At 43.8% G+C, this 72,089-nt stretch overlaps 2 protein-coding genes across 2 annotated transcripts; both read left to right on the top strand.

Moving 5' to 3' along the window:
* Positions 1–15,719: 15,719 nt before the first annotated feature.
* LOC145361238 (uncharacterized) lies at positions 15,720–50,032 on the top strand. The gene is made up of 15 exons (XM_080216872.1): positions 15,720–15,776; positions 16,283–16,332; positions 19,532–19,676; positions 31,705–31,781; positions 31,874–32,038; positions 34,036–34,180; positions 35,197–35,273; positions 35,366–35,530; positions 37,570–37,714; positions 42,211–42,287; positions 42,372–42,536; positions 44,664–44,808; positions 48,223–48,299; positions 48,388–48,549; positions 49,884–50,032. The coding sequence occupies exons 2-15, from the start codon at positions 16,299–16,301 to the stop codon at positions 50,030–50,032; spliced, it is 1,728 nt and encodes a 575-aa protein (XP_080072998.1). The 5' UTR covers positions 15,720–15,776; positions 16,283–16,298.
* A 2,538-nt stretch (positions 50,033–52,570) lies between these two features.
* Positions 52,571–61,717, top strand: LOC145361237 (uncharacterized). Its single transcript, XM_080216871.1, has 7 exons — positions 52,571–52,592; positions 54,452–54,593; positions 57,810–57,886; positions 57,963–58,124; positions 58,484–58,579; positions 60,477–60,643; positions 61,601–61,717. Exons 1-7 carry the CDS (start codon positions 52,571–52,573, stop codon positions 61,715–61,717), a joined length of 783 nt encoding a protein of 260 aa, XP_080072997.1.
* Positions 61,718–72,089: the final 10,372 nt, after the last annotated feature.

Here is a 72,089-nt window from a genome sequence, read left to right as displayed (position 1 = left end):
GCAAGGGTCTATCAGTGTAAGGCCATCCCATCCCCTCACCTCCCTGTGTACAGTTTTATTCATGGATGCAGCAAGATCTGGACAATCTGGCTGGAGCTGTCGAGTTGCAAGTAACATTTCTGTCACTCAGATGCCAGGCAATGACCATCTCCAATAAGAGACACACTAACCACCGCCCCTTGAGATCCAGTGGTGTTACCACCACTGAATTCCCCCACTGTCAATATCCTTGGGGTTACCATTGACCAGAAACTCAACATATACTCAGTGGCTACACGAATATGTCAGAGACTATGAATACTGTAATAAGTAACTCTCATCCTGACTCCCCACCATCTACAAGGACACAAGTCAGGAGTGTGATGGAATACTCCCCACTTGCCTGGATGGGTGCAGCTCCCAACAACACTCAAGAAGCTCGACACCATCCAGGACAAAGCAGCCCCACTTGATTGGCCCCCCATCCACAAACATTCACTCCCTCCCACCACCGACGCTCAGTAGCAGCAGTGTGTACCATCTACAAGATGCAGCAACTCATCCTTAGACAGCACCTTCCAAACGCACAACCACTTCCATCTAGAAGGACAAGGGCAGCAGACACATGGGGAACACCACCACCTGCAAGTTCCCCCTCTGAGCCACTCACCCATCCCGACTTGGAAATATATCGGCCGTTCCTTCACTGTCGCTGGGTCAAAATCCTGGAATTCCCTCCCTAACGGCATTGTGGGCCAACCCACAGCATGTGCAGCGATTCAAGATGGCGGCTCCCCACCACCTTCTCAAGGGGCAACTAGGGATGGGCAATAAATACTGGACCCAGCCAGTGACACCCATGTCCCACAAATGAATAAAAAAACCTAACCCCTTGCTGATGCATAAGAACGTAAGAAATAGGAGCAGGAGTAGGCCATCTAGCCCTTCGAGCCTGCCCCGCCATTCAATAAGATCATGGCTGATCTGAAGTGGATCAGTTCCACTTTCCTGCTCTCTCCCCATAACCCTTAATCCCCTTGTCTATCAGAAACCTATCTACCCGTGACTTAAATATATTTAGCGAGGCAGCATCCACCACTTCAACGGGCAGAGAATTCCAGAGATTCACCACCCTTTGAGTGAAGAAGTTCCGATCTAAACTGCATGCCCCTTATTTTGAGGCTGTGCCCTCTAGTCCTGCTATCCTTTCTAAGTGGGAAGAATCTCTCTACCTCTACCCTATCCATCCCCTTCATTATCTTATACATCTCTACAAGATCCCCCCTCAGCCTTCTAAACTCCAACGAGTACAGATCCAGTCTATTCAATCTTTCTTCATAGGCTAACCCCCTCATCTCCGGTATCAGCCTAGTGAACCTCCTCTGCACTCCCTCCAAGGCCAAAATATCCTTCCGCAAGTGCGGCGACCAAAACTGCACCCAGTACTCCAGCTGCGGCCTCACCAGTACCCTGTACAGTTGCAGCAAGACCTCCCTGCTTTTATATTCTATCCCCCTCACTATGAAGGCCAGCATCCCATTTGCCTTGTTGATCACCTGCTGCACCTGCAGACTGGGTTTTTGCGACTCATGCACAAGGACCCCCAGATCCCTCTGCACCGTAGCATGCTGCAGCTTTTCGCCCTTTAAATAGTAATCCCTCCTACTATTATTTCTACCAAAGTGGATAACCTCACACCTGCTAACATTGTACTCCATCTGCCAGGTCCTCGCCCACTCACTGAGCCTATCCAGATCCCTCTGCAGACTTTCCACACCCTCTACGCAATTTGCTTTTCCACTCATCTTCATGTCATCAGCAAATTTCGTCACCCTACACTCAGCCCCCTCCTCCAGATCATCTTTATAAATGGTAAATAGTAAATAGTTGAGGCCCCAGCACCGATCCCTGCGGCACTCCACTAGTCACCAACCAGAATAGCACCCATTGATTCCAACTCTCTGCTTCATATTAGACAACCAATCCTCTATCCACGCTAACACCTTACCCCCAACTCCACGCACCCTAACCTTTTGCAGCAACCTTTTATGAGGCACCTTATCAAACGCCTTTTGGAAATCTAAAAACACCACATCCACCAGTTCCCCTCTGTCTACCGCACTAGTCACATCCTCGTAGGAATCCAATAAATTCGTCAAACACGACTTCCCCTTAACGAATCCGTGCTGCGTCTGCTCGATCAAACCATTCTTTTTTAGGTGCCTTGCTATTTCTTCTTTGATGATGGATTTTAGCATTTTTCTAACTACAGACGTTAAACTAACTGGCCTATAATTCCCTGCCTTTTGTCTGCTACCTTTTTAAAACAGCGGCGTAACATTAGCCGTTTTCCAATCTTCCGGCACTTCCTCGGAGTCCAGCGAATTTTGATAAATAATCACTAAGGCATCCGCTATCATCTCTGCCATTTCTTTCAGAACCCTGGGATGCATTCCATCCGGTCCAGGGGACTTGTCTACCTTCAGTCCCTTAGTCTATCAAGCACTACCTCTCTAGTGACAGTAATCACATTCAGGCCCTCAACTCCTACCATCTTTAATATCTGGCAAACTATTTGTGTCCTCCTCCGTGAAGGCTGAGGCAAAAAACTTACTTAAAGCCTCAGCCATTTCCTCATCGCCCACCGCTAAATCCCCCCTCTCGTCCTCCAAGGGTCCAACATTCAGTCTAGCCAGCCTCCTCTTCTTTATATATTTGTAAAAACTTTTACTGTCATTTTTTTTATATTTAGTGCTAGTTTAGCTTCATACTCTATCTTTCCTTTGTTTATCACCTTCTTAGTCATCCTTTGTTGATTTTTAAATCTTTCCCAATCTTCTAATTGCCCACTATTTTTAGCCACTCTGAACGCATCAGCTTTTAATTTAACACTCTCCTTTATTTCCTTCAATAACCACGGCTGATTATCCCTTCTCCTACATTCCTTCTTTAACATTGGAATTAATTTTTTGCTGAGCACAGAAAAAGATCTCATTAAAAATCCTCCACTGTTCCTCAGCTGTCCTACCGACCAATCTGCGCCCCCAATCTACATTCGCCAATTCTGCTCTCATCCTATCGTACTCCCCTCTGTTCAAACTGAGGACACAGGTCCAGGATCCTACTGTCTCATCCTCCATCTGCATCAGAAATTCAATCATACTATGATCATTCATCCCAAGAGGATCCCTCACAAGAAGATCCCTAATTCTACCTGCCTTGTTATACAGCACCAGACCTAAGATAGCTCACTCCCTCGTAGGTTCCGTTACACGCTGTTCAAGGAAACTATCCCGATGCTTGACGATATCATTCAACACTGGAACCGCTGTAGCCCTATTACCATACCAATGTAGGAATTAGAGTCAGCACAAGGCCACTCAGTCCCTCTAGCACTCAAGGTTATGGGGAGAAAGCAGGATGAGCGATTGAGTTGGACAATCAGCCATGATTGTGATGGATGGTGGAGCAAGTTCGAAGGGCCAAATGGCCTTCTCCTGCTCTGATCTTCTATGTTTCTATGTCAGGTGAGGAGAGGTTGGGTCAGGGTGAGGCCAAGTTGGGAGGGTCAGTCCGATTAGTTTAAGGGCTCATGGGAGGTTGCCAGGCTGGAGGGGAGGTAGGGATGAGTGGGTCTAGTCAGATTGTGGGAGGTGTAGTATGGGGGATCAGTGGGAAGTGATTGGGGGACTCAGTTGTGCTATTCAGGTATTAGCCCAGGTGGTGAGCTGTCGAACATTACCTGAGTAACTATCCAGGTAAATTCTGTGGATCTGTCCCAAGTCTCTGACTCCAGCTGTAGCAGGGGACTTCCCCAATAGTAGTTCCTACCTCTGGGACAATTCCCAGGTAGATCAGTGTGTCAGGGCATCCACAGGGTCCCGATGCTCATCTTCAATTGTGTGTCTGGGTCTCTGGTGATCCAGAAACCAGATTTGTCCCATTAACTCCAGTCTCCTGTTATTTACCCTGTTGTTCAAGCTGTTTATTTCCTGTTTCATCTTTAATCTGTTTCAGGCTGATGGACAATCACTTCAGTCCAAATGAAAAGAGACATCTGGAGCCGCTGCAGGGAGTCAGACCGGGACTGATAGTGACAGTGTGAACATTTCAATCTCTGAACATTGCAGCTCCACCGGTTACAGTGAAATCCTGAATTGTGAAGATCTTCGACAGCTCCTTCCAAACCCTTCATTCCTGCCCCTCTCCCTCCCGATTCCATCAGCCCCTCCAGCCTGGCAGTGATTTCCCTGCTTACCTGGTTTCCCAGCTGGAAAACTGTTGTAGTTTTAGTCTCCACATTGAAGGAAAGATTGCTGCAAACCATTGTTTAAGCAGCAATGTGTTGTCAGTGTTCTCAGCAACAGAGTCTTCACCCTCCTTTCAAAATGGAGCAGCAGAGATCATTCTCCAGAGAGAGGGAACAGTGTGTGTGATTCTGACAGTACCCAGCAGAGGACAGATTGGTCAATCTTGTCAGAGTTTCCTCTCTGTCTCTGTGAATGAATTAAAGGCTCCACCAGCCTCTCATTAAAACCTCTTTCACGATCTGGGGATTAAAGTGACACAATGCCACCATCTGCTGGCTGCTCACACCTACTGCAGGCACTGCTCTTTGTGAGCCTCAGACAAGTTCAGGAAGTCCCATGTCTGCATCTGGGAACCGGTTACTGCAGTGTGAATATTGAACAATATTGACAGGGATTGGAGTTTGCAGCAGGAACCTCGGCTGGTGCATTAACCCTTCTCTCACCAGACACTGTATGTGAACTCTGTTCCCTCATTCCCTCTGGGAGGTATTGTCTGGGGACTGTAGTTGGGGATGATCTCAGACTGTAACGTCACCACACAATGGATATCACCCTGCCTCCATCTGCTGGTGATGCCGTCTCAATGCACCCAGAGCCCACCCTGCCTCCATCTGCTGGTGATGCCGTCTCAATGCACCCAGAGCCCACCCTGCCTCCATCTGCTGGTGATGCCATCTCAATGCACCCAGAGCCCACCCTGCCTCCATCTGCTGGTGATGCCATCTCAATGGACCCAGAGACCACCCTGCCTCCATCTGCTGGTGATGCCGTCTCAATGCACCCAAGACCACTCTGCCTCCATCTGCTGGTGATGCCGTCTCAATGCACCCAGAGCCCACCCTGCCTCCATCTGCTGGTGATGCCGTCTCAATGCACCCAGAGCCCACCCTGCCTCCATCTGCTGGTGATGCCGTCTCAATGCACCCAGAGCCCACCCTGCCTCCATCTGCTGGTGATGCCGTCTCAATGCACCCAGAGCCCACCCTGCCTCCATCTGCTGGTGATGCCATCTCAATGGACCCAGAGACCACCCTGCCTCCATCTGCTGGTGATGCCGTCTCAATGCACCCAAGACCACTCTGCCTCCATCTGCTGGTGATGCCGTCTCAATGCACCCAGAGCCCACCCTGCCTCCATCTGCTGGTGATGCCGTCTCAATGCACCCAGAGCCCACCCTGCCTCCATCTGCTGGTGATGCCGTCTCAATGCACCCAGAGCCCACCCTGCCTCCATCTGCTGGTGATGCCGTCTCAATGCACCCAGAGCCCACCCTGCCTCCATCTGCTGGTGATGCCGTCTCAATGCACCCAAGACCACCCTGCCTCCATCTGCTGGTGATGCCGTCTCAATGCACCCAAAGACCACCCTGCCTCCATCTGCTGGTGATGCCGTCTCAATGCACCCAAGACCACCCTGCCTCCATCTGCTGGTGATGCCGTCTCAATGCACCCAGAGACCACACCGCCTCCATCTGCTGGTGATGCCGTCTCAATGCACCCAGAGCCCACCCTGCCTCCATCTGCTGGCAATGCCATCTCAATGCACCCAGAGCCCACCCTGCCTCCATTTGCTGGTGATTCCGTCTCAATGCACCCAGAGCCCACCCTGCCTCCATCTGCTGGTGATGCCGTCTCAATGCACCCAAGACCACCCTGCCTCCATCTCCTGGTGATGCCGTCTCAATGCACCCAAAGACCACTCTGCCTCCATCTGCTGGTGATGCCGTCTCAATGCACCCAGAGCCCACCCTGCCTCCATCTGCTGGTGATGCCGTCTCAATGCACCCAGAGATCACCCTGCCTCCATCTGCTGGTGATGCCATCTCAATGCACCCAGAGCCCACCCTGCCTCCATCTGCTGGTGATGCCGTCTCAATGCACCCAGAGACCACCCTGCCTCCATCTGCTGGTGATGCCGTCTCAATGCACCCAGAGCCCACCCTGCCTCCATCTGCTGGTGATGCCGTCTCAATGCACCTAGAGCCCACCCTGCCTCCATCTGCTGGTGATGCCGTCTCAATGCACCCAGAGCCCACCCTGCCTCCATCTGCTGGTGATGCCGTCTCAATGCACCCAGAGACCACACCGCCTCCATCTGCTGGTGATGCCGTCTCAATGCACCCAGAGCCCACCCTGCCTCCATCTGCTGGTGATGCCGTCTCAATGCACTCAGAGATCACCCTGCCTCCATCTGCTGGTGATGCCATCCCAATGCACCCAGAGATCACACCGCCTCCATCTGCTGGTGATGCCATCTCAATGCACCCAGAGACCACACCGCCTGCTCAGTCATAGGAGATAGGGAGTAGCAGGAGAAGGGTGCGTTTCTGAATGGAGGTGTGCAACTGATGTTTCTCAGGGACAACTAATGGGACCTTTGCTAAAATGTAACTGATTTGATTAGTAAGTTTGAGAACGGCACAAAGGTCGGTGGATGTGTAGATTGCGATGAGGCCCATCAGAGGATACAACAGTATATAGATCTTGGAGCAGGCTTGGGCAGAGAGATAGCTGATGGAGTTTAATCCTGACAAATGTAAGGTAATGCATTTTGGAAGGTCTAATACTGAAATGAAATATATAGTAAACGGTAGAACCCTTAAGATTATTGATGGACAGAGGGATCAGTGTGTACATGTACATAGGTTACTGGAAGTGGCAATGCAGGTGGAGAAGGCAGTCGAGAAAACAGACAACATGCTTCCCTTCATTGGTCAGGGCATTGATTTTAAAAATTGGCAAGTCATGTTGCAGCTTTATAAAACCTTAGTTAGGCCGTACTTGGGATATAGCGTTCAAATGTGGTTGCCACATGACCAGAAAGTTGTGGAGGCTTTGGAGTGCGTAGAACTGATATTTACCAGGATGTTACCTGATATGGAGGGCATTAGCTATGAGGAGAGGTTGGAGAAACTTGGTTTGTTCATTGGAATGATGGAGGTTGAGGGGGGACCTGGTAGAAGTCTACAAGATTATGAGGGACATGGACAGGGTGGACAGTCAGAAGCTTTTTCTCAAGGTTGAAAAGTCAATTACTATGGGGATAGGTTTAAGGTATGAAGGGTAAGGTTTAAAGGAGATGTAGGAGGCAAGTTTTTTACACACAGGGTAGTGGGTGCCTGGAACTCACTGGAGGGGGAGGTAGTCGAAGCAGATACGATAGTGAGTTTTAAGGGGGGTCTTCACAAGCACATGAATAGGATGGAATAGAGGGATATGATCCACAGAAGGGTAGGTGGCTTTAGTTCAGCTGGGCAGCATGGTCGCTGCAGGCTTTGAGGACCAACGGACCTATTTGTGTGCTGTAATTTTCTTTTTTCTTTACTTTTGATTTTATTTTAAACGAATGTATTTTTTAATGACATCAAGGTGCAGCAAGAGACAGAAATAGATAAAAAGGAGAGACAGAGAGAGTGAGAAAGAGATGGGGTGAGCAGCCCAGTGAGCAAGTAGAAATGAGATGCAATTAATACAGTGTCATCATTTCTTTTCAGAGTGCTAATCATTGGTGGTTAGCATGTCTGGTTATCACTAGCCCGGATTGAGGGACTGACATGCTGCAGTATGGTCTGTACTGTGTTAGGATCACATTGCTGCAGGTTGAGTCCTGAAACTTGAGACTGTAAGTGGGTGAGTGTTCAGCGAATACTGCAAAATCAATGGTCAGTAGTGAGAGTGCGCTAAACACATGAAGGGAATTGCGGATGGAACGTTATTGTATTGAATTGTGAGGAATGAGGGTGCACTAAAATATCCAATTGTGTACTGTGTGCAGTCTTCAATTTCAGAGGGGCAGTGCTGAGGAAGGACTTTCACGTTTGAAAATCAGTACTAAAGGAATATCGCAAGGCTTGAAGTACAGTACTGAGGATCCATTGTGCTGGCTGAAGGGTCAGAGTTGATGGATTGTTTACAAATATGATAAAATAATCTGTTTGCCAGTATTCACGGTATTGTCGGCATGCTTTGAAGAGAAATAGATGACAGATCACATCAGTAACTTTCATATTTAAATGTCAGGAGTCACACAGTCACAGATAAGGTTGCTGAATGGTTTTGTTGACTAATTTCAGAATGGCAGGGTGCAGGTGGATGTTTTTGTGTTACTTTTAGAGACTGAAGTTTCTGGGAGCAAATGGTCCAATTATTAAAATATGGTTAGCTGTGGGAGACACACAGATCACTGCAGCAGGCCTGAGGTTTTGTATGAGCTCCAACTGCCCTCATGTAACAAACAGCTCTCTGTTGTTTTGCACCAGTTTGAACATGTTCCTGAATCTGCGGTCTCTCAGAGATGTTATCATCTCTTCTGTTTGAAACAGAAGCTGCAAAACATAGTAAATTTGAAAACTAGTTATAAGCTAGCGTTATCTGCCTCTGTTACACGATGTACAATGCAAATCTGCTCAGAAGCGAGTCTGTTTCCATGTAGCAACCTCAGTATTGGCAATTTGTCAGCAGTGCTGACGGTGGGCAGCAAAGGGCTTAAACTTTTCCTGCTCCCAAGAGTTAGCTCGACAGCTGGGCATTTAATCCAATTTATTATAGCAATTAGCAATGAGCTAAATTCACCCTCGACATTTAAACAGTGTATGCTGATGGATTTAAGGAAACAGTGAAAAGCTTAATTATAAAGAGGATAGTTAGCCCTTCGAACTGATTTATTTAGTCAGCTATATTACCATCAGGCAGAGACTCAGGCACAGAAGTACCAAACAAAGGTAAAACATATTAAACAGGTTCAAGAAAAAATATGCTCTTTCAAAACAAAGAAAGTCTGACCTTTCAACGTTCTCAATTATTTGAAACTTATGGAAGAATTAATAAGAGGAAATACACGAAAATTTTACTTAGTGAAGATATCCGATTAAATTTACATTGAAAGTTTGTCGGCACTGAGATCAACCAATGGCAGGAGAGTGCTGCAAATTATTCTAAATGGTGAGTACTTGTCCGCTATTCACCATCATGCTGTCTGCCCCATTGACACAATGATAAGGCCAAGCCAAGGCAGGAAAATAATAAAAAAAATCTTATCTCTAGAGCCAAGAAACTCGTGGGACGTCATGTCATCGTGCCCAAATATCGAAGGTTCTGTAATTGTCTTGTTTGTCCTGTTGAAAACCCTGGACATGATGGCGTGACACTGAATAGACATCCTGCTCTAATCGAGGAAGAGACAAAGATGATGATAAGTTAAATCTCAGCTTCGTGCTTTGACCAAGATTGTGTAAGGAATAACACGCCGTCCTCCATATCACCAATAAAAATGGTATCATCGATAAATATGGAGATTGAAGAATATATTTGGGGACCTGCGTTTGGAGGATACCAGTGTACTGGGAGTGAGATGCAAAACCAAAGTGTCAGGTTTATTAACGTAGAGAGTGTGAATTCAAACAGATCTCTTAGAATTCACACTTGTTGGCAACCCCACATACAGAAAGACTGGACCTATCTCGTTGGGCCGAAGGGCCTGTTTCACAGGCTAAAAAAGCCTTTTTTATTTGCTCTTTTATTTGCTGATAGATTGTGAATTTAGCAACATTTATGCAGCAGATTGCCCCTCCATCAAGCAGATTCCATCACACTGCCATCTTCCTACAAGTCAACATTTTCTCAACAACACAGTCCAAACAGGGACAGTCTATCACACACAAGGAGAAGGGAATATGACATAAGGCAATCCAATACCTGTAGTTGCAAATCAAAGATAGGCCCGGGTTTGGAGTATAACTGGGTTTTCCTTTATTATCACTTAGTCAATATTCTTCAACACCTCCCCAAGGGACCTTCGGACACACTGTCCTTAACTACTCCCCTCAAACACTGTCCCACCCTTACACGTGTGGCGGATACCACACTGGACAAAGCAGAAGTAGACAAAGAGTGAATCTCTCATTGTGTTTCCCTTACCGAAGAACTCCCAATAAATGTGTAACAAGGTAAATTTCTCTTTATACCGTCACTTACAAGTGTGAGGTAATGCAATTTGGAAAGTCTAATACAGATATGAAATATCCAGTAAATGGTAGAACCCTTAAGAGTACTGACAGAGAAAGGGGTCAGGGTGTACAGGTACACAGGTCACTGAAATGCAGGTGAAGGTAGTCAAGAAGGCATTCAGCAGTCTTTCCGTCATTGGCCAGGTCATTGATTTTAAAAAATTGGCAAGTCATGTAGCAGTTTTATAAAACCTCAGTTAGGCCGTACTTGGAATGTAGTGTTCAATTTTGGTCGCCACACGACCAGAAAGATATTGGGGCTTTGGAGAGGGTACAGAAAGTATTTACCAAGATGTTGCCTGATATGGAGGGCATTAGATATGAGGAGAGGTTGGAGTAACTTGGTTTGTTCATTGGAACAACAAAGATTGAGGGCCAACCTGATAAATGTCTAGAAGATTATGAGGGGGATGGACAGGGTAGATATTCAGAAGATTTTTCCCGAGGTGGAAGAATCAATTACTTTGGGGATAGGATTAAGCTGAAAGGGACTAGGTTTAAAGGAGATGTAGGAGGCAAGTATTTCCACAAAAAACAAAGAACAACACAGAACGGGAAACAGGCCCTTTGGCCCAACAAGCCCGTGGCGCCATTTTAAAATTATGAGTCCCCTCTCCACCCATGACCCTTGTCTATGCTTATGGTATTCCACACTGAGGGAAGACTAATTTAGGGACGATTTGTTACACCAATCAGCCTAACAGCACATCTTTGGGGTGTGGGAGGAAACCGGAGCAGCCGGAGAAAACCCACGCAAGCACGGGGAGAATGCGCAAACTTCCGCAGACACCGGCCCAAATCCATGTAACTGCACAGCAAACAGTGATAGTCGCTGAGCTGTTGTGTTGCCCAGCATCTGGTCCAGTTTTTAAGTGCACACCAACGACATGAAGCACTAGGCAACTCTCAAAAAAACCAAGAGCAGCCCTCCTATGACCCATTGCGTGTATGCCCCTTGTTGGACAACAAGGCGGACCTTAGCACCTGCGGATTAAAAGAGAAGTGCGATGGGATCCTGGAATACTCTGCCGGGGGGAAGGTGTCGAAGCAGATACGATAATGATTTTTAAGGAGCGACTTCACAAGTACATGAATAGGATGGGAATAGAAGGATATGGATCCTGTAAGGATAGGGGTTTTAGTTCAGTGGGGCAGCATAATCGCTGCAGGCTTTGAGGGTCGAAGTGTCTGTTCGTGAGCTGAAATTTTCTTTCTTCTTTTGATTTTTTTTATCGAATGTCATTTTTTAATGACATACGGGTGCAGCAAAAGGCAGAAATATATAAAAGGAGAGAGAGCGAGAGAGAGAAAAAAAGATGGGCAAGCAGCCCAGTGAGTAAATAGAGATGAAATGCAATGAATACAATTTCATCATTTCTTTTCAGAATACTTTGGTTAGAATTGTTGATCATTTCAGCGACGATGATTTGTCAATTGATGATGATTTTTTTTTTGTTAGTTGTCTCCCTCTGACCCGCTTCACAGAGACAGCCTCACAGAAGCCTACAATACCAGGATGAGCTAGGCTGCAACAAGATTTCCCTGCACACAGGAAACAATCGGTTTCTATTTTGTGAGAAATGCATTTAATCACAAAGTTTAGTCAATGAGCAAGAGAGATGAAGAGACAGAGAAAGAGAGAACCAAAACAAAACAGTTTAGTGTCAGCAGGGAAAATGCTCAGAACAGCACAATTACACAGAAGCAAGTGAAAAACAGTCGGGGTGTCAACTGATACTGTCAGGATATGTACTAAGATTGTAAGTTATATAACAAGTGAGCTCTGCTGCAAAGGCACTGAGTACCGTAACGGGCCCGAGGGATTTATTACTTAATTTCCACATCATGGTCTGATATTTCAGCATAATTCTGTTGCTTTACCCCTGTTTTCTCATGTTGATGATATTGTGGTCTTGGAGAGATCTTACCTTTTGGTGTTGCATTAACATTTGTGGTAAAGTAGATCAGAAAAAGTGGTTTACTTGCCCTTTAATATGCTAAGGTTACACAGGAATCCCACTGCACAAACACTGGCCCCCAGTAACCTTCATTTCTTGAAAGGCAAGCGGTGTATTCTTGTCCCTCTCTCTCTGGAATTCCGCGATGTGAAGCGAGGTCTCCTTCTCTCTTTTTCCCATTCTCTTAAGGGTTATACATTGTCCTGTGTACCTGTGGATAATGGACAACATCCTCTCCTGAGCAGCACAGGCCTGTTTGCCTCTTATATCACGCAAACACAATACTGACTGTGGATCAAATTCAACGGGGATGGAGTTGGAGGTGGGGTAGGGGTGCTGGTAGGACAGTGAAGAGATTAAAAGCTTCCCTCAAACCGAGAGTCAGCTCACAAAACCGGTTGTTTAGGAAATTAGAAATAGGAGTACAGATGCACTGAATCACCCTTTATGCTTATGATGTGCCAGTTGTTTTGATATTTTTGATATGATTTAATGGAACTATGGACAGCCTAAATACTTGAAGCTGAATTACTCCTTCAAACCCAGTTACTTAGGCAGTGATATAACTTGCAGGCGGAGAGTCATGTATTGAAGTTGTGAAATATACTGAGATTTGTTGTGGAAAAGAAACAAAGTAAAACAGCAATGCACTTATCAAACAATCAACCACCCCTCAATCAACTTACCCAATGAGCTAAAGTGTAATAAATAAAATGCAAGGAAAGAATGTGACACTTGGATTTATTTAATAAAGCCCACCAAATTAACCTATCAAGTGTAACATCATTGTCATCAAATGAATATTGTTAGGGACCAGATCAGAAACGCCAAGGTATGTCATGAAGTTAGCATATAAAAGAACATAAGAAGTAGGAGCAGGAGTAGGGCATCTAGCCCTTCGAGCCTGCCCCGCCATTCAATAAGATCATGGCTGATCTGAAGTGGATCAGTTCTACTTGCCCACCTGCTCCCCATAACCCTTAATTCCCTTATCGATCAGAAATCTATCTACCCGTGATTTAAACATATTCAGCGAGTTGGCTCCACCACTTCACTGGGCAGAGAATTCCAGAGATTCACCAGGCTCTGGGAGAAAAAGTTCCTCCTCAATTCTGTTGTAAACTGCCGCCCCCCTCCACCCCCCTCCCCCCCCCCCGCCACCCCCCCGCCCCCCTCCCATTTTGAGGCTGTGCCTTCTAGTTCTGGTTTCCTTTCTAAGTGGAAAGAATCTCCCTACCTCTACCCTATCTAGCCCCTTCATTATCTTGTAAGTCTTTATTAGATCCTCCCTTAGCTTCTAAACTCCAATGAATACAGGCCCAATCTACTCAACAAAATTATTATTTTTTTGGCATTAATTTGGGGAGGCGATGGCCTTGCTGCATTATTGCGAGACGATTTATCCAGAAGCCCAGCTGACGTTCTGGGGCACTGCCTTTGAATCTCAACCCGCAGATGGTGGAAGTTGAATTCAATGAACGATGTGGAATTTAGAATCTATTGACGACCATGCAACTATTGCCAGTTTTTTGAAAGAAAACAAAATCCTTTAGGGAAGGAAATCTGTTGTCCTCACCTGGCCTGGCCCACATGTGATTGACTGTGCCATTTTTAACAATGTAGTTTACTCCGAACTGTCCTCTGAAATGCACTGGCAAGTCACACCGTTCAGGGGCAAATAGGAAAAGTGAATAAGTGTTGGCCAGCCAGAGATGCTGGTTTGTTCCAAATTAAATACTTTTTAAAAATTTTACTATTTAAAAAAAGAAGCAAATTGTACAAATTTAAATACTTCTGGATGACGGGGGGGGGGGGGAATCTTAACCATTGGCTTTCTATGTTATTTGCAATTTAATCAATATTCCAATGGGCGAAAAGTGGTCTTCAAGATCAATTAGCAAAGCTGGAAGTGAGTCCAGACCTGCAGTGTTTTGCCAGTCTGGGCAGAAGTAAAGAAATACACTTGGCTTCAGAGTGTCAAACAACAAACTCCAGAGGAAGATCTGTCTTCATAAAGAGTGTGACCTGGCTTCACACAGCAGAACTCAGTAAGAAAGGGTGCAAGAAAACACTTCTTGACTTTGAAGAAATGAAGTGTTTGTGCAGTGTGGATTATGTGAAATATGAGAGAGGGTGGATGCTAGATTTTTTTTCATTTCAAATGTCAGAATTTTTTAACTTCAAAATTCGAATTAGAATTGAACACTCTCCATAAGGCCATAAGACATAGAAACAGAATTAGACCCATCGAGTCTGCTCCAATTATGACTGATTTTTTTCTCTTTCCTATTTTCCTGCTTTTTCCCAATAACCCCAATCCCCTTATTAATCAAGAATCTATGTATCTCTGTCTTAAAGACACTCAATGACTCGGCTTCCACAGCCTTCAGTGGCAATGAGTTCCACAGATTCACCACTCTCTGGCTGAAGAAATTCCTCCTCATCTCTAGTTTAAAGGATCGTCCCTTTAGCCTGAGGTTGTGCCCTCTGGTTCTAGTTTTTTTTCTACGAGTGGAAACATCCTCTCCATGTCCACTCGATCCAGGCCTCGCAGTATCCTGTAAGTTTCAGTACAATTCCCTCCATCATCTGTCTAAACTCCAACCAGTACAGACCCAGAGTCTTCAACTGTTCCTAATACAAGCTCTTCATTCCAGTCATCATTCTTCTGAACCTCCTCTGGGCCCTTTCTATGGCCAGTACTAATTAATTCAAATAATAATTTTAAAAAAAGTCTTGACAAGAACGTCGTTGATTGTTACCGACATATTTCTAATATTGCAGGGATTTATGCACGAATATGTTTTTCTAAGAATGTGTTAATTAAAGCTCCATTCATTGTGTATTTGTGAGAAGCTGCTTCTTGCACAACAAATTCCACAGATTAAAACACAATGGCTGCAAACACATGCGAATATCATTGATTTAAATTTCTTTCCAAATCATGCATTATTCCACATTGAAACCTGTTTGCCATTGTTTTCACTGCATTGGAATCTATGAACACAGTTCCAAACAGGATTGTAGCTGCAACTGCACAACATGAAGTACATCAATTCAAGAAAGCATCACTCCAACACCTTTGAAGTGGCTATCATTCATGGGAAGTAAATGTTGACCTAGTCAGCAACAGTCACATCCCAATAGGTAAACAGCACTTCCACAACATTACAGTATGGTGATCATAAATTGACCAGACATTCTGAGATTTCAGTCTGCTAGCACCCTTAATGACAGACAAAGTGCACGTAGTCTCGATTACAAGGAGTACACATTATAAATATCAGGAACAACGCTTTTTTGTTATGCTGCTGATGCTCCTTTCGTGCCAAAATTGAATTTGCATTGCATCTTGCCGTAAGGGTGGATTACGTTTCGTCCAACATTTACATGTAGATGCCATGCAATGATTGCGATTGAATATTTTCTCATAAAAGCTGGGAACTACCACAGCATTTTGTCATGAGACACAAGTGAACTGACCTCATCACACCTCCCAGAGTGAATCTACCTTTGGAGAAATTGGTAAGAGATTTGTTATGGAAGTACTTTTTTCAGTTAGATCTGGAGATGGTCACTTTCTCTGTTTGGTCTTGATGGTGAGCGCACTGTTTGTCCAACTTGCAAACGAGGCTTGGTGTTTTGTTGGATATTAGGAATGTGTGTATAAAATTGACCCTGTTCCTGGATCTAGGGAAGAGACCAGGTATGTCCAGAAAGTCTGTAGTTTACATCAGTTTACATCTTAGAAATGAAGAGGCAGAATGAGACAAGTGGAATGAACGAATTGATATCGTGATTTTGCAGCAGAAGTCTAAATATCACAATGATAATGTGTTGACTTCATATCCGACAGCAGAGGTTCCAGTGAATTAGGACTTAGAACTCACTCTTTCTGTTCATATCACGCTAAAGCGGGCAGATATAGCTGACCCACGGTAAAACCTAACCTACAGAATGGCCACCAAAAATTGTACACATTGCCTACTCCATGAACACGGTATACTACAAAATATGTGTCTTTCTTTCAGACATTCACACATTGAAATGAAGACTCTTCTGATTGTTCTCCTTTTCTTGAGTAAGTATTTTACAATGTAGTCAAAATTTACAGTAGCAATTATGGAGTAAAACATAAATTGTGACTTTGGAAAGGATGAATTCATTGTTGTGGATTGTCAGCAAAACATGAAATGCAATATACAAATGATTTAAAATCATCAATGGTGATTGTTTGATTAACGAGAAAACTCAAATACGTATCTATGTTGCCAAATTTGATCCCCACTCATCGAGCATCAGTTACCTTTAGCAGAAGAGATTACCACTTTTCCCCTAAACATCACTATGGAGTGATGTTGCTTAATTTTGCTTACTAAATGGTGGCTCTAATTTTTAGATCATGGCTTCTCACCCTAAGCACATAAACCAACGTACATTCTGATCCCAGAGCTTTTCCTCTTGATTTCTTGAGAATTTATTGAAATTCCACGTTGCTCTAGCCTGCTAAAAATTGACAATGTATGGGTGTGTAAAATCGCAAACTAACTGAAGAATTGGATTGCAGGATTTAACACCTCCCCGGGTATATTTTTTCTTCCTCAGGTATGTTGCACATAAATGCTCACAGTATTAGTTCAACATCTGGGCTAAAACAACACCTCTATCTACCTGTTTTGGACAATGAAGGAATAACATTTCCATTGGCTGAACAACCAAGAAGACTGGATTTTTAAACAGTATTTTGCATCCAGAAACACAAGGCGCAACAAATCATGAACAGACAATTAAAAATCTGATACATAAATACATGAAACAGTCAAATGAGATACTGAACTAACATCAAATGGATTGTTCTGCAAGGAGGAACAGATTAATTGTGAGGTCGATAGAGGCGTTGTTTTATCCCAGATGTTTAAATACTACTGTGAGCATTTATGTGCAACATTCCTGAGGAATAATATATATACCATGGGAGGTGTTACGTTCAGATCAAGCAGAATAAATCCTGCAATCCAATGCTTCAGTTAGTTTACGATTTTACATACCCACATATTGTCAATTTTTAGCAATCTAGAGCTGATTTCAAAAAATTCTCAAGAAATCAAGAGCAAGAGCTTTGGGAACAGAATGTGTGTTTGCTGGTCTCTGAGGGTAGAGTGAGAAGCTATGATCTAAAAATTGGAGCCAGCGTTTAGTAAGCAAAAATAAGCAACACCACTCCATAATGGTGTTAAGTAGAAAAGTGGTTATCTCTTAAGGGTAACTGATGCTCAATCAGTGATAGATTTGTAACTTGAAAATCATACATATTTACATGTTTTGTTTGAATAATGCAGAGTAGTTATGTTGGTCGATGGGGTGACATCAGTGAGAAAGTATAATATTATAGAATGGTAGAATGAGATTGTGGGGCTGTAGAAACTCCTCCTCTCCTGTATTCTCAAACATTATTGCGGATTTCCGAAATTTCTCGGGTAACTTTCCTCAAATCAGCAAAGGATTGAAGAGACATTCTGGTAGTGATCTACTAAATTATAATAAAGTTTTATAGGGCAGAGTTTCAGAAGGTATTTACGCTTGCTTAAAGATTTGGTTCAGAAATTTCAGGATTTCAATAAATAATCTGACAATCGAGGAGATACTTCATTATCAGAATTGTGGCAAGAACTGTGAGCTTGACACCGGGAATTGGGGGCAGAAGGTGGCAAATATGTCTGAGGTATTTAAAAGGAGTTTGACCAATTTACCCAGGAGGAAGAAGTAATTCAATACATTAATAATATGAGGCTGGGATGGAGCAGGTTGATGTTGGTGCAAACACCAAGATTGACCAAATGAGATGAATGCCCCAGTGATTTGAAATCTACATATGAATCTGACGTAATTTAATTGCCCCAGGATTTGTATTGCTCATTTATTTGATTTGTTCTGCTGCAAAACGCTGTATTCTCAGGTAATCAAAAACAATATATGACAAAATTGCAAAGTTCAGAAAGACACCATTCAGTTGATCATGTCTGCACTGGCACTTGCAAGGAGCTGAATACCTGGTGCAATTGTTCTACATTTGCCCCATAGTTCTGAGCGTTCATTCTTTTCAAACAACAAACTTAATCCCTCCCTGCACCAGACTCTCAGGCACTGCATTACTGATACCAGAATGTGTTTTTTGTCACTGTGCCTCTTACCAACTGATAGAATTCTGTGCCATCAGTTTCTCCATCGTTTCTCGAACTGGGACAGTTTCTATCATCTATACACTTCCAGATCACAAGTCCAGCACAAACTGACCATGTTATTCCTGAGAAGATCCTGCTTTGTAACAATTTTTCAATCCCTTTACTGATGATCGAGAGTAAGCAGGGTGGTAATTGGCTGGGTTAGATTTCTCCTGCTTTTCGTGTACACGACGTACCTGGGCAGTTTTCCATATTGTTGGGTAGATGCCAATATTACAATTGCATTGAAAAAAGCTTCACTCTGGGTGCGCCAAGTTCTGGATCACAGGGCTTTCGAGCTATTGCTGGAATTTTATCAGTGTCCATTGCCTTTGAAGAATCCAGAGCTTCCACCAGTTTCTTGATATCACGTGAAGTGAATCAAACTGGCTGCAGACTGACATCAGAGATGGTGGGGACGACTGGAGGAGGCTGAGATGGATCATGCACTCGGCATTTCTGGCTGAATACTGCTGCAAATCCTTCAGCCTTATCTTTTGCACTGCGCTCCTCCAACGTCGTGGATGGGGCTATTGGTGGACCTTCCTCTTCCAGCGAGTGGTTTAATTGTCCACCTAGATTCACGACTGAATGCGGCAGGACTACAGATCTTAGATACCCTCGTTGGTTGTGGGATCGCTTGGTTCTGTCTACCACTTGCTGTTTACGTTGTTTGGTATACAAATAGCCGTGAAGGGGGTGTGATACATTGATTGTGGGGAATGGTAAGTAGCGACTAAAGAAGTGAGATGTAATAACTAACGGAAGTGTAAAGTCGTGACTGACGAGAGTGTAATCTATTCATTTAGCGGAGTGGTATTTGTGCGGTGGGGAATTCAGAGATTTTAGTGCATGGACTCAGATGTTTTAACCGATAGGATCCAACTGCAGAGAAAAGTTGTTTGAGTTGACTCATGTGAGTGGGCCCCGTTCTTTAATCCATCCACTTAACAAACTTCTTCAACTCAGGGCTCATCATCATGAGTTTATTGTTACTTCTGGGTGTACTAATCGGGTGTAATATTAACTAAACTCTGTTAATGTCTTTCTGTCACTCAGCTTCTGACTCAGCACTAAGTGACCCGTGTTTCAATCACACAATCCTGGACCAGGCCTGGAGGAGCACCGATTGTACTGAGACTGTATGTTCTGGCGAATGGAAATCTGATCATAATCTCGAGCAGGGATGGTACAGATTTAAAAGGTAACATGGAGCAGACAATCCTGGTTAACCATTCAAACAAGAGAGGAGTGATTTTGTATGAACTGGTCAAGCAAGGGAGAATTCTCCCCTTCCATTGCTAATTTTGCTTTGCCTCTGCCTCCTCTCTTTTGAAGTTCTCACCGCCCCCACTCACTTTTGTAAACTAAATTCTGCCTGCTGCCATTGAAACATTTCTCTGTCAACAGTCCATTTTGGAACTTTCACTGTATCCACTCGCTCTCGCACCAGCGATTTCAACTCTCTCTGCAGAGCATATGATTGATTGAATTCTTTGAGGAGATAACTAAGCGTGTGGATGAAGGTAGAACAGTTGATGTCGTATACATAGATTTTAGTAAGGCGTTTGATAAGGTTTCCCATGGTAGGCTCATGAAGAAGATAAGGATGTGTGGGATAGAAAGAAATTTGGCCGATTGGATAAGTAACGGGCTGTATCATAGAAGACAAAAGATGGTGGTGGAAGGAAAATGTTCAGACTGGAGACCAGTTACCAGCGGTGTACCACAGGGGTCAGTGCTGGGTCCTCTGTAGTTTGTGATTTTTGCAGAGGATGTAGGGTAGGTTATCAAATTTGCTGATGACACCAAGATTGGTGGAGAAGTGGATGAGGTGGAGGGTTCTTGCAGGCTTCAAAGGGATATTGATAGGATGCAGAGCTGGGCCAAAAAGTGGCAGATGGAGTTTAAACCTGATGAGTGTGAGGTGATTCATTTTGGTAGGGCAAACTTGAATGCAGATTACAGGGTCAACGGCAGGATTCTAAGGAATGCGGAGGAACAGAGTGATCTTGGGGTTCATATCCACAGATCTGTGAAGGTTGCCACTCAAGTGGATAGAACCGTGAAGAAGGCTAATGGTGCGTTAGCGTTTATTAACAGGGGGTTAGAGTTTAAGAGCCGTGGGGTTATGCTGCAACTATACCGGATGTTGGTGAGACCACATTTGGAATATTGTGTTCAGTGCTGGTCATCTTACTATAAGAAGGATGTGGAAGCATTGGGGAGAGTGCAGAGGAGATTTACCAGGATGCTGCCTGATTTGGAGGATAGGTCTTATGAGGAAAGGTTGAGGGAGCTGGGGCTTTTCTCTTTGGACTGGAGGAGGATGAGAGGTGACTTAATAGAGGTTTATAAGATGATGAGAGGGATTGATAGAGTGGACGTGCAGAGACTATTTCCTCGGATGGATGTAGCTGTTACTAGGGGGCGTAACTATAAGGTTCATGGTGGGAGATATAGGAGGGATGTCCGAGGTAGATTCTTTACTCAGAGAGTGGTTGGGGTGTGGAATATACTGCCCGCTGTGATAGTGGAGTCGGACACTTTAGGAACTTTCAAGCGGTTATTGGATAGGCACATGGAGCACACCAGAATGATAGGGGGTGGGGATAGCTTGATCTTGGGATTGGACATAGCTCGGCACAACACTGAGGACCGAAGGGCCTGGACTGTGCTGTAATGTTCTATGTTCTATGCATATCCTTATCATTTTAGGGATAGATTCCCACCTCTCTCTGTGGACTGCCGTGTATTCCCTCTACCTCTGCACTTTCCCTTTTGGACCTCTCCTTGTGTCTCTCCAGATGTGGCCTTTCATTTGCACCAACGCTTAGCAAAACCACTTTGTCACATGCAACAGTTGAAATCCTTGTCCAAAGTCCATGCACCTTCCTCTGTCACCCACATCACATCTCGCCTCATTCTGCTTTAAGACCATTCTGTACTGTATTTCCTTGCGAAGTTTCACTTATCCAGTCTCACCAATGGGCACATATGCTTCCTCACTCCACAATTTAGGATTGATTGCTCTGCATTCTCTGACAGGACCTGTAAAGCTCTTTTTCAACTGGGACCAGACACATGTTACCTCCCACAACATCTGTCTTATTGGAACTTATTTCATATTGCTCTCCCTTCCCCATTTCTCCTGCACTCTCTCTTTAGGGCCTATCTTTCTCTCAGTTTCCTTGTGAACCTAGTCCTTCAGACATTCTGATGTGGACCACCCCATGTCCCCTTTAGCTCTGAGAGGTCTTCTCTTTCAACGATAGTCCAGTCCCATTGCAAAATCTCACTGCATGCACCGCCATTGGGGCAACGCGATTTTCTCATTGCATAGGTGATTGTGCACAATGAACAGCTACTGGTCACATCTCCACTTCTCAAATTTACAGGTAGCTTCTCTTCGCCCCCTTTGCCTTTGGTATAATTCGACCTTCTGCCTCATTGTCGGACCTTTCTCTGTCCCATCACCATTTGGGATATTTCCCTGTGTGGTAGCCATGGCGATGATTGTCTGATTCTCCCTTGCAGTGCACCATTTAGTGATCAGAGTCTTTAAGAATAAATCCCATCACCTCACATTTTTGTTTTATTTCTCCTCTTCCAGTTTCAAACTCCCCATATCATATTGCCCTCTGACACATTCCATTGTCTCTCTCCATTTTGTCTTTTCCTGTCCATTCCGGACTTTGTTATATCAAATTTCTCTCCTATCTGAGGAACCTTGACACGCCCACAATCTTTTTTGGGGCTGTGCCCGTTTAAGTTCCATTTGGAATAACTCACCGTCCTCTCTGGTTTTGGGAATACTTTTTGGACTCAAGCCCACTAGATTCTTATTCTGAGCCAATGTGTATCACATCTCCCATTCGGAATCGTAGCTTACCTCCTGACTTAAGAAGCTCTAACTTTCTGTTTCTTTTCTCTGAAGGACATCCCCCTCTCCCATTTGCATGTATACTCCCCTTTTGAGACCTATCTCTATCTCCTCTTAATCTTTGAACTTTCATTCTAATCTCTCTCTGGCTAAGATCCAATGCAGTTCCACTCACTTAGAATATAAGAACATAAGAAATAGGAGCAGGAGTCGGCCATCTAGACTATCAACCCTGCCCCGCCATTCAATAAGATCATGGCTGATCTGAAGTAGATCAGTTCCACTTTCCCGCCTGCTCCCCATAACCCTTAATTTCATTACCTATCAGAAATCTATCTATCCATGACTTAAAACTTATTCAACAAGGTAGCCTCCACCACTTCAATGGACACTTAATGCGTCAGATCTTCCTCCTGTGCTGTTTCCATGCTGTAATTCACATATCCTCTCCTACATTTCTCCTTTTGTATTAACAACACCCACTCCATTTCAGAATCTTTCATTCTTCTTCCCATTTTCAATCTCTCTGTCTGTTCTCCCTATTGGACATCTTCACATGCTGGCTGGATTACATGCGTCTCAATACCACCTATCACATTGTGACCAAAACATTTCTGCATCCACACTCTGTTTCCTCTCCCCTTCAAGTGCCATCATCTCATTCCATTCGACTTCCATTCTGAGTTCAAATTCCCCCCTCCCCTTGAGAATCTTTTCTTGTCCCAAAAAAAATTAATTTTGTCTCTTCTTTTGTGGTCCTTTCACTGTTTTCTTCCTTTGGCAGAGATTTCCCCCTTATCTCTCTCTTGGGGACCACACCCTGCTCTATATTCATTTGGTAAATCATCCTCTTCCCGCAGCCTTTTGGGAATTTCACTCCCCAATCTCTCTTGGAAACTCTCCCCGGAGCCTGTTAATTTTGGGAGATTATTTATCTCTCACTTTAGAACATCCAACCTGTCCATCAATCATCTTCTCCCCTTCCCTTGGGTTCTGCCTTTGCCACTCTTACCTGTACCTCTGTGAGATCACTGAAATGACACCCCTGCTTTGTAGGCTCACCTTTGTTTCTCTCCCTTTGGTGCATTTTTGCTGAGGCTGTTCCTTTCTGACTTTGAAACACACTCTCCCTTTGCGATGGATTCCCTGCCACTCTCCAATTCCTATCTCTCCAATCCATTCTTCCATTTCTATCTCTCTATTTGGGGCTATCTGCTGCACCTCTTCTTTTGGTACAGTGCACGCAGCAATCAAAATTTGGACCTTCCAATTTTATCTCTCGCCTGTGGACCACTCATTAATTAATACATGCGGAATGGAACCAATCCCCCTCTCTCTTTTCTCCGATTCCACTTGCCGTGCTGGTTTTGCTGTCTTCCCTGTACCCTTTTCCATTTGGGGTTTCCCCTCCTGTCCTTCTCTAATTGGGACCTCTCTAATTCCTTGCCCGCTTTGGGACATCTGCAGGGCTCAACACCATTTGGGACCTGTATGCTGCCCTACACCCTCTGGGAATTCTCCGCTGACCCTCTTATTCTTTTACATATTGGTTTTTATTAGGATTGTTCAATGCCATCACCCGTTGTGCTTTTTTTCCCCCCACCTCCCCTTTCTATTTGGTTACATCTCTGCTCCCTGTCTGCATTGATGACCGCCTCAGTTTGCCTCCCTATTTGGGGCCTTTCTGCTGTACCTCAGTATTTTGGCTTCAGTGACCTCCACCTCCTTTCTGGGCCTCTTCCCGGTCACTCACACTTTGCAACTTCCGACTGTGTCCTCTCTTAGTGGAACATCTCCCCAGCTCCATCCCTTCTATCCATCTCAACTCCACAATTTGACTTTCGGCCCTTTCATTTTTCCTTCTCCATTTGTGAACTTTCCTCAACTCTATCTATCTTCGGCCATGAATTGCCACTTCCGACCTTTCTCCTGCACCTCTTCCTTTGGCAACACACCTGTCCCTTCTCCATTGGGACATTCCTATTACACTCTCCCTTTTGTAACATTTCTATGTGCAGTTCCCTTTCGGCAAGCCCTTTCCAATTCGGAGTTCCTATCTGTCCCTCAATCTTTGGAACATTCCCTCTGCCCTCCTCTATTTGGGATAACAACCCTACAGGTCAGACTTTGTGATTTCTTCCATCTCCTTCCCCCTTTTGGACCTTGTCACTGTCCCTCTCAGTTTGAGAAATCAGCTGTTCCACTGTCCCTGTTGGGGACAGTGATATCTCTGCTGTCGACCTTCTTTTGGGAACATTTCCGTCACACTCGCAAGTTGGATCCCTCTCTCTGCCTCAATTCATTTGGGACCTCTCGCTGACCTCACATCCTTTTGAATCTGTCTATATCCCTTTTCTGCTGGAACATTCCCCAACTGCACCCCCCGCCCCCCGGCTTTTGAACACCTTCCCTGCAGCTCTCCATTGTGGACACCGACTTTCTTCGCACGCCACGACAATACTTCACCACACCTTTCCCTTCCTAACTTATTCCCTGTTTGGCAAATTTCCCCTGCCGCTTTCCACCAGAGATCTCTCACCTACTCCTATCACATTGATGCCTCTCTGCTGCCCCTCTCCCTTTGAACACTTCCCAGAATCTCATTCCATTTTGGAGCTCTATGCTGCTCCATTCCCTTGGTGGTCTCAGCACTGTCTGTTTATTTTTGGAATCTCTGTTCCATGCTCTATCTTCCGGAACTTCCGTTTTTCCCTCTCTCTATGTAACATTTTCCATGCTCGTCCCCCTTTTGGAGATTGCTCCTGCTCCATTTTGCTTTGTTGCATATCTACTGCCCCTTTCCTTTGGGAACAATCCCTTGTCCCTTTGATTCTGTCCTTTCTGTGCCTGCTCCGTTTGGGAATTTTCCTTTGCCCTTGCCTCTTTGGGACATATTTCCTGCCCCTCAATATTTGGCTCCTCGCCCCTGCAATCTCACCCTTGCACTTGTCTCACTGGGAGCTGTCTGATGCGATGCCCCTGTCACTGGGGATCATTTCCCTTGCAGGCTTGCCTTTGGGACTTCTCCCGTCTTCCCTCTATTTAGGACAAACCCACTGCAGAGCTTCATTTGAGATACCTCACGTGCTTGCTCCATTTTGTGATCAGACGCCTGCCTCTATCCCTTTGTCACTTTGCCTGTGCCTGTGATCTTTGGAATGCATTCCCAAGCCCAGTTCCTCAGTGACCTTTCCACTGGCTCTTTCAAAGTTGTGCAACTCATTTATGGACAAGTCTCCTCCCTTCCCCATGGGGAACATCTGTGCTGTCGCTGCCACTTTATACCCTGCCCATCCCCTCATTCTGCTTCAAGGACACATATAATGCCCACTTCCATTCTGGACCATATAGTTAGGGACCCCTCGACTTCCCTGTCCCTTTGACAGTGCCCGCTACCCCTTTCACTTTGGCATCTCTCCCATGTTCCTCTGTCTCTGTGGCGCTTCTTCTGCCACTCTCAATTTGGAAGTTCTCAACTGCTCACGACAATTCGGAAACTGCATTTTATTCTCTATTTATCAACTTCACCACTACCCGAATCCATGTTAATTCTCATATCTCCCAATGTCGCATTCGAAATTTTACCCATCATCCTCCTGGAGCGACTTCTCCCCCGAGTAATACTCTTGGGACCATTCCCTTACAAATGTTCACCACTCTCTATTTCGATAATCTCCCACTCACCTTGGGACCTTTACCCTGCCAGTCTCCATCTGGGGGTATTTTACACTTGTTTTGCTACCTCCCCTTCTCCTATCACTTGTGGTATTCTCCACTGTCATTCCCCTTTGGAAAAGAAAATTCTCCTCTAGTCTCCATTGAGGACTTCACATGCCCTCCTTAACATTTTGTCCTCCCACCATTAAGCCTGCATTTGTGGTCTCACTCTTGATCAGCTCCATCTCACTGCTCTTCTATGTCTAACACAAACTGAAACATCTCTTCTGCTCCCCCACTTTTGCATCTCTCCAATGCCAGCCTCCCGTTCAGACATCTGTATTGGCCCTCTGCATTTGACACTCCCCCGATGTGAGGGTATCCTTGCTGACATCAGCTCTAAACATCATGGCTTGGGTTCTCTGCTGAATCATTCTAAGGGTTGAAAATTCTCCTTGTTTCTCTCGACGTTGGAACATTTCTTCCCCACTTCACCTTTGGAGAATTCCCTCTGCCTCTTTTGAATGTGATACACTCTGGCAGAGTCTCCACAGCCCATTTTAAATTGTGACTCTTGTGTTCTTTCCAATTTGAAATTTCCCAGTCTCTCTATTTATGGAACATATCTCTCTTCCCTCTAAGTTTGGAACATATTCCCGGTCACATAAATATTTGAAGATCAGCCTGTCTCTTTCCCTCGAGGTGCTCTGTGCTGCTCCTTTCCTTTTGGAAGTTCTCCGCTTAAGATTTCTCCTTTGCTCGACAATTTGGGAGAAGTTCCGTGCGCCTCTACACTTAGGAAATCTCCTGTGCTCCGCATATTCTGTGGGAACACTGCACCTCTCCATTTCAACACTTTCCCTGCTCCCTCTTTTGTACCAGACCCTTGCAACTCTCCTTATTGGGAAATTTCCGCTGCTCACTCTATTGTTCTAAATCCATGCACCTCTCTATTTGGGAACTCTTCAATGCTCCATATATTGTGCTAGAACGCTTCACCTCCCAATTTTGGAAATCTGCCCTGCTCCCCATATTGTGCTGGAACTTTGCAAATCTCTATTTGACTTTGTTTCCCTGTTCCCTATATTGTGCTAGAACCCTGCACTTCTCTAATTTGGAACTCCGCCCTGCTTGATATATTGTGCTATACCCCTGCTCCTCTGCATTTGGGAATTCTACCTTGTCCCTATATGTGTTAGGACCCTGTACTTTTTTTGCTTGGGTACTCTCACCTGCTCCATATATTGTGCTGGACCGCTGATCCTTGCCATTTTGCAACTCTCCCCTGCTCTTTATACTGTTCGAGAAGTCTCTATTTGAGAACACTCCCCCCCTCCCTATACTGAGCTTGAACGCTGCACATCACTATTTGGGAGCTCCCCGATGCAACCTATACTGTACTAGAACCTTGCACCTCTCTATTTGGGAACTCTTCCCAACTCCCTATATTGAGCTAGACCCCTATACTTCTCTACTTGACACAATACCCCTAGCCCCTATATATTGTGCTGGGGACCTGGACCTCTGTATTTGGGAGCTCACCCCTTTGATTTAATTTGAATTGATTTGATTTATTATTACACAGAAGGAAACAACAGAGTGCAGAATGTGGTGTTACAGTCATAGATAGGGAGTAGAGAAAGGTCAACTTAATGCAAGGTAGGTCCATTCAAAAGTCTGATGGCAGCAGGGAATAAGCTGTTCGAGTCGGTTGGTATGTGACCTCAGGCTTTTATACCTTTTTCCCGATGGAAGAAGATGGAAGAGAGAATGTCCGGTGTGCTTGGCGTCATTAATTATGCTGACTGCTTTGCCGAAGCAGTGGAAAGTGTAGACAGAGTCAATGGACGGGAGTCTGGTTTGCGTGATGGATTGGGCTACGTTCACGATCTGCCCACTATGTTATGGTACTCCCCTGCACCTCTCCATTTGGGAACTTTCATGCTCTCTATATTGGGCTAGCACACCTCTCTATATGGAAACTCTCTACTCCTCATGATATTGTGCGCTCCCCTTGCACCTCTTCATTTGGGAACTCTCCCCTCTTCCTGATATTGTGTTTAAACGCTGTATGTCTCAATTTCGGAACTTTTCACTGCTCCCTATATTGTGCTGGAACCCTGCACCACTCCAGCTGGGAACTGTCTCCTCCTTATGTTGTGCTCGATCCTTACAGCTCTCCAATGAAGAAGTTTCCTGTGCTTTCTATACTGTACTAGAACTTGAACCACTTAAAATGGGGAACTCTCTCCTGCTCCATAAATTCTGTTAGATCGTTGCAACTCTATTTTCCAACTCTCCCCTGTTTCCTATATTGTGCTAGAACTTGGCACCTCTCTATTTGGGAACTCTCCCCTGTTCCCTGTATTGCACTAGATGCCTGCGCCCCCCCATTTGGGAATTCTCACCTGCTCCCTATACTGTCCCAGACTCCTGCACCTCTCCATCCAGGAACTCTCCCCTACTCCCTATATTGTGCTAGAATGCTGCGCCTCTCCATTTGGGAACACTCCCCTTCTTCCTATATTATGCTGGAACACTGCACGTCTCTGCTTTCCTGCCTTTATTGTGCTGATGCTTTAACCTCTCCATTTTGGGACTCTCCCCTGCTCCCTATATTGTGCTAGACCCTTGCACCTTTCCATTTGGATACTCTCCCTGCTCTCTACGTTGTGCAGGAACACTGCATCTCTCTATGTAGCCACTTTCCCCTGCTGCTTATATTGAGTTAGTTCCTCGCATATCTCCATTTTACCCCGTTTCCTTGCTCGCTCCATTTTTGACAACAGCCTTTCAACTTTTCCTTGTTGGACAGTCCCCTCTTTGGGAACTGTCCCTAGACCACATCCTTTCAGGAAATTTCCCATGCAGAACTCTCTTTTGGACTAACTCTTCTCCCTGTCTCCCTCTGAGTATTTGCTCCCTGTCCCTCAGCATTTGCAGCATCTCTACTTCCCCTCTTCATTTTTGCTTCAGGAACTAACATCTCCCCTTAGGACCTTACCTCTGTCCCTATCCATTTAGGAAATACCCGTCCCCTTCCTTTTTTTTCCCAAATCTCTCCTACAACTTTACATTTGGCACCTGTCTTTTGTCCTTATCCCTTTCACTACAACATTGGCAAATCTCCCCCTTCACCCTCCGTTTTTAACACTTCACAGATCCTCTGCATTTTGAACTGTAACCAGATTATGTCCTTTGGGGAAGTCTCCACGCCTTAATCCTCATGCAAACTCTTCATTGCCCGCCTCATCTTGGGAGTTGAACCCTGCTCTCTCCATTTCGGAGCAGTCCTCTATACCTCTCACTTTGGGACCACGATCCTTCCACTCTTTCTTTGTGAGATCTACATTGCAGCTCTTGCTTGAGTACCTGTCCCCTTTCCTCCGCATTTAGAAGAAATCCAGTGTACCTGATCCTCGTGACTGGACTCCTGACCCGCTCCAATTGCGACATATAAATTACCCCAAGCTCTTTAGGACCTGTTTGCTTCTGTCTCCATTTGCAGGTAGTCACCAGCGCTTCTCCCTTTGTGTCCACAACAATACCGAGCTCACAGAGAGACCATTCACTGAGTGATCTCCCCCTTTCTGACCTCGTCTCTCCACATTTCCATTCGGGGTTTCCGGCCTTGTCTTCTACTTCTGAGAATTTCCGTTTTTCCTTCTCCATTTTGGAACAGTTTCATGTCGACATCCCCATTTTGGAATTTTCCCTTGCCACTTCGCATTGGATCATCTCCCTGACAAATCTTTCATCTGAATATCACCCCTGCCCCTTTTACTTTGCAACAAATTTCTACAACTCTCCATTTTGGATTTCACTGGTTCCACTCTCCCATGGGAACACTTGCACTGCCATTCTCCATTTGGGAGCTTCCACATGCGCCTCTGCTGTTGAGACTTCTCCCGTGCCCCACTCCCTTGCGCGATCAACCCTGTCCACCTTCCATTAGGATCTCTGCTTTGCACCTCTCCTTTTGGAGCAGCTTGCCTGCCCCACTGCCTTGGGATCTCCTCCCTCTAGTTCAGAATTTACTGCTTTATCTCTACATTTTGGAAGTTTTGATGCCCCTATCTCATTTGGACTTCACATCTGCCATTCACCTTTTCAGATCGATCCTTTGCCCATCTCCCTTTGGTATGTCTCTGCCCATCCTGCGCCATTTGGGTAATCACCAGTGTTCCTCTCCCTTTCCGACCCCATTTGTAAACTTTCTAATTTGGATCTCTCCGATGCCACTTTTCACTTGGAATATCTTACCTGACCTTTACTGTATGTGACATCAAACCTGCACCTCTACCTCCGGCATCTCTCCACTACCATCACTGCCCTGAAGCATCAAGGCTGCTGATCTGTCGTTGATATTTCTCACCTTTCACTGTGAACCTTGGAAGTCTTCACTCCCTTCTACATTTGGGACTGTCCCATTGCCTTTGTGGTATCTCCCCATCTTCCTCTCATTGTAACAGCTCCGCTGCCCCTTCCCTTTGGGACCTGCCCACTGCCCCTCTTCCATTGGGGTATCTATATTGCACCTCTCCCTATCAGACCTCCCTCATGTTCTCTCCACTTGGCAACAGTCCTTTGCACCTCACCCTGTGTGATTGCTCGACCAATTCTCCTCCTTCGGGACATTTATATTACTACTCACGCTTTGGAACCTGTTAAATTCTTCTTGACTTTTGACATTTCTCCCCCCGGGACCACAACACTGCTGTGCTCACAACGAGAATTTCTCCCTTTTGACAAATTCCACTGCCTTCTCGAATCGGAGAATCTGTACTGCCTGTCTCCACTGGGGACCTTGATTCTGTCACTCATGCTTTGGGATCTCTCCGCTGAAACTCCAAACTTGGGATCTGCCCTCTGTGCCGCTCATTTTGCAAGCTGGGCTCCATCTGTTACTAATGGGAATTGGCCCCTAACCTCCCATTTGGACCTTCGCCACAGGCCTCTCCATCATCGCTGCCCATCTAACTTCAGGAGCTCTCCAATGCCTCTTCTCTCCATTCGTGACGAGCTTCATGCATTTCTGGCATTAGGGCTGCACCCATGCCCCCGCCCCCAACTCTGTGATATTTCGATTGTCCCTCAACCTTAGTGAATCAGAAGGCACTCTTCCTTTTGACCTCTTCCTTGCCCCTCTTATTTTGTGAGCTTCCCACCATCACATTCCTCTTTTTGAGCATCCTCTCGCTCCTCTTGTAAGTAGAACATTGCATCCCCACACCACCACCCGCTTCTAAGTACTCCCGAAAGAACATTTCCCCGTCAAAATCCATTTAAACCATCTCCCAAGCACAGACTTTCTCCTGAATTTCTTTTTTGAATTCCCAAAAGCCTAGACGAATTTCATTGAGTATTTGCTCGCTAATGATGTTCTGTCCCAGTTTTGACATAGGAGAGATTTTCAGCCTTACAAAGCAGAATGGTATTTTGACAAATTCGAATTGAAGTTACAAAGTTCTAGCAATGGTACAATGGACGGAAAGAGCTCTAACGAACGATCATCCTAACTCAAAACCTTGGCACTATTCTCTCTCCAAAGACGCTGCCAGACCTACTGGGGTTGTTCAGCATTTTCAGTTTTTGATTCACATTACCGAATCCGCGGCATTTTGCTGTTATTTTGGGCTCATTCTAAGCTCCATCAAACTACAATTCTCTTATTCTGTGATCCCTCTTTTAGCTTTGGTGGCTGGAAGATTCCAGAAGGTCTTGTCGCAGATCGCCGTTGCTCTGGATCCTACACAGGCTGGTTACAGGGTACAGTACACATAATAATATTAGCTTTTCATTCACTTTCCAGCACGGTTTACATTGGATATATTCTTTAACATATATAAACCTCATTTCAGGTTCACATCCCACCATTGAAGAGGGTTTGGTAAAAAGGAAAGTGTGTTTTACTTGGGGTTCAAAACCCTGCAGCTGGAACCGGGAGATAAAGATTAAAAACTGTAGCCATTACGTTGTTTATGAGCTGAAGCCCACTGTGTACACTTGGGATATTTATTGCACAGGTAACTTGTTCTTTATAAATGATCCTATTGGGTGACTCTGGATGTGAAGGATTAATGACACAGATAATAATATCCCAACTGCTGCTTTCTGTTATATGAAACACAATGAAAAATAATCCAAAACATGAAGTGAACTTTCCACCAACATTATAAGGGAACTGAATCCGATATTGTTATCCTGCGACTGTCTTGTCCATGCAATGTCAGTGGCACTGCATAGCCCACAATAGATATAAGCATAAGGTGGCGTCCACTGTGGGAGATGGTTCAGTGGTTGTTCATGGTTCTTACTCCGGGGGTCCCTATGGATGTCTCCTGCAAGCAGAACAAGTCAGTTCCCACACTGTTTAACATTCCTCCTGGAAATTGCCCCGCACTGGAAACTGTCTTATCATCAAAGTGCAGAAAGGAGTTTGGAGTGTTGCAGCTCAGGATGGAAGTAAGGGAGGATGGAAGTAAGGGAGGATGTGGGGGTGGGTGGGGGAGGGGCGGCGTGCATTGTTGCTCTCCCTCTCCAAGAAGGGTACCCACACAAAGTTACACTGATTAAGACACTTCTCATTCGTGACTAATCCAAACAACCCAACACATTCTCCTCTCATAATTATAATACTAAAGAGAATTCCCGAATATCTGCTATCCCCATAAACAACTGAGCATCTGGCCAAGACTTTCCAACATGCTGAGAATTTCCAAACCCCGGGGGAGAAAACCCACCCATTATAAAGCCCGCACTATCCCTTACACCAGACCCACCGAGACGATCCCAAACCTATTTCTGCAAGTGGAAGCTTGCATTGAGTTACTCTGAATCTAACGTCTGCACTGGGAGAACTCCAAGACCTGCCTCAATCAACATTTCTCTGCATGGCTGCGTCATTTGATCAGGTCATAAATTTTAATTTCTGGATCTTGGAAATGGACATGGTGTCCAGTGTTAAGCAGTCTGTTGGCTGCTTCCTTCAGGATCTCCCTAGTATCAGTTGATAGAGACAAAGCCCTATCGATGAATAGAGGAGTCGTAATACAAATAAACGTTCCTTCAACAACTGGAAAAGGTGATCTGGTCAAACCTAATTATTGTGCACATTATCCTGAGTGTATCCAGATTTTATGCATGTGCACAGTGTAATTCTGAGAATCAATCCCTCCCCTCTCAGCGCGACTGTCAGCTCCCTCAGTATCCTATGCAATGCTCCTGCACTTTATTAGGTTGAGGGTCAATAATGTATTTGGCTCAACTATGAAAGAAGATTTCTGACAGATGTGCTCCAATCTGGGCAACTTCTATTAAACATTGAAACACAAACCCAAGGCAGAACCTGGAGGATATTCTGAGCCAAACTTAATTTGGACTGCAAACTGAGAGATCTGCTGAACTAATTCGGAATGTAATCAGTGACTAAAAGGAATGTAGTCACTGATGCAAATGGAGCGTTTTTTTTACTGAAGTGAGTGGGATACAATGCTGAGGTGGAATTTGCTGTTGTCCTTCTGACTGGGGGAATGCACTGATTGTGGGGAGTAGGAATGTTGATTATGGGAAGTGGAAAATAATGACTGAGGGAAGTATGCTTGAATCACTTGGCGAGGAGATGAATGGCATTACTGTTGGCAATGAGGCAGTCAAACTGCAACAAATTAGTGAAGTGGGATACAGTGAGTGACAGGATTGGGATGCAGTTACTGACCAGAATGGAATCTACTGACGGACAGGTTTGCGATGCGGTTACTAGCATGAGTGGAATGCGTTCACTGAATTGAGCGGGATGTAAGACTGTGCGAATGAGATGTTCTGCATGTGATGGAGTGACTGACGGGAATGGGATGTAGCGGCAGAGAACGGTGGTTGGGAGTTAGTCTCACTTCTCTAGTTGATCCATTCAATGAACTTCGTCAACCCAGGACTCATCATCATGAGTGGATTCTTACTTCTCGGTGCACAAGTCAGTGTGTGACATTAACCATTCTCTATGGAACATCTTTCTGTCACTCAGCTCCCGATACAGCGCTCAGTGATCCATGTGTTGAACACACCGTTCTGGACCAGGCCTGGCGGAGCACCAATTGTACTGGGACTATATGTTCCTTCCAGTTGAAATCTGATCACAATCTCAAATATGGATGGTACAGATTTAAAAGGTAACATGAAGCGGATAATCCTTGTTAGCTAGTCAAACTGGAGTGGAAGAATTTCAGGTAAATAGTCCATCACGGGAGAGTTAATGTAAATTCCAGTAATCAATCTGGAATATAAAATTAGTCTCACTGATGTTGACCAAGGTAACGAAAATCCTTCAGTGTATTGCATACTACTCACAAAGTCTCTATCTACCCTCTTCATCCACCATTTCATTTTTAGCTCCATCACTGCCACCTCTATATTGAACTTCTCACTGTCACCTTTTGGGTGCGCAGAACACCCACTGATTGGAACCTTTCTTTGCCCGTGCTCTCTTTTGAACATTTCTCTGTACCCTGGAACTCTCGGACCAGTGATGTCAAATCTCTGTTTGGCGCCTTCCCTTGTCCCTCCTCGTTTTAGGATTAGATTTGTGCCTCTCTGGACTCTTCCTTTTGACCTCTCCCTCGCCCCTCTTATTTTGTGAGCTTCCCACCATCACGTTCCTCTTTTTGAGCATCCTCTCGTTCCTCTTGTAAGTAGAACATTGCATCCCCAAACCACCACCCACTTCTAATTACTCCCGAAAGAACATTTCCCCGTCACAATCCATTTAAACCTTCTCCCAAGCACGGACTTTCTCCGGAATTTTTTTATGAATTCCCAAAAGCCTAGATGAATTTCGTTGTGTACTTGCTCGCTAATGATACATGTGTAGCATTGTTTGTCCCAGTTTTGACCAGAAATAGGAGAGATTTTCAGCCTTACAAAGCAGAATGGTATTTTGACGAATTCGATTGAAGTTACAAAGTTCTAGCAATGGTACAATGGACGGAAAAAGCTCTAACGAACGATCATCCTAACTCAAAACCTTGGCACTATTCTCTCTCCAAAGATGCTGCCAGACCTACTGGGATTGTTCAGCATTTTCAGTTTTTGATTCACATTAACGAATCTGTGGCATTTTGCTGTTATTTTGGGCTCATTTTAAGCTCCATCAAACTACAATTCTCTTATTCTGTGATCCCTCTTTTAGCTCTGGTGGATGGAAGATTCCAGAAGGTCTTGTTGCAGATCGCCGTTGCTCTGGATCCTACACAGGCTGGTTACAGGGTACAGTACACATAATAATATTAGCTTTTCATTCACTTTCCAGCACGGTTTACATTGGATATATTCTTCAACATATATAAACCTCATTTCAGGTTCACATCCCACCATTGAAGAGGGTTTGGTAAAAAGGAAAGTGTGTTTTACTTGGGGTTCACAACCCTGCAGCTGGAACCGGGAGATAAAGATTAAAAACTGTAGCCATTACGTTGTTTATGAGCTGAAGCCCACTGTGTACATATGGGATATTTATTGCACAGGTAACTTGTTCTTTATAAATGATCCTATTGGGTGACTCTGGATGTGAAGGATTAATGACACAGATAATAATGTCCCAACTGCTGCTTTCTGTTATATGAAACACAATGAAAAATAATCCAAAACATGAAGTGAACTTTCCACCAACATTATAAGGGAACTGAATCCGATATTGTTATCCTGCGCCTGTCTTGTCCATGCAATGTCAGTGGCACTGCATAGCCCACAATAGATATAAGCATAAGGTGGCGTCCACTGTGGGAGATGGTTCAGTGGTTGTTCATGGTTCTTACTCCGGGGGTCCCTATGGATGTCTCCTGCAAGCAGAACAAGTCAGTTCCCACACTGTTTAACATTCCTCCTGGAAATTGCCCTGCAACGGAAACTGTCTTATCATCAAAGTGCAGAAAGGAGTTTGGAGTGTTGCAGCTCAGGATGGAAGTAAGGGAGGATGGAAGTAAGGGAGGATGGAATTAAGGAAGGATGGGTGGGGGAGGGGCGGCGTGCATTGTTGCTCTCCCTCTCCAAGAAGGGTACCCACACAAAGTTACATTGATTAAGACACTTCTCATTCGTGACTAATCCAAACAACCCAACACATTCTGCTCTCATAATTACAATACAACCCAACACATTCTCCTCTCATAATTATGATACTAAAGAGAATTCCCGAATATCTGCTATCCCCATAAACAACTGAGCATCTGGCCAAGACTTTCCAACATGCTGAGAATTTCCAAACTCCGGGGAAAAAAACCCACCCATTATAAAGCCCGCACTATCCCTTACACCAGACCCACCGAGACGATCCCAAACCTATTTCTGCAAGTGGAAGCTTGCATTGAGTTACTCTGAATCTAACGTCTGCACTGGGAGAACTCCAAGACCTGCCTCAATCAACATTTCTCTGCATGGCTGCGTCATTTGATCAGGTCATAAATTTTAATTTCTGGATCTTGGAAATGGACATGGTGTCCAGTGTTAAGCAGAGTCTGTTGGCCGCTTCCTTCAGGATCTCTCTAATATCAGTTGATAGACACACTGCCCTATCGATGAATAGAGGAGTCGTAATACAAATAAACATTCCTTCAACAACTGGAAAAGGTGATCTGGTCAAACCTAATTATTGTGCACATTATCCTGAGTGTATCCAGATTTTATGCATGTGCACAGTGTAATTCTGAGAATCAATACCTCCCCTCTCAGCGCGACTGTCAGCTCCCTCAGTATCCTATGCAATGCTCCTGCACTTTATTAGGTTGAGGGTCAATAATGTACTTGGCTCAACTATGAAAGAAGATTTCTGACAGGTGTGCTCCAATCTGGGCAACTTCTATTAAACATTGAAACACAAACCCAAGGCAGAACCTGGAGAATATTCTGAGCCAAACTTAATTTGGACTGCAAACTGAGAGATCTGCTAAACTAATTCGGAATGTAATCAGTGACTAAAAGGAATGTAGTCACTGATGCAAATGGAGCGTTTTTTTTACTGAAGTGAGTGGGATACAATGCTGAAGTGGAATTTGCTGTTGTCCTTCTGACTGGGGGAATGCGCTGATTGTGGGGAGTAGGAATGTTGATTATGGGAAGTGGAAAATAATGACTGAGGGAAGTATGCTTGAATCACTTGGCGAGGAGATGAATGGCATTACTGTTGGCAATGAGGCAGTCGAACTGCAACAAATTAGTGAAGTGGGATACAGTGAGTGACAGGATTGGGATGCAGTTACTGACCAGAATGGAATGTACTGACGGACAGGTTTGCGATGCGGTGACTAGCGTGAGTGGAATGCGTTCACTGAATTGAGCGGGATGTAAGACTGTGCGAATGAGATGTTCTGCATGTGATGGAGTGACTGACGGGAATGGGATGTAGCGGCAGAGAACGGTGGTTGGGAGTTAGTCTCACTTCTCTAGTTGATCCATTCAATGAACTTCGTCAACCCAGGACTCATCATCATGAGTGGATTCTTACTTCTGAGTGCACAAGTCTGTGTGATATTAACCATTCTCTATGGAACATCTTTCTATCACTCAGCTCCCGATACAGCGCTCAGTGATCCATGTGTTGAACACACCGTTCTGGACCAGGCCTGGCGGAGCACCAATTGTACTGGGACTATATGTTCCTTCCAGTCGAAATCTGATCACAATCTCAAATATGGATGGTACAGATTTAAAAGGTAACATGAAGCGGATAATCCTTGTTAGCTAGTCAAACTGGAGTGGAAGAATTTCAGGTAAATAGTCCATCACGGGAGAGTTAATGTAAATTACAGTAATCAATCTGGAATATAAAATTAGTCTCGCTGATGTTGACCAAGGTAATGAATGCTACTCACAAAGTCTCTATCTACCCTCTTCATCCACCATTTCATTTTTAGCTCCATCACTGCCACCTCTATATTGAACTTCTCACTGTCACCTTTTGGGTGTGCAGAACACCCACTGATTGGAACCTTTCTTTGCCCGTGCTCTCTTTTGAACGTTTCTCTGTACCCTGGAACTCTCGGACCAGCGATGTCAAATCTCTGTTTGGCGCCTTCCCTTGTCCCTCCTCGTTTTAGGATTAGATTTGTGCCTCTCTGGACTTTTCTGTCTCCCTTCTCCCTTTGCACCTTTCCAGTTGCACCAATCTTTTTTAAACTCACCAGTTGTGACCACTGCTTTGCCTCAAACTCCCACTTCCTTGCCCCTCCTACCAATCTCCCTTTCTAACAATGACTTGTCACATCGAGAATTTGATACACTCGCTGTCTCCTCTTGGATCTCTCTGTAGTAACTTTCTATGCCTTGTTCACAACAAACGTTATGCTGATCCGCTCCTTTTTTCCTTTCCTCTCCTTCTCTTCTGCTCATGTTACGATTTATGCTTCCTCTGGTGGGACCTCCAAGGACCTTTGTCCCATGGGACCGCTCCAATTGACGTCCCCAAACAGTATCCATTGGGAACTCATTGCTCCTTCCCGTGTCTCATTCACTATCTCTATAGTGTCTCTTCCCTTTCATAATATCATAGAACCCTACAGTGCAGGAAGAGGCCCTTCGGCCCATCAAGTCTGCACCGAACACAACATAATGGATCTAAGCCCTCAAGCATCCTGCTGTGGGTCAGTCCATATATTATCTCGCTGTTAGAGATGTTTTCTCCCCTTTCAAAGGGGAGCGTCTTGTTATCCCCATCCGAGTTTGACCTCTCACTGTACGCTCTGCACTTTGGAGCTCGTCATCTCATCCTTTTCCAGTTGACTTTTCAGTGAACGGACAGGGCTAGTCCCGCCCTGTCCGTTTTTCGCATTTACACATAGGTTTTCCATTTCCTCATTCCGTCTGCAATATTTCGGGCTCCCTTCTCATTTTTGGACCTCTCCATTGCTGATCTCCATTTAGAAATTCATCCTGTTCTCCATCTATTAAGCTTCTTTTTATTGTTACCTTAAGCAGTGTGCCATCTCATTGCTGGTGCCTTTAGGAATAGGCCCTGCCACCTCATTCTTGCGATTTCTGAGTTTTCTTCTCCTTGTTATGACCTTCCTGATAGCAAGCACCTCCCCCCGTCACCACCCTAGACCCGTTCAATTGCTTCCTCGCATTTAGACGCCACCTAACCTCTCCGGTTCTACTGTATCCCCTTTGTTTTGAACCTTGACCTGTCCATACACCTTACAGACCACTGCCTGTTCAAGCCCCCTTTGGAATACCTTCTGGTCCTGCTTGATTTTGGGAACTCCTCCTCAGTCTTTGGCGATTTCGAGAGTAGAACACCCACATATTGAAATCGTTCTTTATCTACACTCACTTTTGAAAGTTTCACTGTGCCCTTTAACTCTCGAACCAGCGACATCAACTATCCGTTCAGCACCTCCCCTTTCTCCCGATGCTTTTGGAATAGATTCACACCTTTCTGGACAGTTCTGTACGCCCCTCTCCCTCTTCACCTTCCCGTTTTGAACCTCTCTTTGTGAACTCGCCAGTTGTGACCACTGTTTCATCCACTCTTGCACTAGCCTCACCCCACCCACTACTGTCCCTTTGTGTTAATGACTTGCCACCTTCACAGTTTGAATTCTCCCTATCCAGTCTCAATGCTGCATCCACTTCTCGACTCTGACTCCCGTTCGCTGTCTTCCCTCCTGAAACTCTCTCTGCCCCTTTCTGTGGCGCGTTTGCAATGGGCATTTGGCTGATCCTATGTCATTTATGGATAAACTTTCTACGCTTCTCCTTCCCTCCTCCTCATGTTAGGATTTATTTCCACGACTTATCCGATGGGACCTCTAAGGACAATTCTCCCATGGGATGCTCCAGTTAGACTTCCTGCCAACAGTGTCCCTTGGGAACTCATCGCCTCTTGCTTCTACTATTCACCTCTCCTACATTTTTTTTTCATCCATGGGGACAAGTTGCTGCCTTTTTTGTGCTGAGTTTCCTTGTTCTCCTCAGGTCTTTAAACCATTATACACTATTGTATTATACACAATTGGCATGTGTCACACAACTACAGTGTCAATCTCTCTCTGCCATTTCCATTAACTGAGAAAGATTCCGCTTGTGCAAGCACACCATTTACTGTCGCAATGTGGTTGTTTTTGTTTTACTTTTTGTTTTTCCCCATCTCTTAATCTATGTTTCTACAGGGTCTCTCTTTATTCCCTTTCCTTATAGATCTAATAACTCTGCCTTTCTGACGTGGGCCAGTCCATGTATCATCTCACTTTGGGAGCTCTCCTCTCTTCTTTCAAAGTGGAACGGCTCCTTCTCTCTATACAAAACTGACCTCTCACTGCACTCTCTCTACTTAGGACCTCACCATCTCATCATTTTGCAGTCGATTCTCTGTCTTGATCAACTGCTTGTCCTGTCCATTTTTCACATTTGCAAATAGCTTTTCCCTGTCCTCGTTCCATTTGGAATAATTCGAACTTCCCCCTCTTTTATGGGAACTCTATCCCATCATCATTTGGGAATTGCACTGTCTTCCAGCCATGAGGGTTCTGTGTACTGCTCCCTAACACAGTGCGCCATCTAATTGCCAGTGCCTATCAGAAGATGCACCTCACGTTTCGATTTCTGACTTTGCTTCTTCCCGTTTCGAAATTTCCCACGTCAAACTCACCCCCCGTACGCCCATTACATTGTCTCACAGCGTTTGCCCTCTCCCTGTCCACTCAGCCTTTTGCTGTATCAAATATCACCCTTCTTTGGAACCTTGAACTGTCCATACACAATCTGGGGGCTTTGCCTCTGAAAGTTCTGTTTGAAATACCTTCATGTCCTCACTGGTTTTGGGAACTTTCCTTGCCAAAATACCTTTTGTTATTGAAGCCTGCTGCATTCTGTCACTGATCCAATGTCTGCACTATCTCTCATTAAGAAACAGACCTCTCCATCTGAATTCGGAGCCTTAACCTTTCTTTTCAGCCTGAAGAAAATCCCTTTGACGCCTCTCAAAGTCCAGTCTTCTCCTGGGACCTCTCTCTGTCTCGACTCTATATCAGAACTTCCATTCCAAGATCTGCCAAGGCTAGCACACGAAGCGTTTGCACTCACTCTCTGCGGCAGTTATTTCCCTGGTGTTATTACCACCTCAGAGTTTTCATACTTCTCTTCTTTACTCACTGAATATGTGGCAATGCCGCTCCAACACTTTTGTGACCTCTCATGGTCTCCATGCTCCTTCCCATTTTGGACCTCTCCCTATCTGCTATCCCTGTTAGGCATCTTCAAATTCCTACCGTATTTCATGTGTCTCAATATCTCATATTGCATTGCGGCAAATCCTTTCCTCCAATCAAATTCTGACTATTCTGTTGCCCCTCTTCCCTTCAGGTGGCATCATCTATTTACCCTCTAGTCCCTCTGTACGTTTCACATTTGCAGCCCCGATGGGGATCTAATTTTCTCCCAATGGTTATTGGAAAATCATTATTTCCCCTCCCCTTTCTTCCCACTGTACCTCTCCTTTCTTGATTTCTTTTCCACTATCCTCTTCAATTAAATAAACTCTACTGCCCATCCCCATTTGGCACCACTATTAGTTTTAGACATTTTCTCTGACCCTCTAAATGTTGGATGTGTCCTCAGAGCCTCTCCACTTGCGGGCACGCCTCTGCCATACTCCCTTTGGGAAGTCGTGTTGCCCTCCGCATTGGCCCCTCACTATGCATTTACAACTTCATCCTGACTGCCCTACGTTCTCAAGCTCTCCGATGTTCTTTCCCCCATGTACTAGATCCATGCACCTCTCACAATGCCACATTCCAATTTTCTCTGGGATCCACCTCAGAAGGGATTCTCCATTTTTAACTTCTGCCCTGCCTGCCTCGTGTTGGGATCAATCCTTCATGTTTTGGACCATCCTCTCGCTCCCCTACCCCCAACCCTACTGAACTTTGCTTATTGCCCACAACAACACCAGTCCCTGCTCACAGCAATTGGAAGATTTTCCATCTCCCTTTGACTTTACACTGGCTAGCCTGCCTCCACTCCTGGATCTCAAATCATGAATGTATAGCACAGTTCCAGCCGCGATTGAACCGCTAGGCAATGTTTTCATCTTTGCAGAACATAAGAATAATTTGATTTATGTTGCAAAGTACCAGCAGCGATGCAATGGGTAAATGGCCTTATTTTAAGTTCTATCATTCTACGATTCTCTAATTCTGTCATTGTGTTTCAGTTCTGGTGGATGGAAGATTCCAGAAGAGCATGTCGCAGATAATCATTGCTCCGGATCCCACAGTGGCTGGTTACAGGGTAAAAGCAGACGTCATCATCTCAGTTTTTCATTCACTTTCCAGCATTGTTCACAACAGTTATGTCTTATAAACCTCATTTCAGGTTCACATCCCACCGTGGAAGAGGGTGACGTAGTCAGAACAGTGTGTTTTAGTTCGGGAGGGCAACCCTGCAGCTGGAACCAGGAGATAAAGATTAAAAACTGTAGCCGCTACTTTGTTTATGAGCTGAAGCCCACTGCGTACGCAGGGATGGTTTATTGCACAGGTACATCTGTGTTTATAAATGATCCTGTTCAATGACTCTGAATGTGATTGATCATTGACACAAATAATAGTTTCCCAATTGCTGCTTTTTTTTTATATGAAACACAATGTAAAATTATCTAAAACGTTAAGTGAACTTTCCACTAACACTCTGGGGAACTGACTCAGACATGTGCATCCCTAGAGACGCTACCTTTCTCAATGTGAATGGAATTGCATAGGCCCACCACAGATACAAGCTCCCTCACCAAATTCCGGAGTTGCGGGTTTCAGCTGAATAGACGAAAAACTGGATTAATATGTTGAAGTTTTTTCAGCGCTTCAAACACTGCAAAGCACGCCAAATTCCCTCACAGAAGTAGTGTCAGTTTGACAATTGTATTTGATGTGAATCTGAGCAGATCAAACACTTGAACAGGAAGTGAATATGAAGCAGCCTGTTAAAGGAGATTGCAGAAACATGCAGCTGGAATGGTGGTGGAGGAGGAGGGGGGGGGGGGCGGGTGGGGAGATTCCACAGTTCAGGGCCTAGGGAACAGGCTACATGCCTGTTTGTGTTTCAGTTCTAGGAGTGATCTGTTTATTGTGGTTTAAGGGTCTGTCTGTTACACACTAGGAAGTGTTATGGGTGCCGGGGGGGGGGGGGGGGGGGGGGCATGAAACGTGTATGGAATGTTTGGGATGCTACGCTATCAAGGTTTTGAACATCTGGCTACACATTCTCATCGTGCAGAATGATCAGAGCTGGAAAAAAAACTGGATCATGCAGAATTTTTGATGCGTCCACATTTCCTGAAATCACCTGGGAAATTTAAAATTCCCGCGAATGTCTCCCACTGTCTGAGATTATATGGGATTTTTTCTGAAATTATTGCTGGAGCTTCTGTATTGCCTTGGGTGTCAATAGAGGAGTTTGTGTTGGGTTTTGGGGCTGGGGGGGCGGGGGGAGGAGGTGGGCAGTTGTTGTGAATGGGAGCTAAGCAATAACATGCGTTGTGGGACCCCCTGAATGACCTCCTCCCCTGCTTACACTAGATTACATCAATAAGTTCTGCAAATATGAGATCTATGAATAAATCAGAACGTAATCTACATCCAATGTCATTTCGTGAAATGTCATTGCAATATATTGAAACAATGATATTGTGAGAGCAGTGGAATGCAGTGGCAGAGAGTGTAGGTTAGAGATTAAGAGGAGTGGAATGAAATAACTGAGTGGATTGAGGTACCGTGATTGCGCGAATATAGTGATATATGAGCGTGAGATGCACTGACTGAGTGCAATGAGACGCAGTGATTGAAGGGAATTTGATGCTGTGACTGAGCTGGTTGGGATGCAGCAATTGAGGAGAATGGGATGTAGTGATTGTGGAAAGTGTTATACAGTGACTGAACAAAATATAATGCAATGGCAGAGTGTGATGCAATTCATGATCAAAATGGGAATCAATTACTGGAGAGAGAGATGCAATGACTGAAAAAGGTTTGAGATATGCTAATTATTGGAAGTGGAAGATAGTGATTTAGGGAAGTGGGATGTGGGAACTGAGGGGAGTGGAATTTTGTTTGTAATTTGAGTGGATCGAATTGAACGAGGGGGTTGTCAGCAGTGATTGTGTGATGTTGGATACAGTGATTGACTGGAGGGAGATTTAGTGACTGTGGCAAGAATGTACTGAAGGGAATGGGTTGTGTTGACTAATAGAAGTGAGGTGTTGTGTTTGAGGGGAGTCTGAAGTTATCATTAAGCACAGTTTTATCTTGTGACTAAGTGGAGTGGGATACAGTGACTGAGGCGGGTGGGATCTAGTAACAGAGGGAAGGGTATTCTGACTGAAGTGAATAGTTTCCAGAAAGGGAGAGGGATTTTGTGACTGCGGGAAATATGATGTGCTCATTAAGAAGAGTTAAATGTTTTGACTGAGGTGAATCGGATGCTTTAACTGAGAGGATTGGTTTGCAACGACTGAGGAAATTGGGTAGAGATTACTGAGCCGGGAGAGTCTCCGTTGTTCAGTTGATCTACTGAACGAATGTCATCAGTGCTTATCACCATGAGAACTTGTTACTGTTTGATGTGCAGAGTACTGTGTAATTTTAACTGTCAAACCTAACATCTAATCCTCAGCCCCTGCATCAGCACTCAGTGACCCCTGCGTTAATCACACAGTCCTCGACCAGGCCTGGAGGAGTATGGATTGTCATGGGACTGAATGTTCTGCGCAGTTGAAATGTGATACAAATCTCAGATACGGATGGTACAGATTTAAAAGGTACGAGAAGCATATAATCCAGTGAGACTAGTTAAACAATTGTCGATCTGAGGTTAGCTAGGGCAGATGGGTGTGGGGTTGTCATACTAATGTACTGGGAATCCAGATAAGTGGACTAATGGCGGCATGGTGGTACAGTGGTTAGGGATCCGGGCTTGGATTACTGTCTGTGTGGAGTCGACACATTCTCCCTATGTTTGCATGGATTTAACCTGTGTGCTCTGGTTTTCTCCCACAGTCCGAAAGACGTGCTGGTTAGGTGCACTGGCCATTCTGAATTCTCCCTGAGTGTACCCAATAGTCGGCAGAGTGTGGGGATTGGGGGATTTTCACACTAACTTCATTGCATTGTTCATGTGCTCCTACTTGTGACACGAGAAAATAAACATAAACTTAAAGCTTAATGCTTTGTAGACGCCTGGTGGAATCTAAATTCAAATAATCAATCTGGAATGTAACGTTAATGTCAGCAGTGATGAGCAAGGTCCTTCACTTGCAAACATTCATGAAACCATTTTCTCCTTTGCCTATTCACTGACATTGCTTTTAGCTCGCTGACCGTCTCATCTCTTTCGAACTTCTGACTGTCGTCACTCATGAAGACATTTTCTATGTGAACATTTGCAGGTCAACTCCCTCTATTGTACCATTCACTTTACAGTCTCACTGCCGGACCAGCGCTACTCAATTTGCCTTTGACACCTCTCCTTACCATCTCCCCAGTTTGAACCTTGTGATGTAGCCGTTTGGTTGAGACGATCCATGTCTTCTCTCGCACTGTAAGTTTTGCTCAACGAAGAATGAGGCCGTTTCCCTCTCATGCAGTGAACTTTGCCAGCATGCTCTACCCTTTGAATCAGAACATCTCCTCACTTCCCATTTGAATCTCCACTATGACCCACTGCAAGTACGTTCTTATCCCTTCAAACACGCCTTTTGGATCCTTGCCAAGATCCCCCTCTTTTTTGAGATCTCTTTCGGCCAATTTCCATTTGGGACCTTTCACTATCCATTCTCCATAAACTTCCTTTCTTTGTCCCCTCTCGCTCTGAACTTTCCACTTGCCTTGAAACTTAAGAAAAACCCGTGCCTCTTTCCATTTCAAAATTTGACTTGTCCTTGTTCTTGTTTGAACGTTCCAGTCTCCACACTCACTTTGAAACTGTTCATTTTCCTCTTTCCATTTAGTCCGGTCCTTTCAGCTCAGCATTTGCCGCATCATATGTTCCCCTCCCTTTGATACTCGATTGGCCTGCACTGCAGTTGGGAGTTCAGACAGCTTAATATCGCTTTGGAAAATCTTCACATGATCTGTGGTTTTGGAAACTCTTCCTGTCCCAATATCCCTTGACAGTCAAGGCTGCCACATTGTTCTTGTTGGACCATTGTCTGCCACTTCTCCTATTATAAGTCGTAATTTTCCACGTGACTTCGGTATGTTTGCTTGTTGCTTTCCCCTTTAGACATTCCTCCTGTTCGCCTCTTATTTCCATTCACCATTTGTGACCGCTTTATGTTCCCTCTCCGTTTCTGAACCTCATTTCCATTCTGTCCCAAGACTGGGACCCATGTGTTTCTATGCACTCTTTAGGGTAAGACTTTTCCCTCTGTAGTTTCCTGTGCTTTCTTGGAGACCACTTTCTTGAGGAAACTCTCCTTATTCCTTTACCCATTCCACTCAGCATTGGGGAAGTCCACCCGCCCTCTTTCCCATCGCGAAATCTCCCTTATCCTTCACCCTTGGTAACATTGCACTCTTCACTTATCCTTTCATACCTGTCCAGTAGCCCTCTCCCTATTCCTGACTCCTTTATATGGGGTCTCTCTCCATTTTCTTCAGCATTTTGCAACATCTCTCAGTCCCCTTTCGCCTGTGAATATCTCCATGGTATCTCTTCTGTTGATGTGGAGACGACGGTGTTGGACTGAGGTGGGCACAGTAAGAAGTCTCACAACACCAGCACATGTCCAATAAGTTTATTTGGTATCACAAGGTTCCTGAGCTCTCCTCCTTCATTGGGTGAGTGGCACTCACTATTGAAGGAGCAGCGCTCCAAAAGCTCATGATACCAAACTTACCTGTCAGATTTTAACCTGGTGTTGTGAGACTTCTTCCAGTTCTCTTTTTTTGGGATTTCTCCCTGGTTCCTCTCAGCAGGGGGCTCATTGTCCCGGCTCCATTGGTGACATCACCCTGCCCCCCCACGATCCATGGATGCCTTCGTGCTGGTCCCTCTGTATTGGTGATGTCTCCCTGTGGGAGATCACATCGTTCATTTGCACTTTGCAATATATTTATGTTCCATCTCTCTCTGTCCCATTTTGATTTGCATCTTTTCCCAGTAGATTTGTTTTGAGTCCAGCATCTCCAGGTCACCATTGCATTTTCAGTGCCTCCCTGTGCTTCCTCATGTTCGAACCTCCTGGTGTCCCATCAGACTTCAGAAAGTATTTCTGGCACCTACCTCTTGGCAAGCTCTTCTTGCTCGCAAATGTTCCAAAGCCTTACCTGACCTTTTCCCCTTCTGAAACCTTCCCTCGCCCATCTCCTTTGGTATCGCTGACTGTCACCTCTGTGTGACAAATTTCCATTTCCAAAATCTCCCTGTCACATCTGTATTTGGGACATCTCGTGTTGGGATCTCCTCTATTGCGACACCCTAATTTTTACACTCTGCTGATATTTTTTTTCATTCCTATTCTTGCCCCCTGTCCCTGCCATATCTCTTTCTTTATTTACTTTTTTAAAATTTCATGGCAATGCTTCTCTGGTGGCTTTGCCTGATCGCTCTATATTTGGGTTCTCTTCTCACATCCTCAAGGACATCCCCCTAACCTTTATACATTATTATATCTCATTGTTCCCAATCCTTTGGAAAAACATTATTTTCCACATCCCTTTCAAAAAATTGTTATGGCCGTCTAGTTTCAGGAGCCAAATGTGTTGTCTCTTCCTCGCGGACTTTTTACTCAACCCCCACTGCAACGTTACAATGCCCTTTCACCCTCAATTTCAGCGGCGCACGGTTCTGCAGAGGCCAAATTAATTGCATATCGCATGTGCAACTTCTGTCATATCAACGCATGGCGAGCTGAATCCTGGTCCGGACACCTCCCCCCTCCTCCCCTTATCCATGGGTAGTCTCAATCAGTGGTGCATGTGCAGTGTGCCCTGAAACAATGCTTCTGGGTCTGCTTCCCGTTAACACGTGCAACTCAATCACACATTGTCATTGTACATTTCCCTCTCAATCTGGCTCAAAACTCCAGAGAGAGAATTTCAGATTAGTCAACGGAGGCCATGTGGTCAGTTGGATTAATTGGATAGAAATATTAAACGGCGAGTAGAAACACTTTGTGCCGTAGGGCTTCATTCTGAACTTTATCATCCCATAATTCTTATTGTTGTTTCAGCTCGGGTGGCTGGAAGATTCCGGAAAAAAGTGTCCCAGTGGGTTACTGCTCCACTTATTACACAGGCTGGTTGCAGGGTAATTCAGACCTCAGAATATCAACATTTTATTCATTGTCCAGCATTGTTCTGTTCGGTTACATTCGTCAATCCTTCTGTTATTTCAGGTTCACATCCCACAGAGGAACAAGGGGAAGTAAGCGGCACAGTTTGTTTTAACCAAGGTGGGACCTGCATCTGGAACCGAGACATAAAGATTAAGAACTGCAGCAGTTACTTCGTCTATGAGTTGAAGCCGACACCTCAGTGTAATGGTGTTTATTGCACAGGTATTTTGCTTCTCATGAATGAGCTGGGAGGGTGGTCCTGGAAGTTCCAGATCATTGTTACAAATAATAATGATAATTGAGCGATACTCTCTCAAGTGTTGTCTGCCCCTTCCGCATTCTAGAGATGTCCGTGTGTGTATGATATGGTTCAAAACCGTTATGAACTCTACTAAAAAACGAATGACACAATGTTTCCATTGCGACTAAGTTTTATATTAAAGATCCAAGAATAATTCCGAGTCAGAGGCAGAAGGTTTTTCTGACACACCATTCATTAAGAGAGCTTGGATTGCAAAGTCAGTGATGTGCTGAGGTTATTCTCAAATGAATCATAAACTGTCATTGCACGAAAGATCGCTGCAGGATTTTCAACTGGGAACAGTGGGATGTACTGAATGACGGGAGATGGGGATTGTGTCTAAGGGGTTGGGATGTCATGCCTAAGTTGATTGGGATGAAGCTGTCATCGAGATGGGATGGAATTCCCTGACTTTTGAGGTGGTGTGATGTAACTGAGCTGAGGAACGTTCAGTGACTTAGTCATGCCAGAAAGTGGCTGCGAATTGTGTGATGTTGTGAATGAAGGAGCGGCATGAACTGACTGAGCAGACGTGTTGTATTAATTAAAGTGAATTCTTTCAAATTGGGAGACATTTCTTCCAATCCATTCAGTACAGACTGCATTTTTTTTTCTTTTTTAACTACTGATCATTTATCATGTAGATGTTTCCTTCTCCAATAGAAAATTCCCCAGTTTGCAATCGTTCTAGTAAATGACTTTATCGTCACTGGAGTTGTTATGATATGGTCTTTTGATTTCTTGAGGTGGGAACATAAGAAATAGGAGCAGGAGTAGGCCATCTAGCCCCTTGAGCCTGCCCCGCCATTCAATAAGATCATGGCTGATCTGATAGTGGTCCAGTTCCACTTACCCACCTGTTCCCCATAACCCTTAATTCCCTTATTGGTTAAAAAATCTATCTATAAGTGATTAAAACACATTTAATGAGGTCGCTTCTACTGCTTCAATGGGCAGAGAATTCCAAAGATTCGCTACCCTCTGGGAGAAGAAGTTCCTCCTCAACTCTGTTCTAAATTGACTCCCCCGTATTTTGAGGCTTTGTCCCCTAATTCTTTTTCCATTCTAAGTGGAAATAACATCGCTGCTTCTACCTTGTCCAGCCCCTTCGTTATCTTATATGTCCCGAGGGAAGGGGGTTGGGGGGGTGGGGGGGGGGAGGCATTCGGGTGGGGGGGGGTGTGGGGTGGGGTTGCGAAATATCCTGTGCAATGTTAAGTGTACTTTTCACATTAAACATCTTTATGTCACTCAGAGCCCGACCCAGAAATCATCGAACCGTGTGTAAATCACACAGTCCTGAACCAGACCTGGAGAAGCATCGATTGTAGTGACACAGAGTGTTCCGGACAGTTAAAGTGTGATAATGATCTTGTCTCCCAATGGTACCGATTTGAAAGGTAACATCAACCATGTCGTCCAGATAAACCCTCAAAAGTAATGTGAACAGATTAAAAAAAAAAGTAATCCATGAATCCATGGGCTTTGGGGAGAAGGGTAGTGTTAGTGAGATTTGTGTGTGCGGTGGCAATTTCACTGCATTAGTAAAGCAGATGAATGGATTACTATTTTGGATACACTGCGTGGAATTTAAATATAATAATCAATTGGGAAAAGTCAGATTATTCTCAACAACAGTAAAATAGACATGTCATATGCTCTGCATCAATCTGGGATACTGGTGAGTCCTGATCCCTCCCTCCCTCTACTCGATGGGACTACCTTAAATATGCTTCCCTGTCTCCTATCCTTTTTAAACTGTTCCCAGCATGCAGCCTTTCTACACTCAGTATCCCTCTCCCAATCGTAGTTCAGAGTGTCCACTTTCCTGTTGTATCCGCTGTGTGTCCCGTCTCCAGGTTGAAATTCCAACAAGTCTGAGTCAGTAAATTACAGTGAAGGTGGACCTCGTCAAAGTTACCATCACCAGAGAATAGGCCGGAGCAAATTCCTGGATCTGCCAGCAGAGATTGTGCAGGTGCTGACCCGTAGCCTGAGATCTTAAAACAAGTTTCCAGCGAGATGGATGATGCATCGGTCTAATTATTCTCAAATGCAACAGAGGAGATTACGGCCCAAGTGAAGTTGAAATTGCAATGAGGGAGACAGATGGCGGGAAAGAACAGAGCTGTTTGCCAAACACCTGTCCTTGTAAAAGATTGGATTATGTTTTTAAACTAACCATACAAGGTCAGTTGCATGAGTTAAATTCAATGAGGCAAGGACAATATAACTTCCTCCAAGGGGATTAATTTTTAATTAACTTTTCGGTGTGCTTTAGGCAATACCATGTTCGTTTCCTACATTTACATTTCCCACTCTCAATCCATATGTGCACTTTAGCGTCCTGTTCCCTGCACTCCTGTAAAAGACCGAGATATGTTCCATCAGGAGAGTAGATAGGCTAAGTGGACAGATTGATAAAAACAGCTTGCAGGGACACAGTGGGCAGATTGGCCTCATTCCGAGATAGACATTTGTACTTTTGTATGACTCTATGATTGTTATTTCAGTTCTGGAGAGTGGAAGCTTCCAGAGACTGTTGTGCCAGATTATCACTGCTCCACAGAACGCCCAGGCTGGTTAAATGGTACTGTCTTAGTTTAAACTATCAGATTTTCATTCACTGACCAGTAACTTTCACCTTGTTTACATTTATGAATATGTATAACCTTCCTTTCAGGTTCTCATCCCACCGTGGAGCAGGGAGAAGTCACCAGGACAGTTTGCTTTAACTGGGCTGGAAATCGCTGCTACAGCAACCAAGAGATAAAGATTAAAAACTGCAGCACGTTCATTGTTTATGAGCTGAAGCCAACATCAGACTGCAGCACTGCATATTGCATAGGTACATTGCTGTTTCTAAATGATCCAGGAAATTGTCTCTGGATGTGCCAAGTCACTAAAAGGAACAATAATCTTTCACCTGTTCCACACTGCTTTAAGTATCATTACAAGTCGAAGTCTAAAATATCTGGTGCACATTTCCAATATTTTATTCGGGAAATGAATCATACTCTGCTGTCGATGTTGACATGACATTCCATTAGATTCAATGCTAATGGACCTTTACAGATTCCAAGTATAGTTCTGTGCACTGTATCTTTCCCGTCCAAATGCCAGCACTGTTTGATGCACGATATTGGAGTTATATGATTGACATAATGGCACATACACTTTCGGGGAAATTGATGGGGTTGAAGGTGGATAAAACTCCAGGTTTTTATAATCTTCATCCCAGAGTATTTAAAGATGTGGTCCTGGAAATAAGAAATACATTGATGGCGATCTTGCAGAATTCTTTGTACTCCAGTCAGGTTCCTACATATTGGACGTTGGCTAATGTAAGACCGCTATTTAACAAAGGAGGTAGAGATAACACTCTAGAGTAGTGAACCGAACATTGGTATTGGAGAAGTTGCCCGAGTCCATTACAAAGGATTTCACAATGCAACATTTGGAAGGCAGTGATATAATCAGATAAACCCAGCATCGATTTACAGAAGGGAAATCCTGCTTGGCAAACTTATTGGAATTATTTGAGAATTTAACTTGTAGAGTTGATAGAGGAGAGTAAGCGGATTTGGTTTATTTAGACTTTCAGAAGGCTTTTCATAAGGTCTGACATAACAAATTACAAAACTAAAGCATAGGGGATTACAAGTAGCGTCTTGAGATGGATAGATAGTAGGTTAGCAGATGGAAAGCAAAGAGATGGCATAAATGCATTTTTGCTGATTAACAGTCAGTGTCTCGTTGGTCCCGCAGGGATCTCTGCTAGGACCCCAACTGTTCACATTACACATTAATGATTTGGAAGAGTGAATTGAACTCATTTTCTCCAAATTTGCAGATGATACCAAGTTGGGTGGAAGAGTAAGCTGTGAGTTGGAGACAGAGATTGTTTCAGCATGATTTGAATAGGTTGAATGTGCATGAAACATGCAGTATAATGTGGAGAAATGTGAGGTTATGCCCTTCAGTAGCAATAATAGGGAGGCGATTATTATTTGAATGGGTCTAAATTGAGGGAAGTGGTGACCTTGTGCATTGTTCCTTGAAAGTACAGCACCCAGTAAAGGAGAGAAATGGTATGTTGGCCTTCATAGCGAGAGGATTTGATGTTTAAGGAAGTTTCATTGTAATTGTATAGGACATTGGTGAGTAGTGTGTGTAATGTGTTGGAAGAATGTTCTTACTATAGAAGGGAGTGCAGCAAAGGTGATTCAGGCTGATTCCTGGGACGGCAGGTCTGTCATATGAAGGTAAACTTAATCAGTTAGGATTATATTCACTGGAGTTTGGGAACTTATACAATTCTAAAAGGGCTTAAGAAGATGGATTCAGGAAAAAAAAAATTCTCAATTGCAGGGTAATGGAGAATGAGGGGTAATAATTGGAGGGCACTTAGAGCTGAGATGAGGAGGGCTTTCTTCACCGGGAGAAAGTCAAATGTGAAATTCGCTGCCACAGAATAGAGTTGAGGTCAAAATGTGTTATCCGTTTTGAAGAAGAAATTAGATTATCCTTTGGGGCTAAACGGATCAAGGGATATGAGTGGGGAGGGGAGGGGCTGGGGGGGGCGGGGAAGTGAGGAATCGGATATTGAATTTTATGCATGGCTGAGCAGGCTCAAGGGCTGAATTGCCTACTCCTACTTCTAGTTTCTATGTTTCTTTCTATACCACGTTTAACATTGTGACATACAAAAACAAAGAACAATGAACAAAATCAGCCTGGGAAACAGGCCCTTCGGCCCAACGAGCCCACGCCGCCATCTCAACACCACAAGTCCACCTCTCTACCCATGACCCCTATCTAATGTTTTATGGCCATCCAGATTGAGGGAAACAGATTTAGGGACAATTTATTCCTGCCAGTCAGCCTAACAGCACATCTTTGGGGTGTGGGAGGAAACTGGAGCACCCGGAGAAAACCCACCCAAGCACGGGGAGAATGGGCAAACTCCCACAGACACTGGCCTAAATCCACGTGTCTGCACAGCAATCAGCGATAGTCACTGATCTGTCGTCTTGCCCAGTATCTTGTCCCTGTAGCTTCTTCAGAGACGATGGCACGCATACATTATCACGCATTAACATGCAATTATAGATAGATGACATGGCCGGGGAAGAGGATTCATAGGGCATGCCATATGTGGAGATAGAGAGGCAGTGCTTTGATGGGGGAATTCCACAGGTTTTCACCAAACAACTGGATACACAGCTGCTTTTGTGAGGGATCCAGTATTAGAGCAGTGAATTCTTCTCTAAGGCTGGTGCGTTTGGTGGAATAACCCACTGAATTCCAGATAAGGTGCTGGACAGTGAGCTGTGGAATGATTGGTGTGACTGTAAGGCTAGCATAGACATAAAGACCAACATAAGGGCAAGAGAGATTGCCATGTTAGTAAAAGTAGAAAAAACAGTAACTCTACATTAAACAGGTTGCTAAATTCAAACTTTAGTAATATTCTGGTTTACAGAATTGATACTTAATAGTTTTAAATTTGTGGCTTCACTATTCGTTTGGTTGGTGAAAATATTTCTACGTTGTTTGTCTTGTTGACAGACACAATAGTGAATCCAAAAAAAAGCATATTTTCTGTAAAGAGTGGATTAACATGACTGCCTGGAATGGGGATCAGAACACTATCTTCCACGAGGAAAGACTTCTGTTGCAAGTGAAGTGTGCTGTTGGTTGTTGAGGTGTGCTGGTGTCAGGATTGAGGGTGTAAAACTAAGCGGTGAGTTTATTTATTGAACATGAGTCCTGCAGTAATTAGAACTCTAGTGAACACTAAAACGTTTTTTTTTCACTCAGCCAAAGATTCTGCAGTCAGTAACCCGTGCATGGATCATGTTGTCCTGAACCAGACCTGGAGGAACATGGATTATAAGGAGGATAAACATTCTGTTTGGAAATGTGATGATAAACTTAGTCATGGATGGTACAGATTTCAAAGGTAACATGAAGATACATTTTGCCGTTCTATTTCACTGATTATGTCAATGCAGGTGGAACAGCAAATGTAGCAAAACAAACACGAGAGATGAATGATCGAATGAGGAGATACCCATATTGTGGAAAAGAAACTATAGTGAAACAAGGAAAATGAGATCAGTTACTGAATACCTAGGAATGTAAAATAAGTGCAGAGTGTGACTAGAGACTGCACTGGATAGAGGGAACTATACATACATACGCATCTATCCTCATGCCAGTTAGCAACAGCAAAAGCCAAGCTTGCCTCGACATGTGATAAGATCATGGTTGACCTGATTGTGGCCTCAACCTCACATTCCTCTCTGCTTCCAGCCCTCTCTCCAAGCCCCATTACCCTCATTGTGTTCAGAACAAAAAATTCTAACGGCAAAATATACTCAGTGTTTGACCTCCATTGCTCCTCAGTAATGTTCCACATATCTGGGAGCCGCTCAGATAACACACAAACAGTCTCCGCCTCGATCTTATAAATTAAATCCTTTATCTTTATGTTCTGTCTCCAGTTATAGGCTCTCCCAAAATGGTCAAAATCCTTTCAGCTTACATCTTGTTAACTTCCATGTTAGTATCTCATTAAGATCAGCTTTCATTATTTTCAACCACAGTCGGATAAGGCCAACATTTCTCAACATTGTGTTTTTAGCCACTTCATAGAATGAATCAATTGACCAGAGTATCTATGACCTTCTTCTAATACAATAGGTAACTTCTTCAGAGAGTAAATCTATATATATTGCTCCAGATGCGATCTCGCCATCAATCTGTACAATTGTGTTGTAACTGCACGTCTCTTTGCTTCTGCTTCCTCGAGCCATGACCATTGAAAGGCCTTTTCAATTCCAATTCCATGTTGTTTATATATAAGCTTTTTTGCGATTAGAGATCCCCGTGTTTCCTAGAAGTCCACATTCTCTCCCCACAAAAATGCATTTTTTTCCATTCCTCTGTTCTACGTAGGAACAAGACATACAGTAAGTGGATGTAGCACTGCATCATGAACTTGAAAGAAGAGAAAGTGAGTAAAGGGATTTTGCATTGGATAGAAAGGGAGAGAAAATCAAAAATGGTAAAGGATGCCAACACTGTACAGAAGGAGAAACAAAGATAGAGAGTAACTGAATTTAAAATAGACAGGAAGAAAAAAAAGAGGGGCACACATGATAAATGCAGATGGCACTGGCTAGAGATAGAATGGATGCAGAAAGCGAAAAAAAAGTACAGAGCCTAAAGGAAGATAACACTGGATACAGGAGAGGCCGGAGGCAGAAAGTAAATGAGTTAAAACTGGACAGAGATAACAAAGTGTGTGAAAACAAAGGCATCATTGGATGTGAAGTGACAGAGAAGAGATACTGAGCAAAGGGGGAGATTATACGAGATAGAGCATAGAACGGAGATAAACAATGAGTAACGTGGGATATCACTGGATATATAGCAAGGGAGAAGAAAGAGGCGAGGAATGAAGATAACACTGGGTCTAGAGGGAGAGAGAGCAGAGACAGAGCAAGTTGACAATGAAGAGAAAGAACAACAACAGAGTGAAGAGTTATTGCGCTAGATAGAGAGTGAGAAAGAAGATGCAGAGACTAAAGGGAGCTAACATGGATATGGGGAGTAATTGGAGATAACAGTAGGTAGGCAGAAGTAGAATTAAAATAGAAAGAAAAGGGGGATAGATAGATGGATAGATAGTTGGATAGACAGATAGATCGATAAATAGATTGCTGGATGGATGATATATCTAGTGTGAGAGAGAGAAAAAACAAATTGTGAAAATTGAAATGATGAAGGGATTGTATTACATGGAGGGGGGGTGGGGAGGAGAGAGAACAGGGTCAGAGCAAAACATGAGATTATTTTGGATAGAGAGGGAGAGAGAACAGTGGCAGAAGTGAGATGTCACGGGATGCAGCATAACAGAGAGGAAGGAACACTTGCGAGAGAGTAAATGAATGTAACACTGTTTAGGGACAACAGAGAGACGAGGGATGAAACGCTGGATAGCATGCGAAATAGAACAGGGAGACATAGTAATGGGAAATAACATTTGACAGAAGGACATATTGAAAAGAACCAAAGTATTGTATTATCAGATATTTCCCGTACACGCTAGCCCACTGTTTGTTCACTTAACAATTGGTATTAGGTCATGTACATGAAGAGAAAATGCTGGAAACAGTATGCCCTGAAGCATCTTTGCAGAGAGAAAAAAATGTATTTCAAATTACAGTTTTCTAAGTGCATCGCACAAGGCCGCGGATATTGATTAAACATTGAGACAACGTTCGAGGCAGGATGAAATAGGAAAACAAATTAATATTTGAGGTTAACGTTGAAAGCAGCAGAGGTTTACTGAAATCATGTTCGAATTTTGCCAAACCAAAGGAAATCTTATATGGGAAAAGCTGATGCAGGCATAACATGGATTGAGAAAACTTAATCGGAAAGTAAGACTCAAAATAAGTAATAATATTCAGAATAATATGACTGTAGTGTGCCTGACTGAGGAGAGAACTGTTAGAATCAGAATGGAGTAGGCAATTCAAAACATCGAGAGACAAAACAGCTGTGGGTAACACCAGCAAAATGAAATGTTTACAAACCAATGCTTGAACCTATCTTTTGTTTCAACAATGGAAACGTTATCATGAGTAGTGAATACATTTTCCTTAAAACAATTAAGGATGGTAAACCACTGTTTCATCTCAGTCCAATGTTTGGGGCCTTAGACAGTGGGGATGGAGATGTCAGAGGGCAGGCGTTGCAGTTCCTGTTCTTGTACGGAATGGTTCCCGGACAGTGCTGGTGTTGTCTGAGGAATGACACTGTCGCAGTGAGAAGTCTTCCTTCAGAATGCAGATGGGGGAGAGGAAGATGGGGTTGGTGGCAGCATCACACTGAATGTGGCAGAAATGATGAAAATGGTTTGATGAATTTGAAAGCTGTTGGTTTGAACAGAGAAAACATGGGGAGCTGCAATTCCAGGCTGGAAGGGAGGGGAAGAGGTCAAAGCAGAAATTCGACAAGTACAACAAATTCGCACAGAACTGGACGGAGTAGAAGCAAGGAAGATGTTTTTCCTGTTTTTTTTTAAAATCTCGGTTCACAGGGAGACAGAAATGAAATACTTTGGAAGTTTATAGTTCCGGAGCTCACGCTGTTATTCCTGTTTCAGTTTTGGTGGGTGGCAGATTCCCGAGACTAAAGTCACAGAGGGACACTGTTCCACAAAAGCCTCAGGCTGGTTAGAAGGTAATTTTTGACTTTGATATCAGATTTTCACTCACGATCCAGCACTCTTCTCAATTAATTTCCAACTTCATTCCAGGTGTCCATCCTAGCATGGAACAAGGAATAGTGACGAGGACAGTCTGTTTAAGCTGGAATGGGAATCCATGCAACTGGGTCCATGAGATACAGATTAAAAATTGCAGCAGCTACTTCGTGTATGAGTTGAAGTCGTTGCATAACTGTGCTGCTTATTGTACAGGTACATTGTCACACCGAAATAATTCAGAAAGGTCGTTTCAGTATGAACAGTGTTGTTAATAGAAATAATACATTTTCTAAACCAGATGCCTATAGATGAGGGGCAGAATTAATCAGGAATCTGAAATACAATCTTTCAAAAGATAGGTCAGTGGAGCAGCTGTCCAGCCCCTGTCTACTGGGCATTATGCCCCCACTATGTCTATGTTTGGTGATAGGTCTACAGCCTAAAACTTGATAATGAATACTCTACTGTCTAGATCTCCGTTCACTCTGAGTTCCATCTGGGATCCCTGTGTTTTATTGGAAAGGTTGTCTGACGTTCTATTATTTCTGCTCTGAACCCGCCCTGTGTTACAGATCCAAACACAACACGAATTCAGGAACCTGAGGAACAGACAACTCGAGAATATACCGACACAACATCCACAGCTGTACCAGAGTCCTCAACCTCAGGTATACTTACGGTGGGGCTCACTGTGATCAACTGCGAAAGTGACTGCAAAAAGGATCACTCAAGGACGTTCATCTGAGAGCACAGGGATGCACAGGGCAGGATGTAAAGAAAGAGGAAACTTGGATACAGTGACTGATGGGATGGGATATACTGAGTGAGGTTTGTGCACTATGGAGAGGTATCCCCACCCTTTTTCTGTCTCACTGTGTCAGTATCTCTCATCTCCACATTATCTCTGTCTGCCTCTGGCATTATGTCTCTCTTCTCTCCCCCTCTCCCTCTGCAATTCTCTGTCCCTCTCTCCCTTTATGTTAATTCTCTCGCATTCGCATTTTCTCTCTCACCTTTTCAATCTCATTATCGCACTCACCCAATTCACTCTGTTCCTCTTTCATACTCTCTCCAGTTATTCTCACGTCGTCTCTCTCTATCACACACACACACACACACACACACACACACATTCTCTATCTCACTCTCTCGTGCTCTCTCTCTCTCCCTCTCTTTGTCTCTCTCTCTCTCTACCTCTCATATTCCTATAAGACCAGGAGCAAAATTAGGCCACTCGGTGCATCAAGCCCGATCCGCCATTCAATCACGGCTAATATTTTTCTCATCCCCATTCTTGTGCCTTTTCCACAGAACTACTGATCCTCTTATTAATTAAGAAGGTATTTATCTCTGTCTTAAAGACACTCAATGACCTGGCATCCACCTTGTGCAGCAAAGAGTTCCACCCATTCATTAATCCCTGGCTAAAGAATTTCCTTCTCATCTCTGTTTTATAGGATCGTCACTTTAGCCTGAGATTGTACCCTCTAGTTCCAGTTTTTCCTCTGAGTGAAAACATCCTCTCCACGTACACTCTATCCAGACCTCGCAGTGTCCTGTAAGTTTCAATATGATCCCCCCTCATCCTTCTGAACTCCAACAAGTACAGATCCAGAGTCCTCAACTGTGCTTCACACAACAAGGTTTTTATTCCAGGGATTGTTCTTGCAATTTTCCTCTGGACGCTTTCCAAGGCCAGCTCACCCTTCCTTACAGGTAGGGCCCAAGCCTGCTCACAATATTGCAAATGGGGCCTGACCAGAGCCTTATACATCCTTAGAGGTACATATCAGCTCATGTATTCTCGTCCTCTCGACTTGAATATTAACATTGCATTTGCCTTTGTAACTGCCTACTGAATCTGCTCATTCACCTTAAGAGAATCTTGAACAAGGAGTCCCAAGCCACTTTGTGTTTCTAATTTGTCAGCATTTCCCCATTTAGAAAATAGTCTATGCCTCCATTCCTCCTTCCAAAGTGCGTAACCTCACATTTTTCCACATGATATTGCATTTGCCACTTCTGTGCCCACTCTCCGAACCTGTCCAAGTCCTTCTATAGCACCACTCCCCTGCACGTCCTCAGTACTGCCTGTCCGTCTGGAACGTTAAGTAAACGCAATGCTGGGTCCATGAGATAAACATTAAAAAATGCAAAAGCTACTTTGTGTATGAGTTGAAGTCGTTGCATAAGTGTGCTGCTTATTGTACAGGTACATTGTCACACCGAAATAAATCTGAAAGATTGTTTCAGTATGAACAGTGTCACTAATAGAAATAATACATTTTCCAAACCAGATACTTATCGATTAAGGGCAGCATTAACCAGGTATCTGAAGTACAATGTGAACTTTCTCTCAAAAGATAGGGCAGTGGAGCAGCTGTCCAGCCCTTGCCTACGATGTCACTGCTGTGTCTATGTTTGGTGACAGCCTAGAATTTGATAATGAATACTCTACTGCCTAGCACTCCGTTCATTCTGAGTTCCATTTGGGGTCCCTGTGTTTTATTGGAAAGGTCGTCTGACGTTCTATTACTTCTGCTCTGAACCCGCCCTCTATTACAGGTCCACACCCAACACGAGTTCTGGAAGCCGAGGAACAGACAACTCACGAATATACTGACACAACATCAGCAACCGCACCAGATTCTCAATATGAGGCGATTAATGTGGAGATCACTTCTGTGGGAGAACTCAGTGATGAAGCTGCAAAGAAAATCGCTGTGAAGAAGGTGAGAGATTACACTGCTGTAAACTGAGAAATCAGCTACACCTTACACATTCTCCATTCACTGGTTGTAAACTCCCCCTGGGATAACAGTACGAATTCCCATTCTAGTTGTCACTTGTCTTTCAGACAAACCGCTTTATGAAATAGATGGGTAGAATGCTTCCAAACATAGACTATTTTCTCCTGTTCCTGGGTTACTGAACCAATGGTATAATGATCTCTTTCACTCACTGTGTGAAAGGCTTACTTGATTCATTTTATTTTCCTCAGGCTGATTTGCACTTTCTCTGCCTTTGCCTAATTGTTTTGTCTCTCAGTGCCTCTCTCTGACTCTTCCACACACTCTAACTCTGGTTCCTCTCTTTACGGCACCCCTCTCGTCCTCCCCCCAACCCCTACACCAAGAGTCTCCCCCCGCCCCTCTGTCCATTCTCTCTCTCTCTTTTTCATTCTATATTTCTCTCTGTCTTTTTCCTCTGTTCACTAATCTGAACTACAAACTTCCAAATTATTTCATTTTTGTCTCCCTCTGATTCTAGTTTTTAAAAAAAGAGGAAAAACATCTTCCTTGCTTCTACTCTGTCCAGCCCAGTGTGAATTTGTTGTATTTGTCCAATTTCGGCTCTGACCTCTTCCCTTCCCTTCCAGCCTGGAATTGGGGCTCCCCGTGTTTTCTCTGTTCAAACCAACAGCTTTCAAATTCATCAAACAATTCTCATGAATTCTGCCACATTCAGTGTGATGCTCCTGCCAACCCCATCTTCCTTTCCCCCATCTGCATCCTGAAGGAAGACTTCTCACTACGACAGTGTCATTCCTCAATCTAAATCTGAAAATATTTATCTTTCTGTTTGAGATGCAACATGTCTGATTATCCATCTGCCTATCCATTATGTTTGTCATCATTTTGAATGACTGACTCTGTAACAATCATCATTTCTCCTATTTGCAATCGTAGGTGCAACAGGTGTTGAAGGATCAATGTCCAAACATGAAGTTCGAACTGAAACCAGAAGATGTTCAGTGCTGGGATGTTGACCCCGAGGACCCACAGGATATCAATTATGTCATCTAGTACCCAATACCCATGATCTTGTCTGGTGTACTTTATATACTGGCTGGATGACTTCTGTTTTATCTTCAGCTTGTTGGACACAATGTTTTGCAGATAAGCTATCTTCTACATCTAAAAATGTGTCGTTGTGTTTCTGCTGTTGATTCGGCTTTAATACAAGAGTGTACTTCCTTTAGCTTGTATTAAATAGAATATTAGATGCGATTTTATAACAGGAGCCAGTTTTCAGTTCAATGCAGACTATCTATGCAGTTGTCTCCTGTTTAATGAGGGTGTTTGATTATACATCTCAATTTTTACAGGTCTTGAACCTTCACGGATCTGTCAACACTGAGGACTGGCACAAGGAGAACAGGTCGTCTCTGCTGAAGGTCAACCGATGCAAACATACATGTTTTTAATTAATGTTTTAGAAAATGAGGCAATTACTTGGTGGTGGGATTTACGAAATCCAAATATGCTTATATAGCTATTTTTTTTCATGATAACATATTAAGGATGTGTGACAGGAGCTATAGTGGTTGTGTTTTATCAAGGGAATTTAATGTTGATGTGTTAGAAAGGGCGTGTGAGGGGATTAGCTTCATTAAATGAAGCCACTATTAAGAGGTGGATTACACGATGATTTCTTGGGACTATTTAAATCCTGAGGAGGGAAGAGTGTGATTTCTACATTTTCATTCATGTCAATCTTTAGACAATGAGGAAATATATCGATTGATCGAAGTTTCAAACCGTAAAACTGCACGTCAGCAAGTGTGGCTTTCTTTGCAGGACTCTGGCAGTGGGCAATACTTCATTTAGAAACGCATTTATGAAAGGGCAGAATGAAATAAGCATTCTTATTAGAAGAACTTGTTTCACTGAATGCTTCATTTATAACAGTAAAAGTTTGATTTTCCGTTAATCCGCTCTGATACTAAGTCTGATTAGTATCTTGTCTCGGGATGTAGCTTATATCGCTTGAAATTTGCTTAATAAATCTTACAAAGCTACAACTGTGTTTTTTGTTTTCTTCTGGATTATCTGGCTCATCGACATATTTGCATTTTTTAATTGGAGAAGGTCGGCTCTTTGACGAGATTGGCAACAGCAGACAAGATGGGACTTTAAATAAAGTGCCAGTCTCACATACCCAAAATCAAGCACAATCTTTCATTCAGCGATAGAAATCAACAAACGCATAAGGGGCCAGAATTGGAAGAATGTACATCAGAAGACCGACGTATTGTTTGGATGATGTGGCAGAGATAGGGACGTGAAGCAGTTGACTTTGAAAATGGAAGAAAAGTTGAGGAAAAGGTCATTGTTATGAAGCATGGCATTTAGGTAGCTGTTGCGTTCCGCAGATTTAATGCTGGCACTTTCTCTTCTCTCTTGAGGTTTATTCAATTAGAGTTGACGTGATTATATTTGTGGGATCACGAAGTGGGCATATTTCCTTCTGTATTTCAAGCAGCCAGACAGAGACATCAGTTTAACAAGACGTCACTGGCTGCAGATATTTTGGCGACTTCTGAACAATGTGGAAGATTTATAAAAAGCTTCAAACATTCAGTTTACCCCATCGCTCTCTTTACCCCTACCCCCCCCCCCCCCAACACTCTTCCCGACCTCTCTCCCTACCTGTGTCACGATTAGCTGTATATATGCGTTTGGAGATGGCATTGGATTTAGATGAATCATTTGACAGCAGCTTCTATAGCGGAACTTAAAAATGATTTATGCAGAGATAAACTTCAATTCAATGTTGTCAAACCAGTAGTCAGACAGGTGGGGAGGCGAAACACGGATCAATATAATCCTGACTGTGAAATATTCATCTCTATGCACCCAGAATCTATTTTACCGCATCGTCCTAGTACATAACTCAGGATGCTGGAAATGTGATACTTTATATCCCCAGAACAGAGCGTGTGAGCAAGAGAGTTTCCCAGTGAGAATCAATAGCACATGAAACCAATGTTGTCTTTGGAGTATCCAAGCAGGAGGAGGTAGAGATTAACTATCCGGGCAGTGGATCAATGTCGAAGAAGGAACATGTGTTCTCCAGGTCAGACAGGTAACATTCCTGGGCCATGGGTCTGACATAGATGGATTAAATCCTGCTGAGAAGGTGAAGGCAACAGAAGGTTATCTGAATCAAAGGAACAAAATGGAGCTGGAGCCCTTCCTAGGTTTCATAATTTAAGATGGGAAATTCACACTGAAATTAGCAATCCTGTTTGCACACATTTTTGTACGATGAAAAACACCAATAGTCCTGGCAAATGCCACAAGAGGAAGCCTTAACAAACGTTAAACAATGGCTGTCAACGAATATTCTAGCCCATTATGATTCACTGACAGCACGCACGTAGCTTGTGACACTTCCCACTATTAGAATTAGAGCGGTATTATTACGTTGGAGAGATTGGACAGAAAATCAAATTGCATACCCATGACGTGCCCTGGTGAATGCAGACAAGAAGAATGCCCACAGCCAAAACTAAGGTTTTGTATATATGGTGATTATGTTCCACCGGTAGGTCAGCTGTCCACATTTCACCATAGTAACATAGAACATGGAACATTACAGCGCAGAACAGGCCCTTCGGCCCACGATGTTGCGCCGACCAGTTAAAAAGCAATGACCCTCTAACCTAAACCAAACCCTTTCCATCCATAAACCTATGCATGGATCTCTTAAACGCCCCCAAACTAGGCGCATTTACAACTGCAGCAGGCAGGGCATTCCAATCCCTCACCACCCTCTGGGTAAAGAACCTACCTCTGACATCCGTCCTATAACAACCACCCCTTAATTTAAAGCTATGCCCCCTCGTGCTAGCTTTCTCCATCCGAGGGAAAAGGCTATCACTGTCCACCCTATCTAAACCGCTAATCATCTTATATGGTTCAATAAGGTCCCCTCTTAGCCGACTTCTTTCTTACGAAAACAACCTCAAATCCCTCAGTCTCTCCTCATAGGACCTCCCCTCCATACCAGGCAACATCCTGGTAAACTTCCTCTGCGCCCTCTCCAAAGCCTCCACATCCTTCCTATAATGTGGGGACCAGAACTGCACACAATACTCCAAGTGCCCCTGCACCAGAGTTTTGTACAGTTGCAACATGACGCTGCGGCTCCTAAATTCAATCCCCCTACCAATAAACGCCAAGACGCCGTATGCCTTCCTAACAACCCTATCTACTTGATTCCCAACTTTCAGGGATCTATGTACACATACACCTAGATCCCTCTGTTCATCCACACTATTCAGAGACCTACCGTTAGGCCTATACTCTACACAAGTGTTATTCCTGCCAAAGTGAATTACCTCACACTTTTCCGCATTAAACTCCATCCGCCACCTGTCGGCCCAGCTCTGCAACTTGTCCAAGTCTCTCTGTAAACTAAGACACCCTTCCTCACTATCTACCACACCTCCGACACAAACTTCTGTTTGTCCTATTCAAGGAAGACAATAAGTTTCCTCCCATCGCATCAGCTCAGATCCAGTGCTGGACACTGCTATTAAGAGCCTATGAATAGAGCTTAAAACATTTTTCAGGGAGATATATAGTAAATGCGGCTTCATTTATGCTGCTACCCGCCAGCCTACTTTCTCCTTTAAAGATGATTGAAGTTGTCATGACTCGGATCTTCCTGTACACTCCACCAGTACTTGCTGAGCAAATCCAAGCATGGGCCAAAAAGAGCACTTTGTTGGTGAAATTTAGTGGTGGACTACATAGGCATTCAAAGCAGGATCTGACATATTATTTCCCTTACCTATCAGGAATTTATTATAGAAGAGGGCATGAATATCTGGGGAGTGATTGTGGTTGTGTCAAGCACATTCCAACATCAAATATATCAAGAATTGCACAACAACCACAGGCAAATTTGTAAAATGAAAATGCTGGCATGGTCCATGTCTGTTATCTGGCACAGACAGTGATATTGGAAACAGCTGCAAAATCTACCTGGAAAAGCTGGAAGACTCACCTCAGCCTCGCTGAAGGCTTTTGAATGGTCAGGGAGAGCCTGAGCGAGTACAGGTGGGCTTTGCAGGGTCATTTATGGGCTGCATTTGAAAAAAAAACACCCATTCAAAATGGAACGATGAGCACCAGATGGTATCTTGTACATTTTACATTATCATAGAGAAACTCTATCAATCTTGCATGCCCGAGAACCTTGTGACATAAATAGGATTCACTTACATGTGGGAAGTTTCAGAATTTCATGAGTATGAATGGAGTAATGCACATCCACATGGCATCCAAATACTCTCCTGCCCTCAAAGATTTGGCTGAACGAGCGGTCTAAGCATGTTTAAATAGGCATGATGAAATAAAGCATAGCTTCCCTGGCAGCAAAATTTGTAATTTTCCATTTTTAATAAAATTATTACTTGTCGACATGCAAGGCCCACGTGAAGCTCCTGACGTGCTGATGGATTGGGATTAGGCTTAACCTAACTTTTCAAAAATTGGGGGCAATGCTCTACCAAAAAAAAATCTTCACGAAAGGGACATTAGTGATCAGAGGTTGGATAGACTGTTCACACCAGGAGATACAAACAACAATCAACTTGAATGGTGGCTTAAGTGGATTCAAGGGTTTATTGTTGAGAAAACAGAATGAGTCTCTTGTAAGGTACAGACCAGTGATTTGATTTATTATTGTCATATGTATTAACGTACAGTGTAAAGTATTGAATATTGCATGCTAGACAGGCAGAGCATAACGTTCAGAGAGAAGAAAAGGAGAGAGTGCAAAATGTAGTGTAGCAGTCATACCTCGGGTGTAACAATGCACTACGGCGTACTAATGCAAGATAGGTCCATTCAAAAGCCTGATGGCAGCAGGAAGTAGCTGTCCTTGATTCGGCTGGAACGTGACCTCAGACATAGAGCAGGAGCCATACCAAACTGAGACAACCAGAAAGAATACTTTCAATGGTGCATGTGTAAAAGTTGCTGAGAGTCGTAGTGGGCAAGCCAAATTTCCTTAGTCTGTCTGTGACCGCCTTGGACAAATATTAAATTGGAGAGATGATAATGTTTGAATTGTAATATCTAATGGTGTAAAGTATCTGGGAGCAGAGTGGATTTGATAAAGGCTGGAATACAGGCTGGGGGAATGAGCAGGAAGATGTTGTGCTGAATGAACGGTTCTTGTTGTTTATCGGGTTAAGCCTGAACGTTCTTCAGACATTTAGACGCTAGCTCTGTTGAAGAGTCATCCAGATTCGAAGAGTTAGCTGTTCTCTCTCCACAAAAGCTGTCAGGCATGCTGGGATTTTCCAGCATTTTCTGTTTTGTTCAGGTCTTGCTGTTTCCTGAATTGTGATCAGTACTGAGCATTGTGCAATCGTCCTCACTTCTGACATTATAATGGAAGGAAGGTCATTGATAAAGCTATTGAAGATGGTTGGGTTTTGGATATCATCCTGAGGAACTCCTGCAGTGATGTTCATGAGACACTGGAAGGATGACACTTTTCTGACGATTAGGAGCAGACTAACAGAGCAGCAATTCATCAGATTGGATTTGTCCTGCTTTTTTCCCCACATTGTCCGGTAGATCCAGTGTTGTAGCTGTACTGGAACAGCTTGGCTAGAGGAATGGATAGTTATGGAGCACAAGTCTTCAGTAACATTGCTGGGGTACTGCCAGGCTGACTGATTTTGCAGTGTGCAGTGCCTTCGGTCATTTCTTTACCTCACGTGCAGTGAATCAAATTGTCACCTGTAATGCTGGGGACCTCAGGAGGAGGCCGAGATTAATCATTCTACTCAGCACTTCTGGCTGAAGATGGCACTGATGTTCTGGGTTCCCTCATCAGTAATGATGGAATTCTTGTGGCATGTTTATAGAATCATAGAATTCCCACAGTGTAGAAGGAGGCCATTTGGCCCATCGAGTCTTCACCAATTCTTTGAAAGAACATCATACCCAGGCTCTCTCTCTGTAACCACATATAGGGCCCACTAATCCTCCTATCCTACACACCGAGACACCTAGGGATAACTTGGCATAGCAAATCAACCGAACCTGCACATCTTTAGACTGTGGGAACAATTGGAGTACCCAGAGGAAACCCACACAGACATGGGGAGAATATGCAAACTCTACACATAAAGTCACCCAAGGCCCGATTTGAACCCTGGTCCTTTGCGCTGTGAGGCAGCAGTGCTAACCCCTGTGTTGCCTAATGTAATCAGCATGTTTAACATTTGTGGCATGCCTAACACTATTTATGACTGGTATGGCAAGACTGCAGATCTCTGATCTGATCCATTGGATTTAGTGTGATTGAGCTCGGTCTATCATATGCTGCGTCCGTTCTGTGGTCTAGTGGCCATGTGCTGGAGCTTCACCAGCTTCATATCTTATTTTTAGATAAACACAAGTCTCATTTGTTAGTATATGTAAAGAAAATTAGTCATAGTAACACAGTACTGGTTGCTGGGGAAAGCCACTGTTAGCTTCCTATAAATGAAAAGGTACAGTTCACCTCTCCTGCCTGTTTCCTGTCACTCAGATAACTCCATATCTAGCCTGCCTTTGTCTTTTATTTCATGGTCTCCAACTTTGCTCACAAGCTTATTATGTGTCTACGAATAACGGACAGTGTTTTTAATAACACAAACACTGATAGCAATGGTAGATTTAGTATCGTTATTTGTTAAAAACAACGTCCATTATTAATAGGGACATCATTCAGACTATTCTGCACTGTGATTATTGCCATTGCCAGCTGAGCTGTGCCTTGAACTGCTGGAATTCTCTTCATAGCCCTCCCCACCTTGATCTCTGCGTTCTCTTTTTAAGCTACGGTTAATATAAATTTGAGAGTGGATCCCTCAGAATAAAACTCATCGGAATTCAATGTAGTTTGTAATCTGCCTTACCAATATACAGCAGTTTTCTATGTTTAATCAAACTGAGAAGCTGACAGACAAAAACATCTATAATCTGAATGACAAATTAAACTAAATTGAACATGCGACCAGCCATATCTGGTAATTCTATAAACATTTAATTGTTTTGTCCATCTTTTTTATTCTTATGAATGATTTTGAGAATAATTATAAATGATTAGTTACATCTTTCACTCTTGAATCTTGCAGTTTATTGTAACTCAGATTTAGACACATCACTGACTGGCTTGTACTGAGAGCAGAGGTGAGAATATCTGAGGCTGTTACTCTCCAAACTGGAGATCAGAAACATTTCAGGAATCAGAGTGAATCCATGGTGCTTAACACAAATACCGACAGGAATGATATGGAATGGTTATTAATGACACTATTACTGACACTGATAATAATTTACACTGTCAGACATCCACCGATTATTAACACAATCTCACACAGTCTGGTACTTAGTCCAGTTTCTGTATTTTACATTCTGGATTCCTCAGAGCCGCACACAATCATTTCAATCCTGAATCTCCCACTTTATTGACACCCAGACTAAATGGAAAAAGTGAGAAACATATTAAATTAAGATTAATGTTCAGCAGGAGAAATAGCTGGGTTTATTTTTGTGTCAGAAACTTAGCATCAGTGGTGAACTGATTCCAGTTACAATCCTATACCTCACCCAAGGTGATCTTTCTCTACACCCTAGCTGTGACTGTAGCACTGCATTCTGGACCCTTTCCTTTCCTTCCCTATGCACAGAATGCTTTGGCACTAATAAATGTGACAATAATAAATCAAATAATATCAAACCCTTTCTGTTGAATGAAAAAGGCAATAGTCAGCATTGCAAAATGATGAACAATTCACTCTCACTGGTTTGCCTACTGGAGGAAACCACTTTTACATCTCTCAAAATGTATATTTTGTTTAATTGTCCATGGGAAATGGGTCTCGCTGGCTAGACCAGCATTTATTTCCCACTGCTGATGGCCCCTCGAGGAGGTGATGCCCACATCCTGTGAACAAGCAAGTAATTGTTAAACATGTCCCACATTCTGGTCTCATTTCCGGATCACCAGAATTACCCTCCTGAATCTCACTGACCCTGTTAAGTTTCTGGAAATTCAAATCATTTCTGCTGTTACATAAATCCAGGATTATTAGAATTGTACATTTTACTGTGAGTTAAATGATAAAGCTGTGAGAGTGAATCCCTTGGGATTTCCTGTGCTTCTTAACTATCGACATTATATCACCTGTATAGCATCTCAGGGTGAGTTAAAGTGTGAAACTGTGCTACCTGTTGCTTTAAGATCCATCCCCTAGATTTTATACAAGGAAAGATTATTCTCCCATTAGAAAGTTTAAATATTTCTGTTTGATTAGTTATAGGGGAGGGGTGTCTCCCGCTATATTCCAGAGTAAACAGGCTCTACATTTCCTGCCGTTAGCAGGGCAAGCATAGGTAGCAGTTAATATAGAATACAGCATCTTGGGCTTTACTGTTATGAAATAGTTTAGGTTTGGGGGCATTAGACAATGATTCATGAGTTTAAGTTTAACTTGTGTTTCTGTGCTTGTGAGCTAAGAAAGGGCCAAAACTTTAATTTCACTTCATGTTCAACAAAGCTGCCTGCCTGTCTGGTTTCACTTTAAACTGTCCCTGCATTTTAAATTAAGATTAATGACGTCTTAAGACTTATAGAGGTTAAAAAATAGGTTGCTTATATTCAGAGGCCCACAATGAATGATAGAAGCACTGAGTTTCACTTGTAACCAGTTAATCCAAGAAGCAAGACGGTGTTCACAGAGGCTGCCAGCAGAGGCAGGACCATACAGGGATTCAGAAAGCAACCCTAACTGAGGATGTCACCAGTGATCATGTGACTTATAAAGGGACATTGTCCCAATACAACACACACCTACTGTAAGACATAACAGAGGTAGAGCTCAGTAAAATAATCCTGGTAATAATTAAACACAAGCTGTAAGCTGTACCGAACAAGAGAAACTGATTTCTGTATAGCATCGTACATAATCAGATGGTTTCTTTGGGAGAGGGAAAGATCCTTTTTCAGATTTTGGAGGGAGGCCTTTACAGCTCTAATTATTTAAAATCCATCCCAATAATGTTTTTATTCATTCAAGGAACGTGGGCATCGCTGGTTTTAGCAACATTTACTGCCCATGCCTATTTGCCCACGAGAATCTGCCTTCTTGAAATGATGTAGTTTTATCAGAGAATCATAGATTTATTACAGGTTCAGAATGAGGCCAATCGGCCCATCATGTCTGCAGCTGCTCTGAAATGAGCATTATTACTTTGCACCATTCTCCCACACTTGCTCTGTGACCATTGGACATTGTTTCTCTCTTGACGTCCTCAAATGAACATGCCTGTGTTTCATTAGAACAAAGGAAATGGCTTCGCAACAATGAAAACATTCGCTGTGAGACCAAACAAACAATTACCTCAACTCCTGAGACTTGTGCAGAATGGGTCCCAGCTGCTGGAGCTCTTCACACTGAATGTAGCATCGCCGTAGATCGAGGTGTTTTATTGTATCACAGAGGCCAATGACGAGACAGGACTGCACAGTCAATCGGGGTCAGTCGCAATTCACCAAATGGAAGTGTTTCCACAGATCCCACTGTATTCTGAGCCAGTGCTTTATTCTGAGAATGAAACAGGTAGTGGAATGTGTTCAGGAGCTTCCTTTTCCCAGTTTCACTCCACTCGTTCCTAATCTGCCCTTCAACTTTCTCCTTCACCCAGTCAATCACTCGGCAAGTTGTTTGATGAAGAAATTGACCGGGAAACTCCTCCAGGGGTCGAGCTGACTGTGGGGAGGAGAGACCAGCAACAAATTGGAAACTGAGGAGTTTCCTGATCTCCCTGGGATCTGGAGTCAGGAATTGTGTGAGTGCAGCTACAAACTCTTGGATTGTGAGGTGTGGGAATGTGTAAACCACACTCTGGGCAGAATCATCTTTCTAAAAGCTCCATCAGGAATCCAGACAGGAACTGGGAAGGTTGTAGATTGTACTCAATCAAATCTGCATTTCTAAACATAATCTTCTTCTCGGAGACTCCTGTGTAGGCCATCTCACCAAGCTTCAGTAACACATCACGGGGGTTTTCAATCTCTAGGCGATGGTTTTTCAGAATGTTGTAAATATAGTAGGAATATAGTTGGGTGATGGTCTTGGGAACTTGCTGCTGTTTCCTGTCTCTTTGTGTAAAGAAGGGACCCAGTGACAGAGCGAGGATCCAGCAGTAGGAAGGGTTGTAACACATGGTGTACAGGATCTCGTTCTCCTCCACATGTTTGAAAACAGCTGCTGCCACCGCCTGATCTTCAAAAAACTTGTTGAAATATTCCTTCTGTTCATCACCAACAATCCCAGAATTTCAGCCCAGACACTGATCTCAGCCTTTTCTAATAAGTGTA

The sequence above is a fragment of the Carcharhinus amblyrhynchos genome, chromosome 34, assembly GCF_965287045.1.
Source record: "Carcharhinus amblyrhynchos chromosome 34, sCarAmb.v2.hapA, whole genome shotgun sequence".
Classification (NCBI taxonomy): Eukaryota; Metazoa; Chordata; class Chondrichthyes; order Carcharhiniformes; family Carcharhinidae; genus Carcharhinus; species Carcharhinus amblyrhynchos.
This window is presented reverse-complemented; position numbering and strand designations above follow the sequence as displayed.

What these genes read in the sequence shown, in the direction of transcription:
- LOC145361238 (XM_080216872.1), top strand. Translation starts at nt 16,299, where the DNA reads ATGAAGACTCTTCTGATTGTTCTCCTTTTCTTGA. An exon ending in CTACACAGGCTGGTTACAGG is followed by an intron (nt 35,274 to 35,365) that starts GTACAGTACACA and finishes ACCTCATTTCAG; the next exon opens with GTTCACATCCCACCATTGAA. An exon ending in TTACACAGGCTGGTTGCAGG is followed by an intron (nt 48,300 to 48,387) that starts GTAATTCAGACC and finishes CTGTTATTTCAG; the next exon opens with GTTCACATCCCACAGAGGAA.
- LOC145361237 (XM_080216871.1), top strand. Translation starts at nt 52,571, where the DNA reads ATGCAGTATAATGTGGAGAAAT. An exon ending in ACCAGAGTCCTCAACCTCAG is followed by an intron (nt 58,580 to 60,476) that starts GTATACTTACGG and finishes CCTCTATTACAG; the next exon opens with GTCCACACCCAACACGAGTT. An exon ending in AGAAAATCGCTGTGAAGAAG is followed by an intron (nt 60,644 to 61,600) that starts GTGAGAGATTAC and finishes TTGCAATCGTAG; the next exon opens with GTGCAACAGGTGTTGAAGGA.